The sequence below is a fragment of the Corythoichthys intestinalis genome, chromosome 11 (genome assembly GCF_030265065.1).
Source record: "Corythoichthys intestinalis isolate RoL2023-P3 chromosome 11, ASM3026506v1, whole genome shotgun sequence".
In the NCBI taxonomy this organism is placed as follows: Eukaryota; Metazoa; Chordata; class Actinopteri; order Syngnathiformes; family Syngnathidae; genus Corythoichthys; species Corythoichthys intestinalis.
The window spans coordinates 21,876,653-21,935,182 of NC_080405.1; the positions used below are offsets into that span (position 1 = coordinate 21,876,653).

General features: G+C 38.7%; 3 protein-coding genes across 3 annotated transcripts in view; 1 reads left to right on the plus strand and 2 right to left on the minus strand.

The window, feature by feature from the left end:
• Positions 1 to 2,989: 2,989 nt before the first annotated feature.
• LOC130923962 (neuronal acetylcholine receptor subunit alpha-7-like) lies at positions 2,990 to 39,920 on the minus strand. The gene is made up of 9 exons (XM_057850158.1): positions 39,778 to 39,920; positions 24,429 to 24,568; positions 21,918 to 21,962; positions 21,349 to 21,458; positions 10,983 to 11,230; positions 9,473 to 9,667; positions 8,258 to 8,344; positions 6,488 to 6,597; positions 2,990 to 5,539 (listed from the first exon to the last, which is right to left on the minus strand). Exons 1-9 carry the CDS (start codon positions 39,845 to 39,847, stop codon positions 4,931 to 4,933), a joined length of 1,614 nt encoding a protein of 537 aa, XP_057706141.1. The 5' UTR covers positions 39,848 to 39,920; the 3' UTR covers positions 2,990 to 4,930.
• Positions 39,921 to 49,818: 9,898 nt separating this feature from the next.
• Positions 49,819 to 51,927, plus strand: LOC130923965 (uncharacterized protein C3orf85-like). Its single transcript, XM_057850160.1, has 5 exons — positions 49,819 to 49,934; positions 50,013 to 50,048; positions 50,717 to 50,841; positions 51,124 to 51,209; positions 51,564 to 51,927. The coding sequence occupies exons 2-5, from the start codon at positions 50,015 to 50,017 to the stop codon at positions 51,640 to 51,642; spliced, it is 324 nt and encodes a 107-aa protein (XP_057706143.1). The 5' UTR covers positions 49,819 to 49,934; positions 50,013 to 50,014; the 3' UTR covers positions 51,643 to 51,927.
• LOC130923963 (neuronal acetylcholine receptor subunit non-alpha-2-like) overlaps positions 51,445 to 58,530 on the minus strand; it is an 11,095-nt gene continuing 4,009 nt past the window's right edge. Inside the window, exons 3-6 of the mRNA XM_057850159.1 lie at positions 56,597 to 56,641; positions 56,306 to 56,415; positions 54,099 to 55,005; positions 51,445 to 53,059 (exon numbers count right to left, since the gene is read on the minus strand). Coding sequence (XP_057706142.1) covers positions 52,886 to 53,059; positions 54,099 to 55,005; positions 56,306 to 56,415; positions 56,597 to 56,641 — 1,236 coding nt within the window. The 3' untranslated portion in view covers positions 51,445 to 52,885. The remainder of the gene's footprint in view (positions 53,060 to 54,098; positions 55,006 to 56,305; positions 56,416 to 56,596; positions 56,642 to 58,530) is intronic.

The window sequence follows — 58,530 nt, forward strand, 5'->3', positions numbered from 1 at the left end:
TCAGGTAGTGGTTAAGTGTTATCACAACAAGCATAATGAAGTTCTTGTGTAGCACTAGTCATCAGTTTCCCCCAATATTTATTATTCCACCGACGGCATGGAGGTTTCCCCAACTGTTGTAGTTATCTGAGTCTGACGATGACGAGTCACGTCAATGTGCGAGTGCACGCAGCAAAGCAAAACGCCTGGACTCATTTATCCGTTCACTTGGCTGACATACTGACATGTGATAGTTAGGTCTGATTCAAATGTGCATGTTTTCTGGAACAGCAAAAAAAAAAAAAAAAAAAAGTGTTGAATTGATGTGACAAAAAAAGTGCAATGCAACATAAAATGGATCAAATCTTTAAGAGCAACGAAAGAGTTGAGGAGGCTTATTTATCATGCTTAGTTATATTTGCTCTGATGAGGAGGTTCAGAACATCTCAGCTGTCAATGTGCACTTTGGACCAATATTTGTTCATTTATGATAGGCTACTTATTCATTTCCTTATGATTTAAAAAAGTCAATGTTTGTGCGATCTTCAAAATATATTCCATTTCACTCAGCATAATATAGGTCATTTGTACTTATTTTTCTGAATGTATGTTACGTATATCTTTATTATATATATAAAAAAGTAAATGTTTACATTGACTTTTAATATACATCCTATGTTCTTAAGTGGTTACAATTGAGATTTGGCATTTAGTATGTGAGGAAATGAGGGAAAATAAAAATTAGGAGATGGAGGTTTGACTCCCTCCCCTCAAAAAAAAAAAAAAAAGAAAAGAAAGAAAGAAAGAAAGAAAGAAAGAAAAAAAAAAATAATAAAAAAAATAAAATTCTGCCTCTGTGGCGACCTTCCCGTCGGGGAGTTCCGGCAAGAAATTCTGGCCACTTTCACCCCTGAGTAAAGGTGACGCCGTAACCCATGGAGTTACACGCTGCCATCAGCGGTGTTGATTGGTGTTTGATTCCTGTCCGGTTTCATTTTGGTGGGTTCCTGTTACCCTATGTTCACTTTGTCAGCTTTGTCTTCCTCCCCTAATGTCGTACCGCACGCATGCTATTTTTAGACCGTGACGTCGCATCGTAAAGCGGAAGTAAAGCCGAAGTGGGACATTACAGACCCGCCCTCGCATAGATACCTATTTTGTGCTACTTTTTGCCGGTAATCTTTCAAAAACGAACATGCCAATCACACATTGCTTTTTTGGAACTTGTAGAAATGACTCTAGACATTACAAGACATGAAGGATGTTTTCTTCATACGTTTCCAGAAACCAAAAACTCGGGAGGAAAAAATGTGAAGCCCGAATCAACTTGCGCGGACTTTAACACCAGCTCGGGGAATCCATTAACATTTCCTACGTAGTAAACATTTTATTGGGTTGGCATGGTCTTTCAGAGGACAAAGAGGTAAGCCATTTTTATATTATTAACTTATTTTTTTAGCGTAATGTTGTGCTCTGTCAGACAATGAATGCCCTGAAAAGAATTACAATGGTATCTGACTGCCACTGTTACCGTTTCTGTTATTTATACATTTAAAAAAAGACAACTTTAGTAAGAGGAAAGTGTAAATGAATTATAGAATTAAGATTTGTTATCAATGAAAAAATTAAAAGTGTTCGTTGGCTGTCACTGAGTAGCATTTGCGATCGCTACACAAAGCTAACTAAATTACCCCCAAGAACGGTCAGAGACGTAGGACAACCAGAGGATATATAAGACAGGGCTGATGGTAAAGGATAGCTTGTTGAAACAGGAGAATGTCATTGTCAGTCGCGTCGATAAAAAAGCTAAGGCTATGCTTAGGTCGGCTCGTTTTTTTTTTCGTCTTTTTCAGCCTTCGACACTCAAGCCATCTCTTTAACTGAAAATTTTTATGTTCTTCCACATCTTTGCCAGTGAATTTGGCACCAGGCACATCATTTTCAGAGAGAATTGATAGGTTTAGCTCTGTAAACATCTCCTTCGTACATGATTTCCATTCATTTCCTATTCGGGACAAACGGTGGCTTGGCCCTACTTAGCAAGTAGCTAATGTCATGAATATTAATGAACGGAAGTGACGTGTTGCTTGCGGTACGCCATTACCTGATTCCCCACACCTGTTCGTCATTAGCCCTACTCCTTGTACTATATGCCTCTTGTTGCTTGTCCTGTGCCGGTGCGTTTTCTTGTGTTTGAGATCAGTACAAAGCTACCTCACTGCCATAAGCTAAACTTTTGCCTTGAGATGTTTTTATTGGAACTTTGAACCCATCCAGAACCTTTTGGACTTTCTCATATTTCTGCATAAAATCACCATCAATTGTGATTTGATCTTTGTCAAAATCACACATATGTAAAAACTGTCTGCTTTAACTAAAACCATCCAAACATTGATAGGTTTTCATATTTTAATGAGGATAGCATGCAAACAATGAAGGAAGGGGGAAAATGAGCGAACCCTGTGCCTAAGGAGACTTAAAGAGCAAATGAGACCAATTTTTACCAAAATATTTAAGTCAGGTGTGTGCCCGATCACTGACGAGTGGTTTAAAGCTGCCCTACCCACTATAAAATACACAACTGGTTAGAATTGTCTTGATGAGAAGCATTGTCTGATGTGCATCAGGCTTGGTCAAAAGAGCTGTCTGAAGACCTGCGATCAAGGATTGTTGATTTGTATAAAGCTGGGAAAGGACACAAAATCATCTCTAAAAGTCTGGATGTTCATCAATCAACAGTCAGAGAAGTTGCCTACAAATGGAGAGAGTTTGCACTGTTGCTCCTCTCCCAAGGAGTGGCTGTCTACCAAAGATGACGCCAAGAGTTCAGCGCAAAATACTCAGCGGTAAAAAGAACCCTAGAGTTTCTGCTAAAGACTTACAGAAATCAGTGGCACAGTCCAATATCTCCGTGTACACATCAACTATATGTAAAACCTATGGCCTACAATGATGTTCATGGGAGGACTCCATCGAGGAAGCCACTGCTGCCTAAAAAAAAATCATTGTTTCTCGTTTAATGCTCGCAAAAAGGCACTTGGACACTCCACTGAAGTTTTGGCAAAATATTTTGTGGACTGATGAAACCAAAGTGGAATTGTTTGGGAGTAACACACAACGTCATCTGTGGAGAAAAAAATGGAACAGCTTACCAACATCAACACCTCCCCACCGTGAAGCATGGTGGAGGGAGCATCAAGATGTGGGACTATTTTGCTACCTTAGGGCCTGGACAACTTGCAGTCATTATTGGAAGAATGAATCCAAAAGTTTGCTAATACTAAATGTGATGGCACAGGATTCACTTAGTTATCTTTCCCCCTTCTGTCATTGTTTGCATGCTATCCTCATTAAAATATGAAAACCTATAAATGTTTGGGTGGTTTTAGTTAAAGCAGACACTGTTTTTTCATCTGTGTGATTTTGACAAAGATCAGAGCACATTTGATGGTGATTTTATGCAGAAATGTCAGAAATTCCAAAAGGTTAACATACTTTTCATACAGTTTTTTATTTATAAAACAGGCCAAAAGTTTGGACACACCTCTTTCAATGCAACACAATTGAAGGTGCAAACCCGATTGATAAAGCAATGAATTCCACTAATTAACCCTGAAAAGACATACTTGTGAAGTCGAAAACCGTATTAGGTGACTCCCTCTTGAAGTTCATTAAGAGAATGGCAAGAGTGCAAAAAAGTAATCAAGCAAATTTGAACATATTGGAATATTATACATGTTTTAGTTATTTCATCTTTTTCTTTTGCTAAGTAAATATTTCCGCACATGTTCATTCACTGTTTTATTGAGAATTTACAATGTAGTCATGAAAATAAAGAAAACGCACGAATGAGAAGGAGTGTCCAAACTTTTGGCGTTTATCCCGCTACATTTATTGCCCTTTTGTTCAAATCTTATACAGTCCCCAATTAAACCAATCCTATTAAATAGTTTCAGTAGTGACACTATGCAGAAGGAAAAATCCCCAATTAGCAAAGTTGCAAATAATGCATTCTCATTCTGTTTAAGATACAAACCAAGTACTGTATACTTACCTTGATAAGAACACAACAGCTGATTCAACTTAAAAAATCTCATCTTTTTTGGGAGCTCACATGACAAATATGCATGCACCACATACAGTACTTGTGAAAAAAGTCCACTGTGCCAAAAGTCACACAAGCCTACATCTTTAATGAGCATTTTATTACAAGCATCTTTAGTTACCGTATATTTTATAAGTTTAGTTACCATATATTTTATAATCAAATGGTTCAGGATGTTAAACATTCAATAAACATTAAATAACATTTCAATAACACTTCTGCATCTACAGTATGTTATTGGTCCACTTCAACCATTTAGTACACAGCATTTTTGCATGATAAATTAAATGCTCACAAGGGGTTTTAATACAGTCCAAATGTGATCAAAATAAAGAGACTCAGATGTGAAAAGTGATTCCCAGGTAACAGAAGTATTCCTTTTCAAGGTGAACATCTCTACTTTAATATAACAGCTGGAGGATGTGTACACTTGTGTAGATACATCATTTACAGTCAAGTTTTTTAATTTATTCTTTTTAGGGTATATTTACTTTTCCCAATTGAGGTGTGTTGGTTTTTGGCGCTTTAATATTGATGGGAAAAGTTTTGAAATTATTAATCTTTTTTTTTTTTTTTTTTTTTTTTTAATCATCTAAAAACCTGGTATCTGATCATGGTATGTGTTTGTGTGAAATTAGGCCTGAAATTCACAATATGTAAAGAATGTGCCTTGATTTAGCAAGTGATCTTAGAAGGACAAGATGTCTGTTCAAAATGTATCAGTGTTTGCACATAGACGTTGCAATAGCTGAGACATAAAATAATTATATTTACATAGAAAAAAATATAGTACGCATAATTGTTATCAAGAACAATAAATTATGTTTTTTTTTCTCCTGTGTCCAGCTATGTAAAGTCCTTGGAGACAGCCTCTATGAAGTTGGGTGCTGACATGAGGATGGTGAAGGTGCAAATGATGGAGAAGAGTGAGAAGGCCACCAGGCACAGACGGTCCACCACTGCTGCTGCAAACTTCCACTCACTGCTAATAGCCTCAGCCTCATCCTGGTCCCGGAAGCGCTGGGCAATGAAGGTCACCTCCTCCAAGATGCGCTGAATCTCTGGTGGAGGGATCCTATCTCCTATACCAGCACCTATTCCCAAAGTACTACTACAAACACCGGGGGGTTCACCCTCATCTGCTGGGGAGCAGTGTGCACGACCACCCAGTGCTACGCCAGAGTCGCTGGAAGGTGGGCAATGTGGAGTTTCAACTGGGTGGTAGCTGCCAAAGTAGAGGCTCATGGAACCATTGGAGGTGCCTGAGGTGCACGGTGGGCAGGAAGTTTGGGAGAGCGGAATGGAGAGGCTTGGAATGGCACCCATCTCTATTGAGTTAGTGCTAGAGTGGTGCTGGGTAGTATGGCGGTGTTTGTATCCAGGACGTCTGCGTTCATCACCCGGTTGCTTCATGCGCAGAAACCATGCACACCAGTTCAACAGTACCACCCGAACCTGAAAAAGTAATGAATGCTCATGGATTATTGTGTTTACATTTTCTGTGAACGTAAACGCAGATTTTTAAAAATCTCTTTCACTTTGGACAACAGAAGCCTAGCTCACCCAACTTTTTTTTTTTCATTAATGAGTAGTAAATATGTTTAAAATTTAACTTAAGGCGCATCTGACTATAAGCCACCACCCACCAAATTTGAGACACAAAAACGGCATTTGTTCAGAGATAAAATGCGCTGGACTATAAACCTCAGCTGTCCTCACTGTATTATGGGATATTTACACCAAAAGATATTAACCGGTAACACTTTATTTGACAGTAACGTCACAAGACCATCATAATTATGACATGACACTGGAATGAGCATTAATGAATGTTTATGACAGATGTCATTTAGTGTCATCTGGCAAATTGATGTAAAAGATCCGAGCTGGACATAAATTGAGTTAGTGACAAAATTTGCCGTATGACGCTTAATGACATCTGTCATAAGCATTCATCAATAACCATCACAGTGTTGTCATAATTATGACAGTCTTATGAGAGTCTTACAACACCACAGTCAAATAAAGTGTTACCTATTAACCCAAATAAATAAACAAATAAGCCGCACTGGACTATAAACTGCAGGATTCAAAATGAGGGGAAAAAAGTAGCGGTTTATAATCCGAAAATGATGGTATTCACTGCCAGCTGTTTTGAAATTTAGGCAACCTCATATGCCAGTGATTTTTTTGTATTCCGACAAAAACAATTTGATGACGACGGCAAATTAGTGGAAACTGTGCTGCTCCCTATTGAAATAAGCTGACCAAAAATACGAAGTCCGACTAGCCAGCATACTCTTTTTTCCACTACAAACAAGTAATGCAAGGATGTCATTGGGACCATGATTCTACTGATTTAAAAAAGAAAAGAAAACAAAAAACAGGAGTTCCATCACTTACCCACTTGGGCATCTTGCCTCCCTGAGGGTCATGGTGATGAAACTGCAGGACGATCACAGTCACAACCACTGACATTCCTACTATCATCATGGTGCTGGCAAAGTACTGAGCTGGAAGACACACAACAAATATGATGAGCCTCGAAGTGTTTATTTGGTTATTTTTAGTTAATCGGTAACATGATGTGGCAGCACAGCGTGTTGGTTAAGTCTACCTCATATTTCTGATGTTTACAGTGTAAATCTCAGCTTTGGCCTTCCCGTGTGAGGTTTACATGTTCTCCTTGTGCATGTGTATGGGTTTTCTCAGAGTTATAGCAATGCAGCCTCCTCTCACATCCCCATATCCACATCCCATTTTGTCATCCACAAAGCATGATGTTAGGTTAATAGAAAACTTTAAAGTGTCCATACATCAAAAAATATTAGTAAAAGGTAACTGAGGGAGAGGGTAGAGTTACTGTACACTTTCTGGTTATTCGTGGCTTACGATAAAATACGAATTGGCTACGTCAGGCAGTGGTGTTGAAAATATTTCACAAGCATATTCAGTCACAATGTGGTAAAGATGAGTCATTTAATTAAGAGCGCAGTTGGGCTTGTTCTCAAGTCGTTTGAAATAAAGTGTTATGTTCAGTTGGGTAGCCATTTATCTAATTAAAAACTGTTATTATCTTAATAAAGCTTATACATTGTCACTTGTGATTTTTAAGTAGATAGACTGATATAAAGTACAGTAAAATATTCCCAATCTAAAGTATATCCTAGTAAAACCATCAAAACAAGACTGAGGATTGTGCACTTGTGTGCACTGCAAGTAATGTGTTGTGGGGTATAGGGGTTGAAATTCAATTAAATGTTCACCAAATTTGGTTGTTTTAACTAACATTATGCATGGTATTATCAGGAGCTTCAGCAGGGAAGCCGAGACTTCCCTCTCCCTCGCCAGGTATTGTTTCCTGCCCTGATATAGACTAACTTGAAAATTAAACCCAATTAAATTAAATTTTGAATTCCCATAACATTTTGTTAATCCTCATATGAAGGGATCCAACTTCCTCAAAAAAACATACTGATAACACTTTTGTATTGGATTTCATTCAGGGCTGCCTAATTTCTCGGTTGCTGTTTGCTCATGAGTTAATCAGATAAGTAGGTAGTTCAAGGAGTACAAGATATATTTTTAAAAATATGTTTGGATTGCGTGTATTAAACTGACTACAATTCACATGATACTATGTTATTATTATTCATAGAGTGTTGTGGTTTTCTCAGCACAAAAATCAACAAATGAGATTGCTTATCTCCTCCCTCTCATCATCTGCTCATGATTTATTTATTTCTTCCTCCCTCTTCATTCAAGAGTTTATGTTTGTCTTATTAATGCTACTGACAGCTTCCATCCACGACATCCTATTTTACCAAATGAATCCCCCTGGGAGCTCAGGGAATGACATGTGGACACCCACACCTTTTGGATTTCATTCCTCTCCAGGTGGCTATATCTAGAGTATATAGTGTATCTCAGTTGCGAGCATTAAATAGCATGGAATAATGCTGATGTTAATAACGCTGGCCGAGTGAAGTTGATACTGTTATATTCTCGTTAATGTCTATGTGTTGACTGACAGATTCAATATTACAGTCAATTTCACAAAGAGTGTACACTGATATAAATATCTCAACAGAACAGTTCCACTTTAGGATGTGTCATATTCTCTTCCTGCGACTGATTCTGTGTAAATATATGAGAAACATAAATAGAACTCACCAATGAGGGGAACTGAGTCAGAGGTAGCCGGCATGATCTCAGCTACCAGAAGCATGAAGACAGTTAGCGAAAGAAGCACAGTGATTCCTATTTACACACAGGGAGGGAAAAGTGCATAGATAAAATAATGAGTGGGATCACTGGTGTGTCAAAACTGTAACTACTGTATTTGTAAATGTAATCAGTAATCTCCAAACCACAGTAATTTGTTCAGGTGGCAAGCTCAAGAACCTTACCCCTACCGCAATCTGTCAAACTCATGTTAAACAGTGATTGCTCATCCACACGTGGCTATCAATCAAAAACTAAGAGGCTGATAGAACTCCACTCAAAAATTCAATTATTCTTGGGGGTTTCACATGCATGTATTTATGACTGGCTACATGATTCATGAGAATGTGTGCATACATATATGCACATACTGTAAGTATTTCACGCTACATGATAAAAGCTAGGTTGAAATTCTAATGATGTCAGCATTCCTTTTCAAACAAAAAAAGAAAGGGGGGATGCTGAGACACATCATGAAGTCATTTGATTTGTGTAAACATGAACCAAAGCTAATTTTTATCTTCTGAATTATTGAAAATATTTTAAAACTCTGCCTTTTTAGGCATTTTATTGCCCAAAGATGCTTCTTATCAGGCACACATTGAACATTCTGCCACAGCATCACTTCCATTAGAAAGTTTCAGCAGTATTATAAGAGCAACGGCAAAAGACTGCCATAAAATTTAAATTTCTGCTCCATATACCACATCCATAGCCTTATGTCTCTTAAATTGCACTTTGCCTCTAACATGCACTTGATTACCTCAGATTCCTAATTCATTGTTATAAGGTCCCATAACAATGAAAGCATATTTGAGTTTGTTTTCCTACAGCTGAAAAAACAAAACATCAAATCCAGTGGAGAGAATTTTGTTCTTCATATCGAGAGGAGGGGCAATCACAAACTGTGCTATTTTGAATGCTATTCCACCATTAAAATTTTGTCCAAGCATACTCCTGCAAATATTGAGGGGATGATACTGTACAACAGAGCTTGGAAGTTTGAGCTTATGGAACATCAAAGTCCTCTCATTTCACAAATAAAAACAGAAATTTACACAGACACACTCCAAAACTTGTAGAAAGTATTCTCACAAAATTAAAGGTTTAAAGGTATGGCCAACGCCAACATTTTTAAAGGTTCACATCTGTGCATAATTTCACCTAGAGATATCTTTTCTCCTGAGTCGGCAGGCAGCAGAAACACCAACAGGGCCAATCCAGAAATAAGCACACAGGGGATGAGCAAATTCAGACCATAATAAAGTGTTCTACGGCGCATGGTGACTGTGAAGGTCACGTCAGGATAGGGTTCCTTGCAACAGTCATAGTACAGCTCGTTGCGCTTGACTGGGACACCTGAGGGAGACAGGGAGACACAAGTACAAAAAAAACATGAACACAATCATCCCATCTGTCTTTGTAAACAGCCATATGGATGTGAGAAGGCTGAATGGAAAATGGGTCACACAATTCATGAACTATACCACATTGTCAGCATCACAACAGCCCTGGTTTGGTATGGTTTAAACAACTGAAAGAATGAAATGAATAGATTAATTGTGAGTCATAATAGTGAAGCTGTTAATCTATGGGCCTGTCAATGTGTCGAACAGTTCTACTTCATGACACCTAGCCCCATCCAATGCTCTGTTCCATGTGGATATAGTTCCATTACAACTCATCTCATGGTAGTTGGAATTCCAAAGTAAAAATTGTGTGTTATGGTGTTTGCGTGTTGTTTATCTTGTGGAATAGGAAGGAAGCATTGTTTAGATCAGGGGTCTCAAACCGATTCCACAAAGGGCCGCAGTGGGTCCTGGTCTTTGTTCCAACAGATCCAAAACAGACAGTTCAACCAATGAGGTTTCTGCTAAAGTAAGCAGCACCTGACTGCAATTAACTGATTACACTTGTTAGACACCAGATTGGTGAAAAGGGATTGTTCTCGTTTGGTTGGAATGAAATCCAGTACCCACTGCGGCCCTTTGAGGACCGGTTTGAGACCCCTGGTTTAGATATTCCAGCTGTCACAAAAGCAATACATTTGTGTGTTAAAGTTATGTTTTAAATGTGTCTTTTTCACAAAAAGTTTGATTTTTTATATTTGGGGGGAGAACCAGTCGAAATTTGTGAAAATGGCCTGTACAGAAGGGTTATGTAATGTGAAAAATGTCTGGGAATGAATGAGTTAATTGATGTCATCATTTATTTCAAATACAGACCTTTTCCAAAAAAACAACAACAAAAAAAGAGAGAGAGAGAGAATTGCCTAAAATTTTAATACAATGGAAATGTTTATATCGATAATGAACTTTTCTATCATATTCAATTTTTGGAAAATTCACATTTTTTTGAAAGCCCTTTATATTGTAAATTGATAAAATTAACTTTAAATCACAGCCCTCCAACACATTGGACATTCTGAAGGGCTCTCTCTTGCAGGCGTAAAATGCTTTAGTCCAGCGTCAGTTACGTTCTGTGTATGCTTTTTATATTAAATAAATACCACCCCTTTATTTATTCATTTATTATTGGTGACGCGTGTCACGGAATGGCATGGATAGGGGCCCACTGACATTGGACACTGGCACTGCTCATAATAAATGGTAATTTATTCATGTCAATGATGTACCATAATCCTTTAATCATATCATAAAACAAAGCACCTTACCTACAAGATCCCACTCGCCATTGGGTATGTAGGTGGATGTGTCCACATCCAGCATTTGGAGGTCCAGCAGCCAACCATTGTGCGTCCAGGAGCCAAACTTCAAATCACACTTCTGCACATCGAAGGGGAACCAGCGTACATCAATGTAGCAAGTGCTCTTCAAGATGCCAGGGGGGATGTACTGGCAGTAACCCGATGCATTAACCAGAACGTTGGTGTGGAAGGTAGCGTCGAAGCGGTCGTCCGCACTGGAAGATGATTATAAAAGTTAGTTTTCCTATGCAGAGTCCATGTTTGCATCCAGGTCTGTTGATAGGCAAAATTGAGTTGCTGGGACAAGAACAGAAGTATAAATAGGTTTGAAGCTCTTAAATTAAAAATAACTTTCTTAATCAAAACATTATGGGAATTATAAAATCTATAAAAGATTCTTTCTGCATAACAAATGTGGAACTCCTTTTCTTTTTCATTTCTCTAGTCAAAATGAGTGATGAAAACGTATTGTGACTCATCCTTTTTCTAAATGTGTCGCCATATCAGCTGTGGCTCCAGGTACCAAGAGGAAAAACAGGGGGGTGGCAAAGTCAAAGCCATGCCATGAATTATTCAAGATTTCATTGTTCAAGTCTTATTTAAACTGGAGGAGCTCACACTTGTAATCCAGGCAATGTGGTGTGTGAACGAGAGCCCACAAAATACAGACAACCTTTAAAAATGTATGTCGTTATCAGCAGCTTTGAATTGATTTGGATAGTAAAATGGTACGGAAAGCTACAAAATACATCTGGTTTGAAAATCTTATATGATTTAGCTGTGCCCTCTAAAGTCAGAATTTAAGAAACAAAGTCAAACCTAATTTATTATATAGTAATTCTGTGCTCCGTTATGTCTTAAAAGCCTCACTTTCTTGCACATTAAGACTGTACCATCAGAGGACAGCTTTTCAATTACTATTCATGCATCACACACCTTTGGACAGTCTCCCTTATTAATCATTAGGCACCACCACTAAATGGTCCTAATTTTGCTCAGCGGGTGTGCATTCCCCTGAATATTTGTGGTTTTGCATGGGTAAATAAGCCCATTTATGTGTATGTATATATATATATATATATATATATATATATATATATATATATATATATATATATATACATATATATATATATATATATATATATATATATATATATATATATATATATATTTTTTTTTTTTGTCAAGAATCAACAACAAGTGGGACACAATCGTGAAGTGGAACAAAATTTATTGGATAATTTAAACTTTTTTAACAAATAAAAAACTGAAAAGTGGGGCGTGCAATATTATTCGGCCCCCTTGCGTTAATACTTTGTAGCGCCACCTTTTGCTCCAATTACAGCTGCAAGTCGCTTGGGGTATGTTTCTATCAGTTTTGCACATCGAGAGACTGACATTCTTGCCCATTCTTCCTTGCAAAACAGCTCAAGCTCAGTGAGGTTGGATGGAGAGTGTTTGTGAACAGCAGTCTTCAGCTCTTTCCACAGATACTCGATTGGATTCAGGTCTGGACTTTGACTTGGCCATTCTAACACCTGGATACGTTTATTTTTTAACCATTCCATTGTAGATTTGGCTTTATGTTTTGGATCATTGTCCTGTTGGAAGATAAATCTCCGTCCCAGTCTCAGGTCTTGTGCAGATACCAACAGGTTTTCTTCCAGAATGTTCCTGTATTTGGCTGCATCCATCTTCCCGTCAATTTTAACCATCTTCCCTGTCCCTGCTGAAGAAAAGCAGGCCCAAACCATGATGCTGCCACCACCATGTTTGACAGTGGGGATGGTGTGTTCAGGGTGACGAGCTGTGTTGCTTTTACGCCAAACATATCGTTTTGCATTGTGGCCAAAAAGTTCAATTTTGGTTTCATCTGACCAGAGCACCTTCTTCCACATGTTTGGTGTGTCTCCCAGGTGGCTTGTGGCAAACTTTAAACGAGACTTTTTATGGATATCTTTGAGAAATGGCTTTCTTCTTGCCACTCTTCCATAAAGGCCAGATTTGTGCACTGTATGACTGATTGTTGTCCTATGGACAGACTCTCCCACCTCAGCTGTAGATCTCTGCAGTTCATCCAGAGTGATCATGGGCCTCTTGGCTGCATCTCTGATCAGTTTTCTCCTTGTTTGAGAAGAAAGTTTGGAAGGACAGCCGGGTCTTGGTAGATTTGCAGTGGTCTGATGCTCCTTCCATTTCAATATGATGGCTTGCACAGTGCTCCTTGAGATGTTTAAAGCTTGGGAAATCTTTTTGTATCCAAACCCGGCTTTAAACTTCTCCACAACAGTATCTCGGACCTGCCTGGTGTGTTCCTTGGTTTTCATAATGCTCTCTGCACTTTAAACAGAACCCTGAGACTATCACAGAGCAGGTGCATTTATACGGAGACTTGATTACACACAGGTGGATTCTATTTATCATTATCGGTCATTTAGGACAACATTGGATCAATCAGAGATCCTCACTGAACTTCTGGAGTTTGCTGCACTGAAAGTAAAGGGGCCGAATAATATTGCACGCCCCACTTTTCAGTTTTTTATTTGTTAAAAAAGTTTAAATTATCCAATAAATGTTGTTCCACTTCACGATTGTGTCCCACTTGTTGTTGATTCTTGACAAAAAAATGCGCTGCTCTTATCGGCGACATTGGGATTCTCACGGCACATTTTGTACCGCATTTCCGTGCGAGCATCATTTGCTTCTAGCCATGGTACCTCCTGTAGCCACTTTTCAGCAAATGTCCTTTTTTTCGGTAGCTCCGGTGACGTCTCTGTCGTCTGTCTGTCTTTTGACGGGGGTGGGGGAACACGGAAGTAATTTAGTGATGGCCAAATGAAGCCTCATGAAGCAATGAAGCTTTGCAGCCAATTGGTTTGCACATGTAGCAAAGCTTCATGGTGCTTCATTTACCCTATGGCGCCATCAAGTGGTCTAGAAGCCCAAGAGGTCAACATTGTTAAGAATTCAATGGTTATTTGCTTAATACAAAGATATGAATGTGCTTGTGTTAGTAATTTAGTATGTGAACAAAATACAACAAGTGCTAAGGGTAATTTGTTATTCATTTTTATTTAGAAATAATAGCTTTCCCACAGTGGCTGGCTTTAAACAGTTTCTTTTTTTTTGGAAAATATTTCACCAGCTTTAGAAAATATTCTTTCACAAGGCACAGATGAAGCTGGGGTGCAGAGAAATGTGAGTGCCACTTTATATACATTTGGGTAGGTATTCTTTTGTGCCTCCCAGTACACTAATGGATTGTTCATTCTGTTGATGTTTGATTCAGATAGGTACACACACACACTCACATTTATATTAAAGTAGTTTTTCTCCCTTACCTTATTGAAAGCAATCAAATCAAAATGTTCCCATACAGGGGAGGATCGCTCTTTTCGCGCAGGTTCCATCGCAAGCAAAGGACAAGGCTCGAAAAAAGATTGCACTGGTTGCACTGTTGCGCACAGATGTAACAAGTACAGGAGCCCGAAATCCACAAAATGTGAGATAACAGGCGATCGCCATTGCGTTTTGCAACCAATTTATACCGTAGTCCGTCCTGTTTTTGCAACGTGCGCCAAACGTTGGATCACTTCCGAAACACTCACGAGATTCAGCCGGCCACCGGCCACCGGCCGCCTTCCCACGTCATCATTTCCGGGTTTTGCCGAAATGAAGCGCGCCTCGCTACAAGCTTCGTGGAAACACCCCTCCCATTACTCGACACAAGCTTCGGAACCTCGGCTCATTTCGTCCCATCACTAAAGTAATTACTCAGTGTGGCCTGCCTCTTCAAAATTTTGAGAAGTTATTTTCTCGTGTCCGCCGCAAATACAGCGGTCAGCCATCGGTACGCAAAAGCGTATGGAAGCCGTTGAGGGCCAGCGCATTTGTCTACGTCCAGTACCACTTATGTGCACCCCAGTATATATATATATATATATATATATATATATATATATTTTTTTTTTTTAATAGGTATATATATATATATATATATAGATATATATATATATATATATGTTTTTTTTTGTTTGTTTGTTTGTTTTTTTTAATCGTATCCTCTATTTGCCGAAAAGGTCACTTATTCAATGTCTTTATACTTAGGCCAATGGATTATGGCAAAACACACCTTTTTAGGGTGGGGTCAATTACTTAAAGATTTTGCTATCTTTAGCGAGGCCTTCATTAGTTCACTGTATGTATGCTATTCCTTAATAACTCCCACTCAATCTGCCAATAAATTATTATTTGAAATGACAATTTAATATTTTATTCTATTTGTGGCCAAACAACATATGGAAATTTACTGATCAAAGTAAATCAATAATTTCTGGGTGAATACACCTTCTTTGAAACACCATGACAAAAGCATGCACCATGACAAACACACACATCAACATGTAGTTAAACTGAAGACTATAGTGTATTGATTGGCCTTTGATCTGATGGTGAGAGTGAATGACTGTAGATATGTGATTTGTTATTAACTGGTGAACAGTTCAAAGTGTACCCTAACAAAGTAAAGATGCACGATAATATCGGTTACCGATAATTATCGGCCGATAATGGCAATTATAACGTCACACAGATAACCCAGATTTTAAATAATTAAACCGAGAATGCAATTCGATAATTATATACTTGATTTAGCCTCTAAATGCGCGCAATTGAAGCAGTTTTGTCCAATTCTGCACCGCCGCCTCCTCAACCCCTCCTCCCTCTGAAGTCCCTGTCGCATGAGTGAGGCGTTACAAATTCTGCACCGCCGCCTCAATCCCTCCTCACTCAGAAGCCCCTGTCGCATGAGTGATGCGTTACACGACATGGTTGAGGCAGTTGGATATCATGGCGGCTCTGTCACCAGCTTGGGCTATTTTTTCCGTGTGTGAAACAAACGACGCTCTTGCCCCTACAAAACATGCACTGCAGAAGTTCCACGAGGCGGAAAGAGAGCGTCCTCATTCAACACCACCAACCTGATCAGCCATTTAAAGCTGCATCACAAAGATTTTTGGTACAAATACGAGGCTGCTGCTAGCACGTAGGCTAAAGCTAATGTAAACAAACAAACTAAGCTAAGCTACGGGCCTTGCGACGATCGAAGACACATTTGACGGCAGCGCCGCCGCCACTCATTTCCGGTTCATCGCATTAAGCACCACGGCCAGACTGAGGCCTGGCGCGGGTAGTCACTTTGCCGGATGGACTGAAGAGCACAGGAGGGAGGAGATGCCAGGCTTGGTCGGACGAGAGACGTTTTTTACCGAAGTGACCCGAGAGCCAAAGCCCCGGATGAAAAAACAATGCAGTTTATACGACCACCATTCTTCGTGACAAACATGCTGATCACATCAGTTTCACCACGGACATTCGGACAAGTGATGTCAGTCAAGTAAGCATGCTTTTCATAAAGGCACAGTGGTTAGATGATAATTTCAACATGCACCAAAACCCACTCACAAGAAGTCAGTCAGTCAGTAATGCATTCATTCATTCATTTTCCATGCCGCTTTTTTCCTCACGAGGGTGGCGGAGGTGCTGGAGCCTATCCCAGCCACCTATGGGCAGTAGGCAGGGGACACCTTGAAATGGTTGCCAGCCAATCGCAGGGCACAAGGAGACATACAACCAATCACGCACACACTCATACCTATGGACAATTTAGAGTGTTCAATCTGCCTACCATGCATGTTTTTGGGATGTGGGAGGAAACCGGAGTACCCGGAGGAAACCCACGCAGGCACAGGGAGAACATGCAAACTCCACACAGGAAGGCCGAAGCCCGGGATTGAACCCTTGATCTCAGAAATGTGAGGCAGACGTGCTAACCACTCAGCCACCGTGTCGCCGTAATGCATTCACTACACTGTAAATTTTTAACGTCTTAATCAGATCATTTTTCTTAAATCTAGTCAAATAATTTTCTTCATATTGTTTTGAGTGTTAAAGACTTGTTAACAGATGAATGCGCCAGATTATTCAATTTACTTGAAGTAAATATTACCATTTGTCATTATCAAGCCCATACATCTAAAACATTGGTCATTTTTCACCCGAATAAAGAAAAAATTGCTTTCAAATAATGTTTTGAACCATACCTATTCTTGAATAAAGAACATTTCCTACAAACAAGTTTTTTAGGATTAAATATGATAATTTATTGCTTAAAATAAGGCGGTAAAGCTTATTTTCAGTTAGCTATTTTTCTTATTTCAAGAAATCTAAGTGAGTGAAATAAACGAAGCGCTGGCAGATAATTTCACCTATTTCCAATAGATTTACACTGAAAACAAGGGAATTTAACTAGCTTTAAGGAGGTGTGTTTTTTCAGTGTAGTAATGTTATATACTAGTATGTTAGGAATGGCACAATTTTATAGGCATTTTTGTGCAACTTAGGTACAATTACTTCCTGAGTAAATACTCAGGAAGTAATTGTTGCCAAAGGTTTACCATCATACAATGTCAGACAATCTGTCATTGTTTAGATGTTGGAATTTACTACTTGTTCACATTTGATGTCGAAAAAAAGAGCAATAAATTCTATTTTTGCAAAGTAATATTTGCTCTTGTGTATACTTTAAAATTTTACAGATATCTTTTAATAGAATTATCGGCTTGACATTATCGGTTATCGGCTGGGATGAGGAGGAAATTATCGGTTATCAGTATCGGTTGAAAAATTTATTATCGTGCATCACTACTAAAAAGTCAACTGCGATAAGCTCGAACTTCCGTGGAAGCCAAGAAAGCATAAGCATTAGTTAAAAATAAATAAATAAATAAAGCTAATGAACATGATTTTTCAAGAACAAACTTATAACCAACCTATAAAAAGGAGAATTGTATTTCTATCATTACCCTCATTGCTATGACCAAACCTAGTATACTATAATTTTAATGGATCAGCCCGGATACCCCATATTATTGTGTTAGCATTTTCGTTAATACCATTGTGGCTATTGTATATCTAAACATAGTGTGTTAACATTCATTTTCAATGCCAGTAAAGACTGAATTGAGTGAGGGTAAATCTGTTTACCGGTAACTTTATCATTTTACAGAGATAAAGGAGGTCAGTCAGGAGATCCCTTGATCAGGCGTTGTGTCTGGGCTCAGTAGCTAATGAGATGGGCCAGGAAGCCCAAGGCAAACAGTACAGTACAGTGATCTTCTAGTTCCAGTGTGACATATTTATCGTAGGCGTAGAGCATATACAGCAAATGAAGTGTGCTAAACAGATTATTTCAAGCATTTTCCCTGAGGTCATCAAATGTGTAAAGAAAATCAGAACATACAGTTTTGGCTTTGCTGGAATAATATTGCATTACATAACTGTAGCAGAATGTTCTTTATTTAGTAGGAATGTGCAAAATGATGTAATTTCACATGTGCACTGTAAACCTGGAAGTTAAAAATAATAATAAATAATAATAATAATAATGGAAGATTATAATTCTCCACATGAGCGTTTTGAAGTAATTTGACAGCATATTTGATTAGTTTAAAGATAGCAAGTGGAGCTACTCCTTTTAAAAACCGAACAGTCACAGATTTTTTGTGAAGTGCCATATAGAAAAATAAAATTAAAAAATAAATGATAAACTCTAGAAATAGAGAAAGAAAGATCTAGGATGATTACAACTGAAAGGGTGACTACAGATGTTGACTATGTACAATAGGATCATAGTAAGAATGTTTTTAATAGAGGTACAAGAGTCAAAAAATACAAGAGATTTGTAGATAAACCAAAAAATAAATAAAATGGAATAAAAGGACACAATAAAATGACTACTTAACATTCACCAGTAAAAAAAAAAACAAAGAATACTTTGGTGTTTTAACTCTACATAGCATAATTTACAAAATGCACCTATTATGTAACTTTGGCTCTCACGTGAAGCACCTTTAGGAGATATGCTGCGTTCATGTGTATCAGGAGATCTGAGTTGCCAAGTTGGAAAATCGTTCTGATGTATTGTAAAGTGGTACTGTGGGATAAAAACATGTTGCTACAAAGAAAAGTAGCCTATATTAATGCTCTAACGATACATCACAAGTTGAGTGACTTTTTGGCGCTTCTTATAGACACCATATAATAGAGATTCATTCATTCATTCATTCATTTTCCATGCCGCTTATCCTCACGAGGGCCGCAGAGGTCATTTTTTTCAATTACTCCAACAACACTTGAATGTAGCATCAATACTACGGTGCGTGTACCAATCATATAGTCAACGGTGCAAATTACATCTTCCCAGCGATTTGAGTGAGAGGCTCTCACTTAAGAGCTTTATCTAATTTTGCGTTAATATGATACGTGGTATTTGAACTGCATCAATACTGATGCTATTTATTGCTATTTGTTTATATGACCAAAATAAATAGAATCAATCTGTATGAATGAAATGCCTATCTTCGGGATATAACCTCTAACAATTTTGTATGTGTTCTCATTATAATTTCCAGCTGTTTTACAAGCATTTTATTTGTTACTGATGTTCCTGTAATCTATTAAAAGATGTATAATTTTTTATTTGTATTTTACTCAAAAAGCATTACTCTTGCAAATGGATATTAGAAAGTTAATTCCTCGCAGCAAGAATAAATAAGCTTGGGGTAATGAGAGAGGTAAACTAGGTTACCCACGTAGGCAATATGAACCACTTTTAGGCCACAACCTACCGGTAAAGAAACACTGATTAATTGCATAACAGTTGCAGGGATATATCCCCATTTATGTCCCGATAAAGTAGAGCAGCAGAGTGCAGGAGGAGAGATGGAAGTTGATAAGCATGAGCACAGGTGAACTGACTTTCAACAAGGGATGTCCCAATTTTGATTTTGAATACTGTTGTTAAAAATAAATAAATAAATAAACAAATAAAAAACATCACTTTTTTTTAAAGAAACGTGTATTTTTGTTTGAATATATATACTGTACTTTAAAGCACTATTTCTGACTTATTTATGATTGATTAAAAAAAATATTGCTCACTCGCCAGTACTCTGCAGTGCCCCAGTAGTGTATTAGGTCTAGTGACGCCCCTGCTGCCCAACAAAATCATGTAAGTATAATGCGTCAGGGAAGTTTGATAAACAGAAGCAGTGAAAGATAGGAAGATTACAGGGGTAAATTGAATAGAGTGAATTATGGTGAAAAGGTGAATTGTAAAAGAGAAATGGTGAATGGATGATTGAGGGAATAAGGCAGAAAATGGAGGTTGAGGGTAAAAGGTTGAAATGGGGAAAGAGAGCAGTAGGATTAGAATGGGTAATCCAAGCAGGTCTGAAAGCTGAGCTTTGAATATTTGGGTTAATACATGCAAACCTTTGCCTTGTCCCCATACTCCCAGTGACATGCAAGTGTGAAATAGCCCAGATATGTGGACCAACTCACAAAAGGTGTTGCATTTCAGAGTCAATGTTTACATTAAAACAATTGCTTGAGGTGGCAGAAGACTATAGTCAATCAACCATTTTTCTTTTTATCACATGACAGTTTTTCAACATGAGAGAAACCAAGCCTGCCATCATTCTCTAAAGTGAGCATGGTAATAAACAAACTCCTAATAAGTGAGATTATTTTGCAGATATCGCTATACTGTACGTGAAGGTAGAAGAAATCTAAATGGTCCTGAATAAGGTTTGAACTACAATTGCGAAAAGGGTTTGAACGCAAACACAAATTTTGACAGCAAATATAACACTGTTTAGAAAACATTCGGTTAGAATAGAAGTTTTCATCAGCTGTTTGTTTTGTATCAACACCCCTGTCTTAAAACAAGATAAAGCCCGTGAGTGGAAATAAGTAAGAACAATTGAAGTGAATTTGAACAATACATTAGGATAATTACAAAGTCAGCCTATTATCACTTGAAAAATCCATTTAGGATTAGAGGATTTAATGAATGTCTCAGAGGGATTTGCACAAACATGCCACACATTAATCTTCAGTACCCTAGCTGTGTCTTTGAAAAGATTCAATTGGAGTTGAAATCGTCACTCTGACAAAAGGGGAAAAAAGCACACATTATCACTCAATTTAAACTTAATTTTTTTTTTTTTTTTTACAGGTTCTCTAGTCTGCTAATTATGTTTTATTTTCTCATCGATGCACTTACATCATCATTGATATTTGTAGTACTTCATTCCTTTTATGCAACAAAATAAGCACAAAAATGATAAGGAATTTAAAAAAAAAAAAAAAAAAAAAAAAAACTGCCTCAACATAGAATGTTTTCCTTCTTGCACATGAACAGATGTGATGCATATACATGATGCTGCAACATATAAATAGGTTTACAGTGAAAAAGAAAAACTCTGACCTGTTATAGAGAAGGATGTCAGGAGTCCAGATCTGATCAGAAGGGAATCGCAGGTTCTGAACACCAGGGTAGTTTTCTGGGTTCCAGCTCAGATAGATATCAGTCCAGTACTGAGAGACAGAGATATTCTTCAACTATTTTTTGCACATTTGTAGTAATGCTTACACAGGCAAAAGAGAAGGGTCATGTGTATCCTTCTAAAAAGAGTGTTTCATCTTTCAACCTGGAAAAGATGCTGAGAGTGCAATTTCTCAAGAGACTAAAATTTAAAATACAATTTCCATGAGCACAAGCTTTTCATATACTGTACCTATGATTATAAGATATGTGTCCTTTTAACGCTTAATATTGTAACATTGTATTGCAGGCTTTGAGAACTTAATCGCTAAGGCTACAATGTACAGTACAGTATTTGAGTGTACTGTTCACCGTGAATAATTAAATCACATGCAAATGCATGATGTTACGCCATATGGACAAACTATTTGTGATGGCCTTCTGGGTGAGTGGACAAAAAAATGCTACAAACAGATGCCAGCATCTTATAGAAAATCTTGCTCGCGACTCACCAGCTGTAGCCAAGCATTGGTCATCAGGACTTGGTTCTTCTCATCCTGACAAAAGAGATATAATATAAGGAAAAATACATTTCTACACAGAAGTAATTCATCATATTTTTGAATGTAATACTGTCAAGTTGTGTGTATTGAATTCATGCCTAAATTACCAAATTTATGCAGTATGCTTTTCTTTAAGGCATTATTGCATGACTGCCAACATCCTTTTCATTTCTAGCACTTAGTCTTGGAGCAATATGTTATTATTATTATTACTGTTATTATTATTATACCACGGTGTGTACTATATATCAATGTTGAGTATATTTAGGGATTGTACTTATGGAATACATTCTTAGTGAAATGGGCTACTCTTGCCATATTTATGAATTTTTAATAGTGATTTATTTTACTTTTGGTTGTTGTTTGTTTGTTTCTACTTTTTATAATTTTATACCATAGCCTATATTTTAAATTTTAGTGTTCCAATATCTTGCTGCCCTAAGTCACCTCTCAAATAAAATATATCTTCTTACCAAAGCCAAGAGCAACATGAAGAGTAGTAAATTCTCTATACAACTCTCAGCAGATGTTTTGCTCATGTACAAAATATTAGGCTTTCCCAATTTCCCTTGCTACCATTCTGATGTGAGGAAAATAGAGCAGTCTCGAGCCTTTTTTCAGTGGCGCTTTTTTTTTTTTAGACGTCGAGAAACTAATGGAGGGACGACATCAATAGTCAAGCCACCTTGTTGAAGATAAAGGTAAGTCAAGACAAATAAACAAGACAATTTCCTTATTGTGAATCGAAAGAAGCCTGGTAGGGGTAAAAAATGCAGAAGACAACCGCTGTGATTCTTCTTTTGCATGGAGCTCTGAATAACTATTTATAAAATAACTATTTCAGATTTGTTTTTGACTGTCCCATTTTAGACTGGCAACCATTTTTAAGAAAGGGAGAACACTGATGAGCGATGTAATGTGTGTGCAACTGCACGTGTGTGTGTGAGCAACAACTTTGGCAATCAATTCAGGAGTGCAACATTTGGTAATGCAGCTATTTTTTTTAAGGGGTCAGTCACACAAATACAAAATGCGAACGTAACATGCAAGGAGCTACTGAAGGCTTCTGAGTTATATTTTTCCATTTTTGGTGATGGAATTGTATTATTTTGCTTTGTTGCAGCTGCTTTTGCTCTAAAAAAGTGCTGTATAAATACCAAAAAACTAATTTAAAAAAAAAACTAACTGGAAAAAACTAGCCATTTTAACCGCAGTACCTCTATGGGGCAATGACAGTAATTTCATACAACTTGCTCATGACCAATTTATGGGAGAAAATTTTGAAATCTGAACTATTGATGAGCCTCCTGTGAGGATACTGAATGCAGTAAGGCAAGGCAGCTTTATTTACGGTGCATTTCATACGCATCGTAACTCACTGCGTTTTACATGATTACAAATAACACATTAAAAAGCATTTTAAGAAGCACAAAAAAATTGTAAAAAAAAAAAAAAAAAAAAAGTAAGCTTGGGAGAAAAGTATCAGAAACGAGGCAGCCAAGGAACAAGGAGCGGTGGACCCAAGTGTGGGAAGGCAGGAAGGCAAGATTGTTGAACTCAAGCAACTGCGAGAGACAGGTTGGTGATATGTGAGACAGATGATTGTGCAAACACTCAAGGGGAAAGCAACAAGTGATATGAATGTGTAATTACAATGACTGGAAACACAACAGCACAATTCGTTCTCTATCTACATTTTTGCACCATCGTCTTCTTTTTTTTTCCAGCAACTGGACAGGGACATTGAAAAGTCACACTTAACATGATGCAACAGCATAGCTGGAAAAAGAAACCTTGCCGACACGAAATCAGAACTTAAGCAGTGAAATATGCAACATTTTTGGTATATGGTCAGGAAATTTGACAATGCCCGACCAACCCAACCCAATATATCCCCCTCGGTGGAAACCTGGCTTAAGACAGAAACACGACACATCAAGGAACCAAACCCGAATAAACGAAACAAAACGCAGACAAGAGGAACTTTTTAACCTTGGTTAAATACATCAACCTCCGCTGCTTTTCCGGTTTGCTTTGAACTCTGAGCTCCACTATCTGACTTGAGTCAGCAGAGATTGGGTTTATATCCTTATATGTATTCAAGACTGAAGCCATTCAGTGATTTATAGACCAAAAGCAGTAGTTTAGTTTTCATGAGTTCATGATTCATGATGTACAAAGTGTTGATGCTTTATGAGCCTCTCACTTTGAAGTACCTTTCTTTTGACGTACTGTATAATGTAACCTTGAAAGGGGACTTTCAGGCATGTGTTTTTGCCATTTGCAGCAGGATTCGCTATATATGTGTCCACTGAAGGGCAAAGTTTTTTGTTTGGATTAGATTTAGATTCTAAATATAACTTTTGAAATGTCAGAAATGTTATCAACGGTAGTTTTCAATTCAGAGCCCCAAATCTAATTCATTGCGATGCACAAATATTTTGTGTACATCTTCCTCACCACATCTATTATCTGCAGAAGCGTGAAGCCTAGCTCCACCAGGATGGCAGCTGAGTCATTGACCACTGGTCTTTCCAGCCGGTTGTAGTTGGCAAGCAGCTCCTTGTAAAGTCTCCTCTGATACTCTCCTTGCAAGGATCCTAAAAACCAACATAGAATGTGTAAAGTTACATGACGTGGCTATTTTTCATATATCATAAACCATTTTTTGTAAACCGTATTTGGTCACACCTTATTTGAATTCTTCTTACGCCAGTGTCATAAGACTGTCATTATCATGATATGACACCTGTCATAAAGAATGAATGAATGAACGCTTATTACAGATGACATTAAATACCCTAACACTAACACAGTTCCTAAACCCTAAATCCAACTCAAAGGCATTTGAAACAACGTCTTCTTTGCATGAGAAGTGGCATTATTTACTAAATGACACTTAATGACATCTGTCATAAGCATTCATTCGTATTCGTGATACATGTATTGTCATGATTTTGACAGTCTTAAAGCACAGTCATTCAAATAAATTGTATCCACAATTTTTATAGCAACACTTAGACAGCAATACAGTTCTGTTCAGTTTGCCCATCCATACAGTAAATCCATACAGTCAGCCATCATCATCATGCACTTATCCTCAGCTGGATCACAAAGAGATCAAGTCAATCTCAGCTTTGTGAAGGGTAAAGGAGCGTGTATTTAGCCTGGCAGGGTATTGATCGGTTCATTAATGCCAAAATGGGAAGCGTTATGGCGGGTTAGGTTTTAAGGTCAGACAAGCTGCAGAGTGTATTAAGTCAACACAGCATAATAGAGATAGGCATAAGGGGAAAACAGTATAGTACACTATAGATTAAATATTCATTTTTAAATGGCAGGAATTAATAATAAGAACAATTGGATCCAGACTTCAGACAAAAAATATATTTCTAGAACCCTGTTAACTTGTTCACTGCCATTGACGTTGACAGACATCCAATCTATTTTAACAGGGAAGGCTGAGTGTGAATGATCATATTTCAGTGGCACTGACGGCGAGAGACATCCAATCCGGTTGAACTGGGAGGGACTGGCAGTGACCACTGCCAGCTCTTCTAGCCAAGATTCAAACCAGGAAACTTTTAGCTGTGAGGTAGTCACATAAAGAACATCTCTCTCGTGTTACCTAAAATCTACACTACGCCTCAACCAAAAACACCATGTCATTGTTATTTTATATGCAGTATCCTATAGAGAATTAACAAATATATTACAAACCCATATTCTGTGTTATCCTCCCACATTGGACAGTAGATTGTATATAAAACTATGAATGGCTGCAGAAAATATCAGAAGAAACAAGTAGTGAGTCATAATCTGTGTGCCTATGCAGTTTGCACAGTGGATTCAAACACATTGGCAACTAAAGCTGTGATTCCATCAGATAATGAGGCCGTGTGTTTTGTCACAGCATGAACTGCGGCCCACACAAATACTGTATGAACAGAATATTACAGAAATTGGTGGGAGGCAATGGATGTCTCTGCCATTGCCATCAACTAATCCTGTAGGAGAATATGTGTGGTTTAAATTACACCAAACTGGAATGATGTTGATATGAGAAGCTGATAGACACACAGACGAGTCTCATCACAGAAATTCCAGGACATTCGTAAACATGGAGATTTGTCGTTATTTCAACCATCGCTATGTTCAGCACCCTGTGTAACAGGCTTTCTTTTGCTTTTTAAGCCTATCTCTCATTTTAAGCCTCTTTATCAAAGATACAATGAATTCTTATATCTGTAGTGAATCTGAGTGCATTGTAACATATTGATATACAATTAAAAAACACTAGTTTATGTGAAAAATATACACTCACTGGCCTCAACTTTAGGTACACCAACATAATGAATAATAGTGTATTCATCAAAGTAACGCAATAATTTATTTGCAATGGTTGCAAGACAAGATTATTTTTAATATGTCTCTGAAGTCATTTAAAGCTTTAGAGTAGCCATGGTATTTAAAGTTGTTAAATTTATAGTGTGTTTCATTGTTTTTAGAGGTTACTAGTAACACGAGTCACCAATTAATCATAATGGTCCAGCATTCTTCTTTAGTACTGACTGGTTAATACTCTTGTTCAAACCAAACTACATTTTCACAAGAACAGGTAAAACTCATGTGATATGTTGACCCTAGTCACCCAAATATAAATGTTTTATACTGTAATTTCTTCTATTTGTTTAAACAGTCTTTGCTACTCACTATTTTTTTTTTAAAACAAGGATTAAACAGAAGAAAATACATTTGGGGAGTGGGGAGGCATTAGGAAGTGACTACAGATGAAGAGATTCCTTTTCCTGGATGAATAGGCTGCTATGAATACAAAGTGGGCAAGATTAATAACCGTATTTAATGCAATATAATGATGGTTTAAACATCGAGACGGTCCACTTAAACAGATGCCTGTCATGTCATGACACCTATTTCATTAGAAAGGAAACAACACTCTAAAAGAGGAGTTGCAGAAAAATGAACTTTATGAGAAAGAAGACACTGCAATTATTTATGTATAGAAATATGGACTGCCTGTGCAGACTATGAATTTTTCAAAGGTCTTTTTAATGGTACATACATTTGTGTGTGCGTGTGTGCGTCAGTGTGCGTGTACTGGATTTGGTCCAGAACTTTGCATGTTTGCATGAAGAATTAGTTCTGACTTAATGAGAAAAGCCAGAACACCTCTGAGCACTAAAGCAAGCCCAAGGGTATCAGCACCACAGGGGGGGCTGTGAGGCAGGAGTGATTTTAGTTTTTCAGCTCTGTACCAAATATGAATACATTCCTCACGCTCAGTCTGCAAAACGATTTCCTTATGGATCTTTTTCCTTGAAACCGACATTTCATTTAGAAGAATATTGGACTTTTTATACTGCCGATGACAAAAGGAGATATGGAAAAGTTAAAATGTGAAACTTGAGGGTATGAAAATGTGCTTTGCATATCTTCATGCTTTGTGCTAACTTTTAGTGAATTCACGCTGGGAGACACACGACCCTATCATCAAACTACTGCTTGTGGAAAGTCATAATATTTTCGTATGTCTGTGGGTCAATTTTTGTTTAACTGCATTACTACCCTTTATGTGCCATTTTAATCAAAGCGACACTATGTAACTTTTCAGTTTTGGCTGATTTTAGCGATGCCGGTGGACAAAAGCAGTAGTGTTTTGCCTTAAAGTAGACTGTGTCTCCCATGAGGACCAGCGCACACCCCCATAGTGTCGTAAAATCATTAATCAATCAATCAATCAAAAATCACATCTTATGTAGTTTTTTGTGTGGCAGGATTCCTGCCACCCTCCTCAAAGTTAATTAGTGCTGGTGAAAGTGATACAGACCCCCTCAAGATATAAAAGAGGTGTTATTTAACTAGTTGTCAGTCAAAATATCATCACAAATGTGATGAAAATATTTTTAAAGGTTGAAAAGTTACCTAGTGTTGCTTTAAATGTTCACTTGTTCTTTGTCCTATTTTGGTGTCATTTATACAGTGGAAATTGTTACAGTGGTCTTTTGTTTAATATTTTATTAAACATTGGTCTTGATGGATGTAATACTTAAAGAACCGAGTGCTTTTTTGAGTGGTACTTGATGTAAAAGTCTTGAGAATCAATGGACTAGATGACAAAACCAAACTTTTGCTCAAAAGTAGAATCAGTCAATAAATAATGCAGAAATGTGATCTTACAGTCAATCATTTTTGCTCTTCCCAATTTTCTTGAATCCAACAGAAACAGGCCACCCATGTTGTACATGATCAGCATCGATGGAATCATAAAGGCCTAAAATGTCGCATGCAAATTTTTAATAGGAAAAATCAGAAGCCCCTTTTTATCTTCCCTAATCTCTCCATCTCTTTTTCTCCAAACCCGATGCTTTATGCACCATAGATGTTGCTCATGAAGCTTTAATTTATGCAACCTCATTTTTAGTATATTTTGTATGAGCATCCTCTCTTTTGATCTCCTTCTCTTCTTTCAAAGCCTTTCTGGCTGTCCTAAATCCACTTGCTTTTTTGTAATAAATTGCGCAGCCAATTGGGTTTTGGACTGAAATAAACAACAAGCCAAGAAAATATGATTGGCACGGTTTCTAATTAGTCGGCGTCACCTAAAAATGGAAGGGAATTTAGCAGGATGTCTCCTCACGTGGGGTATGTGACTTCCTGAATGTAAATGCATGTTTGAGGTTAATCAGTCCATTATTCTTTTCTTCTGTCAAACAGCTTGACGATAACGTCCCGTCTGACTTTCAGACTCAATCTTCAGAGCCAGTCTATCCGAAAACACAGTGCCACAGGGAGCTATTCTCCCTTTCACAGGAGCTAACACACTCGTATCTCATGAGCACACGCTCAAACACACAGGAACGTCTGATGTTTTTGTGTCTGCCTTTAGATGAGCTAAAACTGCTTAGCCTTCAGTTTGTGGCTTACACATTTGCAGATATAAATTAGCTAATGTAAATGATCCAACAGTATAATTTGAGCAAATTGTTCAGAAATTCCAATGTAGCCTTTGTGGGAAAATTTAGACTCCGTATTACATTCTCAAAGTAACCGAAACATTTATTGAAATACTGTAAATAACTTTTGTCAATGATTAATTGTGCAAAAAGCATAATTATGAAACACATTTTTTATTGCTAGCTGTGTATTATGTCTGAAAAATGTAAATGTTTGCCTCCTACTACAAGCTCAGACATTCAGTACATTACATGCATGCTTTAATAAGTCTATGTCTGTAAAATAAAGTGAAGGTATAAAACAAATCTTTACACTGTTGAGGGTCATTATGGTCACATCACTCATGTGAACAATAAAGTAACCCCACAATCCGCACAAGGATGACTAAAATAGTTACTTTGCAAATAATTTGTTGCATTCGATCAGATCATCTGTAATTACAGACATTGAAAGTCAGACATCATTATTAAGTGCAAACACTTAACAGATCTGATCGACTAAACATAAAAAATGATGCCACATTTGAGAAACATAAAAGAGCTTTGATGCCTCAGTGTTGGGGCTGCATTCTAGACCTGGTGGGGGGGCGGTCTGCACAGACAAAGCACTGACAGATCACATCTCCCTGAGGATGATGGTGAGTCAACCAAATGGCAGCTTTGCACATCTCCACCTACTTTGGTGGAAATGGTTTAAAAGTAATGCAAATATTGCAATTCTGTGTGGAAAAGGGCTGAAAAAACAAACTCCCAAAGCAGCATTTGTTGTTTAGTAAATAATGTTGACACACTTTTGTTTTAGAAAGAGAGTGGAAACTAATATACACTGCACTTGAATACCTTGACTGACTATGGTTCAGTATGATACAATACATTGACCGTTATACGGAGAGGTGATGCAAACATAAGATCAATGAAGAAACAGATCACAAGGTTTTACCATGGAGCTCAGAAATTTTCAGAAGCTAAACCCAAGAGGTCATCCTCTTACATAATCTGCGAGTCTATGTCTATGACAGACAGGCAGAAGTTGAATGAAATAGTATTTCAAAAGAAGTCAGAGGCGAAGTGAGGTAAATATTTTGAGCCAGGCTGTCAGGGGATATGCCATTGAAAACTATTTATGAAGACGTTGCCAGATTAGACCTGTAGAGTTCTGCCAAAATGATGAATTGCATGGCAAAATTAAGATTTGTCCAAGCATTAACAAGCATAAAAACTACAGAGCTGTCCGAGGTGGAAAACAACCAAATTTACTGATTTCTCCATAGCAAACATTGGTCTTGTAAATGAATTACAAGTCACTGTTTGGAGAAAAGTTGTTGAACTAAAGAGAATATTAAATCAACAAATTAATTTTATTTTCAATTTATTTATTTATTTATTAATTAAAAATAAAGCTTTGAGAAGGAAATTATCTGTTTATGATCCCAACATGCATTAAAATCCATCTTCCTTACGTTACACTTAATGGCAGAGGTAAAATTAGCTCAGAAGCATATGGAAATATTCTCTCTGTAACGTCAAAGAATGGCCACCAAACATTAGTAACACCACCTAATATCTCTTTAGGTGTTTACAAATTAGAAATTAATATCATTTCTGATCATGCTAATTGTTATTTAAGGATTACTAAATTAATGAGAAGGTTAAACATTTAAATGTAAAAAGAGTTGTAACATGTGACAAGTATTACAACATATGGACAAGTGTCTTAATGGCTCTCAAGCTGGATTGAATCATATAGGAGAGTTTTATAATCTATGGTGAAGGATCACAGCCCTAAAACCACTTGATGTTTAATCCTAATCCGACTGCAAAGACCTTCCATGTGTCTATAACTTTCATATTCGATGAACCCCCTCTTGAGCATAGTTAACTTCTGGAACTGAAATTATATCCAAAAAAGTACTTCAAACCAAAATAAAGAAGAAGTATATGTCTAGCATTTTTCACTCAAAAGAAGCCCTTCCTAGTGTGAAATGTTCCCTGTTTGATTATTTGACTTTGCAGTTGCAGTAAAATTCGCTCTGAACTAGTATGTGGTTGATGTCATGATTTTGGGGCGGCCGTGGCGTAATTAGTACCTTGAGTTGTCCTGGGACTGAAGGGTAACTGGTTCGATTCCTGGCTGCGACTGCCCACTGTCAAAGTGCACTCAGGCAAGGCACTGAACCCTAATTTGCCCCCTATGGGTTGGCAGCGCCTTGCATGGCAGCAGCACCATTGGTGTGTGAAAGGGTAAATGTGTGCTAATGTAAAGCGCTTTGGGCATTGTAACAATGTAGATAAATGCACCATTTAAGTACTCTCCATTTACCATGTCCAGCCTGGTCCAGCAGTATTGCAGATGGCAATTAAGGGTTGCCAGTGCAATGACTCATTATTGGACCATCAACTTTAAAAGTTTGAAATGTTTCACTCTCTGACATATGAAGGTCACAATAACTGTTCTTTGCTCTGCTTCTCAGGATCAAGATAATGTGACAATTTAAGTGTCACCAGTGACTGAAGAGTATCACATAAACCGCCTTATGCCATGGGTAAAGACTCTGAACAAGGCATTAAATAGTCTAATCTACATATAGGCCATGATTGAAGAGCAAAGAGACTGGGGAAAGAGTCACTTATTGCTGACTGGGGGAAAGTATGCGTCTGCAGAATAGAATAAAAGACAGTGAAAGACACTTAGTGAGATACAGTGGATCACAAAAGTGAGTACACCCCTTGCATTTCTGCATATATTTAAGTATATCTTTTCATGGGACAACACTGACAAAATGACACTTCGACACAATGAAAAGTAGTCTGTGCGCAGCTTATATAATAGAGTTAATTCATTTTCCCCTAAAAACAACTCAAAATATAGCCATTAATATCTAACCCCTGGCAACAAAAGTGAGTACACCCCTTAGAAACGACATCCCAATATGTCCAAATTGAGTACTGCTTGTCAGCTGAGCGCACATGCTGAGCATTACATCCAAATGCTTTCACTGAAAAATCGTCGCAGGAGTGCTGTCAGCATTGCTGCAGAGATTGAAGAGGTGGCGAGTCAGCCTGTTAGCGCTCAGACCACACGCCGCACATTACATCAAATAGGTGTGCATGGCTGTCACACCAGGAGGAAGCCTCTTCTGAAGACGGTAGACAAGAAAGCCCGCAAACAGTTTGCTGAAGACATGTCAACAAAGCTCATGGATTACTGGAACCATGTCCTATGGTCTGATGAGACGAAGATTAATTTGTTTGGTTCCGATGGTCTCAAGCATGTGTGGCGACGACCAGGTGAGGAGTACAAAGATAAGTGTGTCAGGCCTACAGTCAAGCATGGTGGTGGGAATGTCATGGTCTGGGGCTGCATGAGTGCTGCAGGTGTTGGAGAATTATATTCCATTGAGGGAAACATGAACTCCAACATGTACTGTGAAATACTGCAGCAGAGCACGATCCCCTCCCTCCAGAAACTGGGTCATAGGGCAGTGTTCCAGCATGACAATGACCCCAAACACACCTCCAAGATGACCACTGCTTTACTGAAGAGGCTGAGGGTAAAGGTGATGGACTGGCCAAGCATGTCTCCAGACTTAAACCCAATAGAACATCTTTGGGGATCCTCAAGCGGAAGGTGGAGGCGCGCAAAATCTCAAATATCCAGCAGCTCCGCAACGTCATCATGGAGGAGTGGAAGAGCATTCCAGTGACAACCTGTGAAGCTCTGGTCAACTCCATGCCCAGGAGAGTAAAGGCAGTTCTGGATAATAGTGGTGGCCACACAAAATGTTGACAGTTGACGTGTTGTATGTTAATATTGACAACTTTCACTAAGGAGTGTACTCACTTTTGTTGCCAGGGGTTTGGATATTAACGGCCATATTTTGAGTTATTTTGAGGGGAAAATGAATTAACTCTATTATATAAGCTGCACACAGACTACTTTTCATCGTGTCAAAGTGTCATTTTGTCAGTGTTGTCCCATGAAAAGATATACTTAAATATCTGCAGAAATGCTAGGGGTGTACTCACTTTTGTGATACACTGTAAAGCCTGAGTTGTACTCCCGCGTTGCGGTGACGGCGTAGCGACTACGGCGTCATTCGACATTCGATAGTTCTGCGGTGAGGGAACGCGTTGCTCTGTAATTCACCGCCAAGCCACTAGAGGGATGTAGCGTTATGTTTGTACAGTTTTGGGGCATGCTTGTTTACTTCCGCTAGTCGGAGAAAAAATAAACAATGCAAGATGGAACTCTTGAAAGTAAATATTCTGCTCATCAACACTGAATAAATATGGAACATACAAATGTTGACGGGCAGGCGACGCAGAAGACGGTTTCGAGGCGGTCTGGCCGACTTTTGATGCCGCACAGAGAGTTTTAGACTCGGGTGGAGAGAGCTAGCTGTGGCGGCTAGCTTCAAACTGGCGTCGAGCACTGCGTTCAAGGTCTGCAAAGCCCTCCAGCCTGATTTGTTTGCTGTGTCCTACAACCAGCCAGTGGGAAGCCATAGCAGATTTCTGGCGTCTAGGGAATTTCCCAAACTGCGTTGGGAGGCTTGATTTTAAGGTTATCATAAAAAGCACCGAGGCACTCTCAATCAGTGATGATGTATTGTGTGTGTGAACTGTCTGTTATTGAAAATTAAAGATCAAAACAACTCTTTTGACACCAAATCTGTGCTTTATTCTTCATATACTTGAAACATATGTACACAGTAAATGATGAAGTGCACCAACCAAAAATACGACATAAAGTGATAAAAAGTTGGCAGTTTTTGGCCGACTGGGTCACCGCTTCGTGTGGCCACTCGATTCCGACCACCCACGTCTCGGTGGTTCTTCCATTTATTTATTTTTTCAATCGCCGACCTTGCCATTTGGCAATCACAATAATAATTTCTTGACGAGACTTGCTCTTCGATGATACCCCCGTCGGGTTGGTCCATTTTTGCGTGTAGAAAACAATGTTTGATTCTATTGTACAATGGCGGTGTTTTCGCGGTAAACCGGAAACAACAGTCTGAGCGGACCAATCACAGTCCGTTTTCGCTACGTCATACGCGTCTACGCGACGCGAAGGTTACAAAAATCGAGAGGTGCGCGTCAGGCTACGGCGTAGGGTCGTAACTCGATTCTTCCTTGACGGCGTAGGTCTGACGCGGAAGTATAACTCAGGCTTAAGGCGGTGAATTGAAATGATGCAGATATTTTTACAACATCTGGGATGAGCACACTCGACTTTATGGGTGTCTGAACCTTGTGAGGTCAAGGATAAAAGATTCATCCAAAATGGGGAAAAACACAAGTACTCTTTCTACACAACACAAGGCTGGTCCCTGTTTAGGGACAATTTTCCAAACAATACAAATGTTTTGATGCGACTGACTTTAAAAGTTTCTTTAAAGATTCTACAACTGTAATTCAAATGAAGTCGGGATGTTGTGTTAAACATAAATAAAAAAACAAATACAATTATATGCAAAACAGGCTCAACCTATCTATAATTGAGTACACTACAATGACAAGATATTTATTGTTGAAACTGATCAACTTTATTGATTTTTGTCAGGCCTAGGGCTGGGCAGGTGTGTGGGTGTGTTTGTCATCCAATTACAGGCCCAGCACCTGATGGGTGGAGCGACGGCAGCTGTCAGCAATCTCACCATCACCAGCCTACATAAGCCAGCCAGAGCTCTACCACGTTGCTGGATCGTCTCTTTCAGTACACTGTTAGTGCTTTCTCGCGTTTTGAATATTTTGTGTGGACTCATCTGATCGTCGACCTTTTGCTTTGTTCCAGGATCTCGTCTACGCCCCGTGTTTTTGGTACCTTTGTCCAGATGCTCAACGCCACATCCTCAACAGCTCTGTTAACAATAAACTGCTTGAACTCAGAGCCTCACTATCTCACGTGCCTGTTTAGGGGTTCTCAGCCTACGGCCGTAACAATTTAGGCAAACAATCATTAACTTAGAATTTTATGGCTGCAACATGTTGCAAAAGAGCTGGGACAGGGCAATGTGGTTTTGAAGAACCGTATGATGTTTTTCCAATTAAATTCTCTCCAAACCTTGGAGCGAGTGGATGTGCACAGTGTCTCACACATCTTTGACCATTCTTCCTCGGCTATTTGTAATTTGAGTTTTTTCTCCCATTTTTCTTTAATATACAGAAATGTTTGCATCTGACATGACATGGGTGCTTTATAAAGTTCAGAAATAACTTCACATTTCTTTCCATCATAAGCGTTCTTGAACACCTTAATGATCTCATTTTCAGTTACACCCTTAACATCCTGTCATAAAAGTATTTTAAAAGTCTTTTAAAGTATATACATATATAAAGGCCCTCCTCCTCCAGTCCAAATCTCTGCCTCAATTTTTCAAAACTCTGCAGCTTGCCTCCTTCCACCACTTTACATATTGCTGTAATGCCTCTTTTGGCCCACCTCCTAAACCCTTTATTATTTAGTCCTGGTGTGAAACCTTCATCGAATGCAAACCACCTCAAAATTTTTGTTTTCCTTTCCAGATCATACATTTCCACCATAGTTTTTCATATATCCATTGTATTTTGAGTCATCTACCCCAATTGGTTATTTAGTTTTTTGAATCCGTTCCTTGTGGGATATTAAATTCTGCATCTCAGTATTTATTTTCCCTAATACCGCGACGTCGCATCGCAAAGCATACAAACCATTATATTTCTGCTCGTTTTCTCCAGTAATCTTGCAAAAATGAACATGCCAATCAAACACTGCTACTATGCAACTTGTAGAAACGAGTCTAGATATTACGACTGTCCACATATGAAAGATGTTAAATTCATACGTTTCCCGAAACCAAAGACTGAAAGGAAAAAATGTGAACAATGGATCAGCTTGTGCAGACGTCCGAAAGGCCAGTTTAATGCCAGCAAGGTGAAGTCATTCACCTTCATATGGAGTTAACATTTTGTTGGGGGTCATAGTCCTACAAATGACAATCCCGACCTATTGCCTGCCACAGCGAAGAGGTAAGCCATTTTGATATTTTTACTTGTGTTTTAGCGTGGCATTTTGACGTGCTGCTTCTGTCTGACAATGAATGACCTGAAAAAAAAATAAAGAGGTGTCTGACTGCCACCATTGTTACCTTTTCTGTTGTAAAGAAACAACTTTAGTAAGGGGGATGTGTAAATAAATGAATAGAATTAAGATTTGTTATTAATGAAAAACTTAAGTGTTTGTCCGCTGTCACAGAGTAACACAGAGTGTGCGATTGCTACACAAAACTAAAAATATAAATTACCCCCAAGAACGGTAAGAGACGTAAGACAACCACAGGATATAATATATAACAAAGACAGGGCATATGGGGGTAAAGGATAGCTTGTTGAAACAGGAGAACATCATTGTCAGTGGCGTAAGGAAAAAGGTGTGGATCAGCTCGGCTCTTTTTCAGCCCTCGACACTCAAGCCATCTCTTTAACTCAGTGCTTGTTAATTATTTTCTGGTACGCCCCCCCAAGGAAAACGTAAATATTTTGCCCCCCCCCCAACTCTCTGCCGCCACTGTAAATAGTATCATTTGTCTATAAAAGTATTATTATAAGTACGCATCTGCCTAACATTGTGTCCTTTTTTTCTACTAAAGAAAAAACTAATATAAATGAACTTAGAATAAAGTATAACTCTATTAAGATTGTTTTGTTTGTAACAGAAAAGACTTAACGCGCATCAATTTACCTAAATTAAAAAAAAAAAAAAAAAAAAGTCACATCCAAATTGTAAAAATACACTCAAGGTACATTTTTCACCATTTGATACTGAAAAATAAAATAAAATAATAATAATAAAATCAGTATTTTTTTTTTTTTTTTTTTAATCAAATTGATTAGAAGCATTAACTCATGAGGACAATATGCCAAAAAAAATTGACCGAAAAAACAAAACTGAATAGAAGAGGAAGAAAAGGAAAAAAAGTGTCTTTGGACAAAAGGAAGACAGTCTTTGAACAGAAGGACAGTTTTTATTTTCGCTGCTCACAGTATCACCTCATTTGCAATGGTGTGGGGTTATTTAGCACTGAGCATGCTAACAGTGCTCACTGGTTTACTGATATAACACGGACAAAGTGGGACGATTGTTGGCAATATTCGCCACGTTTTCGCTGAAAAACAATCAAGCGGCTTATCAATGAGATTGGGGTCTAATGTCTTTAAGTGGCGTCTTAATTGAGCTGGCTTCCGTCTGTCCGCTGTAATCATTTTTAGAGAGTAAACAGTGGTTTTTCCTCTTCTCCCACTGTATTAAAAGTCAAAGCCAAAAGGCCCGAAAAAAGCCCATTCTCGGCGGCTGAGGGAGAACCGTAGGTGAGGGCGGTCGTCGTGACGATCCCAAGCCAAAAATGGCACTTCACGGACGGACACGTGAGAACCGGAGAAGACAGTGGGTCGCTGCGTGAGTCTGGTCGGAAAACGGCTTTCGAAAAAGGCGCACAGCTCTTCTTCATATCTCTTTTCTGTGTGCTCTTGCTTAGTTCAAAAAAACTGCGCGCACTCTGAAAAGGAGAGCGCCACTGCCACCCACTGCGTGGATGTGCAAGTACACTTTATTCTAGTACGGCAAAAAAAAAAAAAAAAAAACATGTTCCCAGAGCTCACATGCGCCACCCCTGGCGCGCCCCACTATTTGAGAAGTACTTCTTAAACTGAACATTTGTATGTTCTTCCACATTTTACCAGTGAATTTGGCAGCATTTTTGGACAGAATTGGTAGGTTTAGCTCTGTAAACATCTCCTTCGTCCACAATTTCCATTCATATATTATTGGGGACAAATGGGAGCGTATCCTCCCTTAGCAACAGTTGCCAACGTCATGAATGAAAATAATGAGCGGAAGTGATGTGTAGCGTGCGGTACGCCATTCTATATCTTTCCATTTTGCCACCCTCCATTTTAAATGACCCCCTACCCAGATAAATGCCTGTGCTTCTCGATCCTGTTTAGAAACGGCTTCCTCTTTGCACTGTAGTTTCATCAAATAACAGCGTCGGCGGCTTGCAGGTTGGGTTGTGTTAATTGACAATGGTGTCGAAAAGTATTGGTGAGCCCGTTCTTTGATTTTCTTTATTGCAACATTCCTGTTTGTGGTGCAATGCTGCTTTAGGGGTCAAAAACCAGTTTGTTTTTTCGGCCTTGCCGCTTACATGCTTACACGTTTTATTATAAATTATCACGGAATTGTATATGCAAAAATGGGACATTCACAATCAGAAATGATAACTAAAAACATAATCAAATAGTAAAGAATAGCTATACGGTATCAATCTGGATTACTTTGGGTCAGAGGCAGGGTGCATCCATGACTGATTGCCTTAGTGAAATAGAGTGCAAAGATAAAAGTCACTCAGATTCACACAACTACACACATTTTAGTGTTTAGAGTGCTCAATAAACCTGACATTCACGTATATGGAATGTAGGAGGAAGCCGGCGTACCTATGGGAACTTAAAGAGCACAAAGCAGATGCGACCTCCACACATGGAGGTAAGGCAGACCTGCTTATCATTAGGCCATTGTAAATAACCCAGATGCTACAGATGATGCTTATATTATTGGATGGTTACATTGTAGGCATTAGAGGCACGTCTTATTGCACAGCGAAGTGAGCACTCCTCACACATATATACAGAATGCACACAGATGTGCATTATGAAAAACGTACATTGATCCATTCAATAACATGAAGAGGAATGTTAGAATGTTACAATTTAATGTTTTCATTATATGTAGCCATCCATTATCTACTGTATATTGCTTTTCTGCTTCACAGTTCTGAGATTGAGTTTGCATGTTATCCCCATGCAAGTGTGAGTTTTCTCCCAATACTTTGGTTTCCCCTCACATCTCAATGCATGCATGATAAGTTAATTGAACACTGAATTGTCCATAGGCTGGAATGTGAGCGTGAATGATTGTTTGTCTCCTTGTGTCCTGCAATAGGCTGCTAACCAGTTAGGGTGTACCGCCTCCTGCCCAAGGTCAGCTGATGAATGAAGGAAATGAATGAAATTTTGTAGGAAAAAAAATGTGGTTACACAGGTACAGAGGCTGTGTTAAATCAAACAAACACATTCATTCTCATGTTAATTGGGGGTTCAACATAAACACAGACTTGCCAGCATTCAAAGTGACCCCCCCTTATTAACCCAAACTCAGTTGAAGTGGGAGGCTTTGGTTGGTATTGATGATAGGAAGACTTTTTAGTGAAAATGTTGATGGGTAGAGAAAAAAAGGGCAGCAGAAAAAAGGACCCTTTTTGTCTAGCACCAAAGAGCAGGTGCTTGAACATCACTTTCAGGGTCATTGTGCATCATAATACACATTCATCTGACATATAACACATGTATAGAAGTACTATTTTATTCATCAGTGCAGATCAAAAAGTCAAAAGGTATCAATATGGATAATATAATCAGTGTATGCGCACTACAAATTTTACCATGCATAATGCATTATACATATCTAAAACATTTTTCACGAGTATTTATCTCAAACTGTGGAATGGTTTTACATAAGTAGTGTCAACCGTTAACTATAAAATTAATAAATCATTAGTGGTGAAAAATATCTTTTAAAAATTATCCATTGACTACTTGCAGAACTGCAAGAGGAGTAATGACTGGTGTTCAACTTTTAAAACAAGGGAAAACAGAGTTTTGATTTCTATAAATCACATGTACAGGAGTCAGTGTTACACTTCCGTTCACATCCAACTCCCTTAATTGATCCAACCAGCACCCTTATAATTAGATCTATGGTGTTTAAATAAATAGTTTGTGATTCACATACATACCTTTGAAGAGCATGGCAGTCCACAGGTAAAATCCAAGGGAACATGCTGCCCAAAACTTGTGGCACTGCATCCTGGCAGGCAGGTTGGCACCGGCCCTGGCTGCGGGCTCGCTGCTCCTGATGCTCTCCGTCTTCTATTTGGAGGGTGGCGGGGTAGAGAGCTAGGAGAGAGGCAGTGTAAAGAGAGCAGAAAAGAAGGGAGGGGGCAACATGCCCACTATTGACAATCCAGAACAAGTGAAGATTAGCGCGTTCACGTGACACGGGCTGAACGGGGCCGCGCCTTGAAGATGGTCATGGCACAAATCCTTTTGTATTTTATGCATGGTGTTTCCCGGTTGATTAATAATATAAAATAATACTGATTTATAATATAATACTGAAACCTGATTTCATTAGGTTTAATTCACAAATTTACTTTGAAACCCGATCGAATCAATTTTATTCACATAGTGTCAATTTACAACATATACAACAGTACAGATTACAGAGGATATACAGTAAAACATACAGTGGGGCAAATAAGTATTTAGTCAACCACTAATTTTACAAGTTCTCCCACTTGAAAATATTAGTGAGGCCTGTAATTGTCAACATGGTTAAACCTCAACCATGAGAGACAGAATTTGGGGGGGGGGGACGACAGAAAATCACACTGTTTGATTTTTTAAGAATTTATTTGCAAATCATGGTGGAAAATAAGTATTTGGTTTATACCAAAAGTTCATCTCAATACTTTGTTATGTACCCTTTGTTGGCAATAACGGAGGCCAAACGTTTTCTGTAACTCTTCACAAGCTTTTCACACACTGTTGCTGGTATTTTGGCCCATTCCTCCATGCAGATCTCCTCTAGAGCAGTGATGTTTTGGGGCTGTCGTTAGGCAACACGGACTTTCAACTCCCTCCGCAGATTTTTTATGGGGTTGAGACCTGGAGACTGGCTAGGCCACTCCAGGACCTTAATATGCTTCTTACGAAGCCACTCCTTTGTTGCCCTGGCTGTGTGTTTGGGATCATTGTCATGCTGAAAGACCCAGCCACGTCTCATCTTCAATGCCCTTACTGATGGAAGGAGATTTTCACTCAAAATCTCTCGATACATGGCCCCATTCATTCTTTCCTTTACACAGATCAGTCGTCCTGGTCCCTTTGCAGAAAAACAGCCCCAAAGCATGATGTTTCCACCCCCATGCTTCACAGTGCGTATGGTGCAATTCAGTATTCTTTTTCCTCCAAACACGAGAACCTGTGTTTCTACCAAAAAGTTCTATTTTGATTTCATCTGACCGTAACACATTCTCCCAATCCTCTTCTGGATCATCCATATGCTCTCTAGCGAACCGCAGACGGGCCTGGACGTGTACTTTCTTCAGCAGGGGGACATGTCTGGCAGTGCAGGATTTGAGTCCCTGGCGGCGCATTGTGTTACTGATAGTAGCCTTTGTTACTGTGGTCCCAGCTCTCTGTAGGTCATCCACTAGGTCCCCCCGTGTGGTTCTGGGATTTTTGCTCCTCATTCTTGTTATCATTTTGACGCCACAGGGTGAGGAGGGAGTTGAAAGTCCGTGTTGCCCAATGACAGCCCCAAAACATCCCTGCTCTAGAGGAGATCTGCATGGAGGAATGGGCCAAAATACCAGCAACAGTGTGTGAAAAGCTTGTGAAGAGTTACAGAAAACGTTTGGCCTCTGTTATTGCCAACAAAGGGTACATAACAAAGTATTGAGATGAACTTTTGGTATAGACCAAATACTAATTTTCCACCATGATTTGTAAATACATTCTTGAAAAATCAAACAGTGATTTTCCGGGGGGGGGGGTTCCACTTTCTGTCTCTCATGGTTGAGGTTAACCTATTTTGACAATTACAGACCTCTCTAATATTTTTAAGTGGGAGAACTTGCACAATTAGGGGTTGACTAAATACTTATTTGCCCCACTGTATATCAGCCTTTATCCAAATGATATGTTGAATTGACATGTCTCAAACAAGAGACAACGGTAAATCTTTTTAGGGGCTCAATTACTTGTTGTAATTATTGGTGTTTTTTCCACTATTTGTGCCATTTCATGTTTGAATGTTTCACCAATTGGTTGTTTTGTTCCCTTTGGCTGTCATCTGTGTCTCAAGTGATTGCACCCACCAGAGTTTATTGTACAAACAACAATTCCTGAGCTCCTGGTTATTTCAGAAGAAAATTATAGTCAAATATGCCCAGCACGTGGAGCTGCGCACACAGGCTCTTTTCCTCACCATTCAATAGTGTAGACTTTTTGCTGAATCTAAGATAAGCAATTTCAAGAGACAAAAAAAAAAAAACGATTGAATACATTTTGCATTTTCCACAGTTAAAAATGCTTTTTTAAATCATTAACTTCAATTCATTACGATGGATGTCCAAGTGATTTGATCTTTGATGCTGACAGCGAATGATAATGTTTCAGTGTCACTGACAGCGGTAGGCGTCTAACCTATCTGAACTGTCTATGTGAAATACAACCCCTAGAAAAAAGTATGGAATCACCAGTCTCGGACGAGCAATCACTCAGACATTTTATCTTGTAGAACAAACTCAGATAAAAAGTTTGAAAAAAATAATGAATTAGTTCAAAAGTGCAACTCTCTAGCATTCAGAAATACTCAAAGAAATGAATAAAAACATTGTGGTCGTCAGTAAATGTTAATTTTATAGAGCAAGTGCAGGGAACTATATATGGAGTCACTCCATTCTGAGGAAAAAAATATGGAATCATGAGAAACAAACAAAGAAATAACAATCAAAACATATCTCTAGTATTTAGTAGCACTACCTCTGGCTTTTATGACAGCTTGTAGTCTCTGAGGCATGGACTTGATGAGTATTCTTCATCAATTTGGTGCCAACTCTCTTTGATTGCAGTTGCCAGATCATCCTTGCGGGTCAGAGCCTTGCTGTGGACGATTTTTTCAATTTCTACCACAGGTTATCAATAGGGTTGATATCTGGGCTACTTGCCGGCCATGACATTGACTGAATGAGTCTTTCTCCAAAGAATGCTTTAACAATTTTAGCTCTGTGGCATGATGCATTGTCATCTTGGAAAATGACAAACATATTTTTAATTGAAGGGATAAGAAAGCTGTCTAAAATTTCAATGTACACTTGTGCATTTATTGAAGACTTAACCACAGCCATTTCCCCAGTGCCTTTGCCTGACATGCAGCCCCATATCATCAAGAGCTGAGGGAATTTTGATGTCTTCTTCAAGCAGTCATCTTTGTAAATCTCACTGGAACAGCACCAAACAAAAGTTCCAGCATCATCACCTTGTCCTATGCAGATTCATGACTCTTGACACCTTGTCCAATGCATATTCTTGACTCTTGACAAGGTGATGATGAATTAATTCATAATGAAAAAATTAATGAATGAACTACTAAAAAAAAAAAACATTTTGAAAACTTCCAGAATAAATGTCTGGATTTTATTAGCAAATTTAGATTTCAATATTTGAACATAAATTATATTAACATACACTTAAATAAGCAGGCGGCATGGTGGCTTAGTGCTTAGCATGTCCGCCTCACAGTTCTGAGATCAAGGGCCTTCCTGTGTGAAGTTTACCTGCCTGCGTGGGTTTTCTCTGGGAACTCCGGTTTCCTCCCACATCCTAAAAACATGCGTGGTAGGCTGATTGAACACTCTAAATTGTCCGTAAGTATGAGTGTGTGCGTGAATGGTTGGATGTCTCCTTGTGCCCGGCGATTGGCTGGTAACCAGTTCAGGGTGTATCCTGCCTACTGCCCGTAGTTAGCTGGGATGGGCTCCAGCACCTCCGTGACCGTCATAAGGAAAAGCAGCATGTAAAATGAATGAATAAATAAACACTTGTTAATAATCTCTTAACTATCCAGGAATGCAAAAAATCAAGATTTGTCTTATGACCACTCAACATGGTCTGTCGAAATAGATAAATATAACAGAAAAAAAACTTCTTAGGGTGGAACAAAAATAAATAAAATTGGAACCTTCCTTTAGGTAAAACACGACTGCTTTGTCCACAAGCACAGCTAAACGTAACAAAAAAATAAAAACTTTTTATCTTGACTATCCATCCATCCATCCATCCATCCATCCATCCATCCATCCATCCATCCATCCATCCATCCATCCATCTATCCATCATCTACCGCTTAATCCGTGGTCGGGTCGTGGCGGCAGCAGCTTTAGCAGGGAAGCCAGGCTTCCCTGTCCCAGCCACTTCAACCAGCTCCTCCGGCAGGATCCCAAGGCGTTCCCAGGCCAGCCTAGAGACATAGTCTCTCCAGCGTGTCCTGGGTCGTCTCCGGGGCCTCCCGCCAGTGGGACATGCCCGGATCACCTCTCCAGGGAGGCGTCCAGGAGGCATCTGAACCATATGCCTGAGCCACCTCAACTGGCTCCTCGAATAGGGTACAACACATCAAGTTGGCTCCCTATCACCCGGCAATCAACGGCTTGGCAGTGAGGTTTGTGCAGGCCTCACACATGCTCTCAAAGCATCACAAGGGCAAGGTACAGTACATCAGAGACTACATTAATTTGTCCTCAAATAACAAACATCTATGCATGCAACTACCCAGGTATCGTCAGCGAGACTAATGTTTTCCCGAGAGCTACGTACTGTCATGGACCTTCTGAAACCTCCAACCTTGAGAGACATTGTTCTAATGGATCAACGGACACAAGTCAAGTACCTGCATTCCAAGAACCGGGTTTTTGCACGTGATGACTCTGTTATGGCCTGGAGTTATCAAAGTAAAGTGGGCCCCCGGCACCATCATTGCTCAAACTGGGCCTTTTTCCTACACAGTTAAGACAGCTGATGGTGTTTGGCGTCGCCATGTGGAATAATTGTTGGGAACACCAGGCACTACTCCAGAGCTGTCTATTGATTGGGATGATTATAGCAGTGTAACTCTACCAGAAATGTCTGGCTTACAGGATGTGTCCAAACCAAACAATCCTGCTGTAATTGTGTCTAATTCAAACAATGCAAAAATGGAACCTGCAACGGTATCGGAACCTGTTTCCACAAGTGAAAAATCTGAAGTGACTGTTGAACGTCGTTATCCTGTATGTGACAGGCGACCACCTGCTAGATTAGATTTATAAGTAATAAGTAAGATGGGAAAAGCAGAAGGTTGTTTTTTGTTTATTTCTGGGACAAGTTATTTAAGGGAAGAGGAGATGTAATATATTCATGTCACACTGCTGTTGCCATAGTTGTGGGCTCCATGTTGTGGTGGTAATACGGTAAAAAGAAACCTATGTGATGCACATGTGATGAGAAGCACACAGAATAAAGAAGTGTTGTTCCACTCAAGTCTTGGCCTTAAATGTACTTAGATTGAGGAAGTACTGTACATCACAAAAACTATGATTAATGTATGATTGTCTTAAATAAATGTCTGCATAGGCTAGAAATAAAAATATGTTTAAGTCAATAATGTATAAAATAAATAAATACAGCTTAAACATATGCAAGTCATCAGCCAATCAAACGTGTGTTTGAGGGGGAGGATGGACCGGCACATTCAGCAAGTGAAAAAGGGTAAATGTGAGTCTGAACATAATGAAAATAATTCACTTAATAACGGTAGAATCAATTCCAGCCTTATAACATATGGGAAGAGAATCTAAATGACATATATAACTGAACTCATTATATAATGCAAATAAGGTTGCTTAAAAGTTGGTGGGGACAATTTGATCATCCTAAAAAGTTGCTAGAGTTATGTCCCTACTGTCCCTATGCAAACTTACGCCCTTGCTGTAATTTGTCTACCATTTTCAAAGCCAATATGTCAATACAGTTCCTTTATTGGATTCCGTTACATTTTGCAGATCTAGCCATTCATATTGCAGTTGATTGTAAAAGCTTTACAATCCCAACACTTCCCCAACTTGAAATGTTTGTTGTTTGTCATTATTCTAGGCGAGTGCAGCTCATAAGTGTAGAGCTCCAAAGATAATTTTATTCAGAAATAGAATCCGAGAGTAAATGAGGTGGAAAAAGTCCTTAAATGTTCTTGGTGGCAGACTCTTATCATTTCACCCTTTTCATCATTTTAGTTAGTTTGAAAAGCAGAGCTGCTGACATGTTTATATCTCAAGGCACTCTTGAAAGAGCATTACAACCCATTTAAAAAAGAATTTAATCTGTCCATAAAGGTGCTCAGACAGCCACTTGGACAGTCTAACACTTGACTATTAACACTCATTGGGGGAATGTAGCTATTCATGAAAAGTTCCTTGAGATAGGGGTCATTATTGGACTCCGATGGGGGTTTTTTTCCCTTGGACCAAATGTGGATGTGAAAGCTTTATGAGTCCACCGTCAAGGGTTCTCCTGAGGTAGGATTGATTGTCCAAATAGTGGCATTTTTAATTTAGAAATTGTCTTTTTTTTTTTTTTTTTTTTAAATCAAGATATGTGTGTAAGAGAATATTATGGTTTATGTATAAAAATGTATTGTATTTTTATACTGTTTGTGCACAAAATCTGGATACACTCAACATATTAGCCCACACTGCAACCTTTTTGTGCATCATATGTTGTTGTACTTTCAGGTTTGCATTTACAAACCTACAGAGTACAGTACATGGCACAAAACCCATCTAAAAGACATCAACCAAGAGGTCAAGAGATGAAAAATGTTAGGTTAGCCACTTTAGACAGTAAAATAAACACCAGCAATTAAAAAGCTTTAACAATTTAAAAGAGGCATGTCAATGTATAATAGAGACCATTGATATGCAATGTTTATGTGAACTTCCATAATGGTTTGTTACTTTTACTATATGTACAATTGAACTATAATCTGCTGGTCGGGTGCCAGAAGAGAGAATAAAGACTTAAGTGAGGAAAATGGTGCAAAGAGCAGAGGGAGATCTTAATTCTCTTATCTTTAATACATGAGTAGTGTTCCACTAATGGACTTAAATGTGGTGGCATTGCTTTTTCACCCTTTTATCTCGGCTCTGTATCTATTTTGCTTTGTGCACGTTACTTTTTTGTTTCCCCTCTTTTGTTGTCTTCTTTTCTTTAATATGTGGTCACAGCAGAGACAATTATTGTTTGAGTGCAAAAGCTTCAATAGAATTTTGACAGAGTAATGTCTCTTTGTGCATGGGTAGAATTGGTTCTGTTGCTCATTATGTCTTACTGTGTGTGTTCTATTGAGGTCGAGCCATCACTGAATTTCTGTATCACTTGTTCTCAAACCTTTCGCCCCAGTATCACCTAAAAAAAATAAAGATTAATTGCACAAAAGTGCAGCACTCTGGGTGAGTTCTTAGTACATCTGCCTCACAGTTCTTAGATCAATGTTTATATCCGAGGCTCCCGCATCTCTGTGTGGAGTTTGCATGTTCTCCCTGTGGCTACGTGGGCTTTCTCCAGGTACTTTCCTCCCACATTTAAAAACCATGCATTCTAAGGTGATTGAACACTCCAAATTCTCTATACATTTTGAGTGTGACGGGGTGGATTATTTGTCCGTGTGTACCCTGGTGAAGATAAACCGTACAGAAGATGAATAAATGAACAAATGAATGCACAAAAGTTATCTACAACTGAACTGTACTGAAGTTATGTTTGTTTACTTATCCTTATTAGGATTGAAAGGTTCACCCTGAGCTTGTTGCCAGTCAACTGCAGGGCCTTCTGCGTTGCCGTACAGTATAATCACATTTTAAAGTAAAATAAATAGAATGGACCTAGAGAACACAGAGGAACATCTGCACCATTTGGTGCAATTCCACTCAATGAGTATCCAAATAAGATAAAACATTAAAAATGGATATCAGCATGCAGTGCAGGGCAGTGTTACAGTAGTCGTTCAGTGGGTGAAGGGCTGCTGGAGACGGTCATGATTGTGGGAAGAACCCCACCCAGTGGAGAAAATGTGTTTAATTCAGGAGAACTGTATGATGGCTCAAGTGATGCAAAATGGCTACATACAGTAATAGTTTCATTTATGTACATTTAGTGGAAGTCTCACAAATGTGAGATGTGAAATGTGATTTTTTTTTTTTTTTGGTCTGTTTGTGGATAAGTGTTCGTTCCTGTTTGATGTAATCAGAGGCGGGCACACGAGAGAATCTTACTTAGATAAAATAAACAATGGTAATCATAAAGAGGACTGTCATTGTTTAATGAAGATAATGTGTACTATTATATATATGTATGTACATGATTTAGTATAGAGTATACAGTGGGGCAAATAAGTATTAAGTCAACCCTAATTGTGCAAGTTCTCCCACTTGAAAATATTACAGAGGCCTGTAATTGTCAACATGAGTAAACCTCAACCATGAGAGACAGAGTGTGGAAAAAAACACAGGAAATCACATTGTTGGATTTTTAAAGAATTTATTTGCAAATCATGGTGGAAAATAAGTATTTGGTCTATACCAAAAGTTCATCTCAATACTTTGTTATGTATCCTTTGCTGGCAATAACGGAGGCCAAACGTTTTCTGTAACTCCTCACAAGCTTTTCACACACTGTTGCTGGTATTTTGGCCCGTTCCTCCATGCAGATCTCCTCTAGAGCAGTGATGTTTTTGGGCTGTCGTTGGGCACCACGGACTTTCAACTCCTTCCACAGATTTTCTATGGGGTTGAAATCTGGAGACTGGCTAGGCCACTCCAGGACCTTGAAATGCTTCTTACGAAGTCACTCCTTTGTTGCCCCGGCTGTGTGTTTGGGATCATTGTCATGCTGAAAGACCCAGCCACGTCTCATCTTCAATGCCCTTGCTGATGGAAGGAGATTTTCACTCAAAATCTCTTGATACATGGCCCAATTCATTTTTTCCTTTAGACAGATCAGTCGTCCTGGTCCCTTTGCAGAAAAACAGCCCCAAAGCATGATGTTTACAACCCCATGCTTCACAGTGGGTTTGGTGTGCTTCGGATGCAATTCAGTATTCTTTCTCCCCCAAACACGAGAACATGTGTTTCTACCAAAAAGGTTATATTTTGGTTTCATCTGACCATAACACATTCTCCTAGTCCTCTTCTGGTTCATCCAAATGATCTCTAGCGAACCGCAGACGGGCCTGGACGTGTACTTTTTCAGCAGGGGGACACGTTTGGCAGTGCAGGATTTGAGTCCCTGGCGGCGCATTGTGTTACTGATAGTAGCCTTTGTTACTGTGGTCCCAGCTCTCTGTAGGTCATTCACTAGGTCCCTCCGTGTGGTTCTGGGATTTTTGCTCACCGTTCTTGTTGTCATTTTGACGCCACGGGGTGAGATCTTGCATGGAGCCCCAGATCGAGGGAGATTATCAGTGGTCTTGTATGCCTTCCATTTTCTAATAATTGCTCCAACAGTTGATTTCTATACACCAAGCGTTTTGCCTATTGCAGATTCAGTCTTCCCAGCCTGGTGCAGGTCTACAATTTTGTCTCTGGTGTCCTTCGACGGCACTTTGGTCTTGGCCATAGTGGAGTTTGGAGTGTGACTGACTGTGGACAGGTGTCTTTTATGCCAATAATGAGTTAAAACAGGTGCCATTAATACAGGTAACGAGTGGAGCCTCGTTAGACCTCATTAGACTTCGTTAGAAGTTAGACCTCTTTGACAGCCAGAAATCTTGCTTGTTTTTAGGTGACCAAATACTTATTTTCCACTCTAATTTGGAAATGAATTCTTTAAAAAACATTGTGATTTTCTGTTTTTTTTCCACATTCTGTCTCTCACGGTTGAGGTTTACCCATGTTGACAAGTATAGGCCTCTCTCAGTAGGAGAACTTGCACAATTGGTGGTTGACTAAATACTTATTTGCCTCACTGTATCTCATATGATTTGTATATGAACAGTATATGCATGTACACCTCCGAGGCACATGTTATGTTTCCCTTAAAAATCTAATGAGACATTGGTAAGTACTTAATACAGCCACCATCTTTATAATGAAGCTCACAGCCCAACATTTTCATGAAATGCAGTAGTGTAGGGGCGCGGGGTGTGTGTGTGTGTGTGTGTTTTGGACGGTTACCTTCCAAGAGTTGTTTGCTCGACAACTCATTCCTCTCTGCTTCATGGTGAAAGAAACTCTTGTTCTCATCCACATTCATCTGTGAGATTCTCAGGTTGGGGCTGAGATCAGCACTCTCTTAGCAGGTAAATCTTGAATCTTTTTGGATATCGTTTTTTTACATTGGAATTAAAAACCTAAAATGCTGATTTTGCATTTTATAGACATGAAGCTTGTAATTCTTCTTGCTGTCTTGACAGGTAAGTACAATTCATGTCATTGTATTCATAGAGTCATAAGTTGCTGTATCTTACACCTAATAGTCATACTCTTATTTACTATGGGGAAAATAACTATGCTTTATACCGTTTGTTTTAAAATGTTGTCCACCTAGGACTCACAATTCCCTCTTGTCACGGTCACAGCACAATTTGAAAAGTCAAGAAAAATAAAGTGAATGTAGTTTTCCTACAAACCCTCTAAAGCAAACGTATACTGTATAATATTTTAACAGTGCCTTTCAGAGCACCTTATAAGGATGAACATAACAACTGCAATTACAAAACTCAATGTTTTAGCAACTTGTGTGTCCCAACCCAATAGCTGAATACCCCTGCTTCACATTACTTTACCCCTAATAACCAACAAGTTGTTTAATTATTGTGTGGTTTAAATAATATATGACGAAGTGAGCTGCATTATAAGAAAGTGGTTGTATTGCATTGGATAGGTCTACCTGATATTCAGGTTAATGAATCAAAGTATGTACAAGATCATTTCTTTACATATGTTTAGAATATACAGTATTTAAATGCTGGACATCAGTTTGTTTACTATCTTAACATTTTTACACATCGTATTCCAGGCCTGTACATGTTTTCAGACTGTGTTGCACTGTTTCAGTTACCGTCTGTCATCTTGGGTCTAGGGGTGCTGGCAGTCCCATTCATGAGAGAGGAACAAGCAAAGCGCTTCATAAGGCTAAAAAGACAGTCAGGATACTGGGACCCCCATAATTCTCAGAACCAGTGGGGTTATACCATCCAGGAGCAGGTGACAATACTCTTGGTATATTGGGCACAAAGTAAAACTCAGTATTTTGTAAAGGACTCAAATGTTCAGTTTTATTCGCTGGCCAAGTCAATAAAACTGTTGCTCTGGCGCACTCTTGTAGGTACTTCTTGCAAATGAACTATGTTGACGTCACTTAATGAGTTTCATGCTGTGCTGTTCGGATTCCTGAAGAAATCTATAGCCAATTGTGAACATCTACATTGACTAGGGGTGAAGCCTCAAGGTTGCATTAATTTCAGAGACATTGATTTGGTCCCTCAGGCAAATGAGTACTGGACAGCCCTTCGAACAGATGCCCAGTTCTACATGGATATGGGTAACCTGATGTTTGACCGCTCTGTGGCCGAGTAAGTGACTAAATATTAAAGCTAATGTGCCCATTTTACTACGGGGGTTGGGGGGGGGTATCCATGTGATACTGTGCTTATGGTGCTCCGGTTACAAACACTCGTGTTGTTTCAGATTTGTTTTTTGTTTGTTTGTTTGTTTGTTTGTTTGTTTTTTATGATTTTGGGGATCAGACACTAACAAAAGTCATCTTTCATGTACAAACACCACAAAATGTATCTGTTTTCCCATTAATGTATTTCTTGACTGATATTTTATTTATATATTATGCCTGGGGCTGACATCATATTTATAATACATTATATGATAATAACAACAGTCTCATAAATAACAACTTTCTATTGATGTTGCAGTGAGAACAACAGACTGTACATGGAGATGTTGCGCAATACTCGAGCTCACTTGGACAGCCAGACAGGAGGACGCGAATAGGAGACAAGTCGACAAATGAAATGAGGGTTGACAAACATGATTATAATATGGCTTATAGCGGGCTTATTGGCACAATGCTTAATGTTTGGGTTCTAAATGTGCCCCATAGATGCAAATGAGAGTTAAATATGTATCCATGTAATATAATTGATAATCTAGATATATTGTCATTTCAACAGTGTCACATGAAGATATATCTGTTAGAACTTTGCTTGCTAAAATTGACCATTGTGTATTTGATACCAAAGCAGAAAAACTGTTTAGATTTGCTGGAAAACATGCTGACTCATTTTTGTGTTGCCACATTCTGTAGCAGTACTGCTCTGTAAATTGAGTGAAATTGTTCAAGAGTGTTGAAACAGCAACAAATGTAAACAATGATAGTAATTATCATGCCTTCGCAAGTCATATAACTCTACTGAGTACTGAGTTCTTAATACTATTTTTATGGACAACAGAAATTAAAGAATCACCCTCAGAAATCAAAATGACTTTTTGTTGTTGTATTTTTTAGATTTACTAAATATAAAACACTAAAAATAAAGATGTTGCATGTTATTGTCAACCCTAAGGGGTGCAGTTACATACTGACAATTGTACATGGCCAGTTAAATTCACCTCCAGTAAACATTCTATACATTTTATACAAACAAATTTAATGCACACACTTCTCAGTCTCACAAAGCTGATTCAAAACAACAGAATATAAGACTTATTCATGGCTGAATAGTGAGTAATTTTCGAACCAGTAGAATATCTGACTTTACCACAGTTGGTGATAGCTGCTATACACTATAGTGACTGAGTTCAAATGCTGGAAATCACTAAGTAGTTAACGCAATATTTGTCTATACTGTATTTATTTTGACTTAAAAAATCAGCTTTTGTCATCTAAACTGGGAGACGAAAATTGGCCAATCAAAATGTGTTCTTCAAAGGTAATTCATGCTGAGTTCACTACTTGAATTTCCATTTACATAAGAACTCATCAATGCTAATCCTAATAGTTTTGACTAAGAATGTGTGTGTGTGTATACTTTATGCCAAAAAACAAGTCTCAAGACCAATAAGACATTGAATAGGAAGACATTGACAGGAGAGAGAAGCGTTTTAGACAGGCAGAGTTGCATGGAAGACCAGTGTGTGATAAATAAGTGCAACAAATAATTATTATAAGGACAGCTGGGATCCTTTGATAGAATTATTGTTTGTAGTTGATAGACTGAAACGTCAGGGCTCTGTGCTAAAGTTGTGAGGTTGAAGTAGGATCCTCACTTGGAATTGGTTGAGGGATTTTGAGGAACATATGGAGAGCTGGAGTGAAGATAAGGATAGTGCCAAGTATGGAGACAGTCAGGAATGCCCACAGGAAGATCCTGTCTAGCACCTGGGCAACAAACTTCCAGTCTTGGACCACCTGGGAGTCAAAAGGAATATGAGTATAACAAGGCAAGGGTGCAGTTAGAATAAAACAACACATTAAAACAGCATTTTATGTGTTTTGCATACAGATAACATGATAAACTGTTAAAACAATCCCTATTCTCACAATTTTTTTTAGAATATAAGAATAAAGAAAGACTGAAACCGCAGTAAAATCTATGCCAAGCCATTGTTTTGATTATCTTCAGCTTAAGTGTGGGTTTAACATTTTATGAAGGTATTGTACAACTCCGCTGGTTGCATTAGAGCTTCAGTAAATGCACACTTAGTTAGAGAAGCCCTATAAAAGTCACGACTATGTACTCCACTATTCGTGAGGAATAGGAGCACAAACTCGGACAACGAAAATCCACAAATAATTGACATAAAGATTTTAATAGCCCGAAAATGTTGCAAGTAAGATGTATGATGAGTAAATTATCCTTGTTATCAAACATTCACAAATCAATGCTTAGGCATGCCTTTCCTTAGCTGCTAGAGCACTTCAGGTGAGGTGCATCAATTTCAGAAAAAATTAAGTGTGCAATAAAAAAAAAAAAAAAAAAAAAAAAAAACGTTTTAAAGGTCAAGTCAATTTTAGTTGATATGTTATGAGAGATAATTAAGAGAAAACTAAATGTCACCAATTTCCGGTCTGATTCAATATTGAGTAAAATGCAAGTTGGTATTGGTGATGTTTCAATAACAATAGTTTATGAAATTATACTTGATGCAATCAAAAGCTACAAAAGAGCAGTGTGTTTCAAATTGTAGGTTTAACATTGTGTAAAAACGACATTTTCAATTATTACAATATGAAAAAATTAAGTTATTTAAAAAAAATTAATTAAAAAAAAAGATATATACAATATTTTTTGAGTGAGTGAGTGAGTGAGTGAGTGAGTGAGTGAGTGAGTGAGTGAGTGAGTGAGTGAGTGAGTGAGTGAGTGAGTGAGTGAGTGAGTGAGTGAGTGAGTGAGTGAGTGAGTGAGTGAGTGAGTGAGTGAGTGAGTGAGTGAGTGAGGTCATTTTACCTCTCGAATGAAATGCTCTTTTCGGATGTGTCTGCTGATGTAGCGTACTGAGTAGATGGCTTTCTCCAACATGGTGGCCCAGGCCTCATCCTCCTTTCCATCGGAAGCAGTCTGTCCTCCACTTGCCTTCTGGCCTCCTCTCCGCCCTCCGGATCGTGGCTTCACCTCGGGACTTTCTGGAGCCAGCTCCGGGTAGTGGTAACGGTCGATGTGACCTCGCATACAAAGCAACCTAGGCAGCTTTTGAAGAAAGAGGCTGCGAACCCATGGCGACATAGGGTGGTAGGTGGCCGAAGATCGGTGGTGCACGTTGATGACGAACACAGTAACAATGATGGACAGTGTGACAAAGATCATGATGAAGAGCAAGTACTCGCCGATAAGCGGGATGACTTTGGAAGAAGAAGGGATGATCTCTTCAATGACGAGGAGGAATACAGTGAGTGACACGAGGACGGAGGTAGAGAGCGACAGCTTCTCCCCTTCATCGGATGGAAGGTAGAACACCAGTACCGTCAGGAAAGACAACCCCAGACAAGGGATGATGAGGAAAAGCGTGTAGAATAACGGCAACCTCTTCAGAATGAAGGAGTATGTGAGGAAGGGATAGGAATACAGGCCATCCTTTCTGTTTCCCTTTGCCCCTGTGGCATTAAGAATCTCCCATTCGCCATTATCGAAGAAGTCCTTTCGATCCACGTGGTTGTCAATCAAAACCAGGTCTACCATGTTGCCATCGTAGGTCCAAGAGCCAAACTTCATTGTGCAGTTTTGCCGGTCGAAAGGGAAAAAGGTGACGTCCATGGTACAGGCAGACTTGTAACTGGCTGGTGGTGTCCAGGTGATAACCCCGTTGTACTTGACAATGGCTTTGGTCATCAGGGAGCCTTCGAACCGCCCGTCAGCGCTGGGAAAATAATCATAATCACGCAATGTTTTTTGCGAAGTTTGCGCAAATGATTGAAAAACAAAAAACGTAGAACATTGTGCAAAATATAAAACTTTTGTGGTTAAGTTCAGTAAAAATCTTGTTTAAATACTGTAAATGTTTGAAAAAAAAAAACATTTTAAAGGGATCCACGGATAGAAGGGCTTGTAGTTCTTAAAAGATAAATGTTATTATGAGTTAAAATAATTCAATATTGGAACCCCTCTTGATGTTTTCAGAAATATACAATTTTAAAATTAGTTTAACTAATAAGTCGCCATTGTTGTTGATGTCGCAGGGCGGTGACGTCACATGGTTACGCTGCCGGGCTTCCAGAGTATGATTCTAGCGACATAAACATGTCATCTGTTCAACCCTTTCAATTTGAACCCGGGAGGAGCATTAATAAGCATGACAGCACTGTCAATATTTCCACAAAACGAGCAGCAAAAGCAAAATGACAAGAAAGACGGGATGAGACGAGACGAAAGTAGGGGGGGGGGAACGGTGTTGTGCTACACCGGCGAAACGTCCTACAAGAGGTGAATTTGACACCCAAAGTACTACCGTAGCTTTCAGCTTGTTTTGTTTAGATGCATACAGACAGAACATACTAAAGATGCCTTAAGAAAACACTTAAACTTAGTAATATCACATAAGGGTGGTTCAAATATGCTACATGACTAATTTGGTCAACAGATCAACAATCTGCTTAAAGCTACCACAACAAAACAATGCTTGAAAGTATGAGAAGGAAACACATGCAAAAAGTATTTTGAGGCAATGAAAAGGTAATAAAAAGACTCAGTAAAAACACAAATAGTATGTACTCGCCGCTTTTAACTGATGTGCGCATGTGTTAGATGTTTTGCCACGTACAAGGAATTGGAGTAACCCGGTAGTGTTCATCTAGTGACACTGACAAACTACGTCATCACCCCGAGCGTCCATTGCACGCATAAAACATGATGCCCTCCATCGGTCAAAAAAATGTACTTATTATTAGAGATTTTTAAATGAATAGCAATATTTTATGTTTTTCTAACAACATATTTTAGTAAAAAAAAAAAAGAAAACAATTGTGGCTTATTAGAGCCTACAAGTCTTTGAGGCCGAGGTTCCCTTTAAAAGAATCAATGCACTTTTACCCTAAAATGTACTTGACTGTAGTGGATTCAAGAATAAGGGTACCTATCCCAGCTAACTATATTTTCTCATTTTTTATTTGGCATCTTATATCTGCTGTGTGTGAGAAAATTGGAAAAATGTCAGATCTTACTTCTCATAGAGCACAATGTCAGGGAGCCAAATGTTTTCTGAAGGAACTCGTATAGAGGTGATGCCACCATATTTTTCTGGATTCCAACGCAGTTTGAAATCAATCCACTCCTGTTCAAAATATAAATATTTAACACCTCTTTTATTCTTTATAACCTGTGATTTTTGTTTTTAAGTATCTTTTGGCATATTTTATAATGAAAGGTAAAACAGGAACAATCATTTGTCATTTAAACACTTTTTTTCATTCAAACAAACAGGTACAGTAGTAAAGCTGTTGACTTTTGCTCACCTGCCAGAGCCAAACATTAGTTGTCATGAGTTGGTTCTTCTCATCCTAAACATAGTAACACAAATAAATAAAAACGTCATTGATTACTTGTGTTTATAAAGGGAAAGACAAAAAATTGGTCTCAATAAATTTGGTTGTATATGTGAGGTGTAGTATTCATCCACGATCATCTAATTGACGATGACAACATTTTTACATTTAGTCATGGCGCACATTAATTTCATTTAGACAATTATTCGAATCATACATTTCATTCAGTATACCTGCACAAGTGATATACGTATATCAAATCGAAGAGATGCATTAACCATTTTTCCTTTGCAAAGATAATAGTTAGAGTGTATTAACACTGCCAGAGAGATATTCATGTAGAAATACAGTTTCTGATGGATTATTGTATGCTTTAAGGTTAGGGATGCAACGATACAGTTAAGTCATGGTTCGGTATAATTTTCAATACAAGGGACACGATTTTCGATCCGATTCAATACATTCAATGCGCTGAAACAAAAAATAGAAGTGTAATTTTGTTTTTTTGATATGTTTTCTTTATTTTGCTAACAAGCAACAATAAGAATGCCATCATATGCATTTTAGTGCAGAATATTTACGTGCTTACTTCTTACTGATCTGAAGAAATTTTGTATAAAAGTGCTGAGGACAATCTATAATGTTTGTAAAGTGAGGCGGGGCACACTGTTGATTGCTACAGCTCTCCTAGGCTAGGTTTACCACATGAGCAAAACATCCTATTTGTGGTCCGAGTCCATCTGTGTCACGTACTGAATTAACAATATTTGCAGCATTATGTATAGTCACTGGTATGGATTGATTTGGCCTGCTTAGCTTCCATTCAGTCACGGCGGTTTTTAGTTCATCGATGGAGTATATGGAGTATATGATCACTCTGGGCTCACGTAGCCAATGGCATGGGACTTGGGGGTATCTAATGTAGCACATTTAGTTTGCTATATGTTGATATCTAGTGTGTGTGCGCGAGTGTTGTGGGGGCATTAAAAAAGTAAATAAACGCCACAGAAGTCACTTCTGCTCATTACTGCACAACACCAGCATATGACAGTCGACCTTCATAAACAGGACGAGTTTGAAGTACAGAGCTCTTAAATTGCCACTCATTGTCATCATGTAACCATGAAGTAGCTCTCTGTGTTCCAGGGTGTTAATCTGTCTGTTGTCAAAGCGAGGTTATTCGACAATGTTTTGGCGGACTTAATTGTAAATATCTGGGAAGATAGTCTTTGTGAAATATGTACTAGAGGGGATAGCATATCAGCAAACCCAATATGCTGCCACACAGCGGATCAGTACGACGCTGAAGCCGCCTCCTCAAACTTCTGTCTTTCCTCTGGCCATGATCGTCGTGTCTTTCACTTCTGCCACAAACAAATGCAGCGTGCATCACTCCGTCCTCCATGCAGTTTGCGGGAGGAGTGCTGCTCACGGGGAGGAGCTGTCTCAGAGCTTTTCAAGGGACAGCCCTCAGTTTTCGATGCACCCCGGGCATATTTGCGAGCGCACGCAAGAAAAAATCTGGAAAATACATTTTGGGAGCTTTTCATTTGTATCGAATTTTTTTTGTTTAATGAATCGAGGAGGGCGTATCGAACGTTTCAATATAAAACCGAGTATTGTTGCATCCTTATTCAAGGTTGTGTAGAAATGCACCATTTTATTACTTCTCCTTTTCCTTTTTATATGTTTATTTTCATAATAACAAGAGGGCATGCAAACCTCAAGATTTTAATGAAGGAGGGAAAGAACAAAATTACTTAACATGAGGCCTTCTTACCCTCAGCCAAAGGATAAGACGGAAAAAGGAAAAAGAAAAAAAAAAGACATAGGCATGAAATCTGTTGAGTACTGTAGTCTACAGGTAAGGGAGTATTTTCAATGAGCCCAGGGCGCAGCTGTCA

Bases quoted from the DNA above. Each gene is read 5' to 3' on its own strand.
- LOC130923962 (XM_057850158.1), bottom strand. From the start codon at position 39,847: ATGCAGTGCCACAAGTTTTGGGCAGCATGTTCCCTTGGATTTTACCTG. The intron at 11,231-21,348 runs GTCAGAGTTTTT...ATCATCTTCCAG, and splicing joins GACATCCTTCTCTATAACAG to TGCGGACGACCGCTTCGACG. The intron at 8,345-9,472 runs GTGAAATTATGC...GTGTGTAAATAG, and splicing joins AGGAGAAAAGATATCTCTAG to GAATCACTGTGCTTCTTTCG.
- LOC130923965 (XM_057850160.1), top strand. From the start codon at position 50,015: ATGAAGCTTGTAATTCTTCTTGCTGTCTTGACAG. The intron at 50,049-50,716 runs GTAAGTACAATT...TCTTGGGTCTAG, and splicing joins TCTTCTTGCTGTCTTGACAG to GGGTGCTGGCAGTCCCATTC. The intron at 50,842-51,123 runs GTGACAATACTC...TTGGTCCCTCAG, and splicing joins GTTATACCATCCAGGAGCAG to GCAAATGAGTACTGGACAGC.